This window comes from Apiospora aurea, assembly GCF_038362705.1.
Source record: "Apiospora aurea strain CBS 24483 chromosome Unknown utg000006l_segment0_segment0, whole genome shotgun sequence".
In the NCBI taxonomy this organism is placed as follows: domain Eukaryota; kingdom Fungi; phylum Ascomycota; class Sordariomycetes; order Amphisphaeriales; family Apiosporaceae; genus Apiospora; species Apiospora aurea.
Genome location: NW_027117393.1, coordinates 2,765,897 through 2,834,339, shown reverse-complemented (window position 1 = coordinate 2,834,339; position 68,443 = coordinate 2,765,897). Strand labels below are relative to the sequence as shown.

General features: G+C 51.5%; 18 protein-coding genes across 18 annotated transcripts in view; 11 read left to right on the top strand and 7 right to left on the bottom strand.

The window, feature by feature from the left end:
• Positions 1–4,567, bottom strand: part of PG986_009446 (uncharacterized protein) — a gene marked incomplete at both ends in the record, with an annotated part of 5,477 nt that extends 910 nt beyond the window's left edge. The window contains 2 exons of the mRNA XM_066845668.1: positions 1–4,413; positions 4,491–4,567. The exon at positions 1–4,413 is cut by the window's left edge and continues 910 nt beyond it. Coding sequence (XP_066698066.1) covers positions 1–4,413; positions 4,491–4,567 — 4,490 coding nt within the window. The remainder of the gene's footprint in view (positions 4,414–4,490) is intronic.
• A 1,413-nt stretch (positions 4,568–5,980) lies between these two features.
• PG986_009445 (uncharacterized protein) lies at positions 5,981–9,361 on the top strand (the record flags this gene model as incomplete). Its single annotated transcript, XM_066845667.1, has 1 exon — positions 5,981–9,361. One exon carries the CDS (start codon positions 5,981–5,983, stop codon positions 9,359–9,361), a length of 3,381 nt encoding a protein of 1,126 aa, XP_066698065.1.
• A 1,809-nt stretch (positions 9,362–11,170) lies between these two features.
• Positions 11,171–12,187, top strand: PG986_009444 (initiation-specific alpha-1-6-mannosyltransferase; the record flags this gene model as incomplete). Its single annotated transcript, XM_066845666.1, has 1 exon — positions 11,171–12,187. The coding sequence occupies one exon, from the start codon at positions 11,171–11,173 to the stop codon at positions 12,185–12,187; it is 1,017 nt and encodes a 338-aa protein (XP_066698064.1).
• A 1,738-nt stretch (positions 12,188–13,925) lies between these two features.
• PG986_009443 (uncharacterized protein) lies at positions 13,926–15,372 on the top strand (the record flags this gene model as incomplete). Its single annotated transcript, XM_066845665.1, has 5 exons — positions 13,926–14,103; positions 14,428–14,535; positions 14,598–14,864; positions 14,940–15,145; positions 15,220–15,372. The coding sequence occupies 5 exons, from the start codon at positions 13,926–13,928 to the stop codon at positions 15,370–15,372; spliced, it is 912 nt and encodes a 303-aa protein (XP_066698063.1).
• A 3,159-nt stretch (positions 15,373–18,531) lies between these two features.
• Positions 18,532–22,622, top strand: PG986_009442 (uncharacterized protein; the record flags this gene model as incomplete). The annotated part of the gene is made up of 3 exons (XM_066845664.1): positions 18,532–19,736; positions 19,828–20,616; positions 20,717–22,622. Coding segments are annotated over 3 exons (3,900 nt in total), but the record flags the coding sequence as incomplete, so codon positions are not given.
• Positions 22,623–23,657: 1,035 nt separating this feature from the next.
• PG986_009441 (uncharacterized protein) lies at positions 23,658–25,286 on the top strand (the record flags this gene model as incomplete). The annotated part of the gene is made up of 1 exon (XM_066845663.1): positions 23,658–25,286. One exon carries the CDS (start codon positions 23,658–23,660, stop codon positions 25,284–25,286), a length of 1,629 nt encoding a protein of 542 aa, XP_066698061.1.
• Positions 25,287–28,036: 2,750 nt separating this feature from the next.
• PG986_009440 (uncharacterized protein) lies at positions 28,037–30,319 on the top strand (the record flags this gene model as incomplete). The annotated part of the gene is made up of 2 exons (XM_066845662.1): positions 28,037–28,524; positions 28,579–30,319. The coding sequence occupies 2 exons, from the start codon at positions 28,037–28,039 to the stop codon at positions 30,317–30,319; spliced, it is 2,229 nt and encodes a 742-aa protein (XP_066698060.1).
• Positions 30,320–30,981: 662 nt separating this feature from the next.
• PG986_009439 (uncharacterized protein) lies at positions 30,982–32,148 on the bottom strand (the record flags this gene model as incomplete). The annotated part of the gene is made up of 1 exon (XM_066845661.1): positions 30,982–32,148. The coding sequence occupies one exon, from the start codon at positions 32,146–32,148 to the stop codon at positions 30,982–30,984; it is 1,167 nt and encodes a 388-aa protein (XP_066698059.1).
• A 2,033-nt stretch (positions 32,149–34,181) lies between these two features.
• PG986_009438 (uncharacterized protein) lies at positions 34,182–41,722 on the top strand (the record flags this gene model as incomplete). The annotated part of the gene is made up of 3 exons (XM_066845660.1): positions 34,182–34,191; positions 35,118–39,148; positions 39,200–41,722. The coding sequence occupies 3 exons, from the start codon at positions 34,182–34,184 to the stop codon at positions 41,720–41,722; spliced, it is 6,564 nt and encodes a 2,187-aa protein (XP_066698058.1).
• A 793-nt stretch (positions 41,723–42,515) lies between these two features.
• PG986_009437 (mannosyltransferase) lies at positions 42,516–44,059 on the bottom strand (the record flags this gene model as incomplete). Its single annotated transcript, XM_066845659.1, has 2 exons — positions 42,516–43,792; positions 43,867–44,059. 2 exons carry the CDS (start codon positions 44,057–44,059, stop codon positions 42,516–42,518), a joined length of 1,470 nt encoding a protein of 489 aa, XP_066698057.1.
• Positions 44,060–45,039: 980 nt separating this feature from the next.
• PG986_009436 (uncharacterized protein) lies at positions 45,040–45,746 on the bottom strand (the record flags this gene model as incomplete). The annotated part of the gene is made up of 2 exons (XM_066845658.1): positions 45,040–45,593; positions 45,662–45,746. 2 exons carry the CDS (start codon positions 45,744–45,746, stop codon positions 45,040–45,042), a joined length of 639 nt encoding a protein of 212 aa, XP_066698056.1.
• A 1,824-nt stretch (positions 45,747–47,570) lies between these two features.
• Positions 47,571–48,875, top strand: PG986_009435 (uncharacterized protein; the record flags this gene model as incomplete). Its single annotated transcript, XM_066845657.1, has 2 exons — positions 47,571–47,685; positions 47,755–48,875. The coding sequence occupies 2 exons, from the start codon at positions 47,571–47,573 to the stop codon at positions 48,873–48,875; spliced, it is 1,236 nt and encodes a 411-aa protein (XP_066698055.1).
• A 632-nt stretch (positions 48,876–49,507) lies between these two features.
• On the top strand, positions 49,508–51,763 carry PG986_009434 (exocyst complex component sec6 protein; the record flags this gene model as incomplete). The annotated part of the gene is made up of 1 exon (XM_066845656.1): positions 49,508–51,763. The coding sequence occupies one exon, from the start codon at positions 49,508–49,510 to the stop codon at positions 51,761–51,763; it is 2,256 nt and encodes a 751-aa protein (XP_066698054.1).
• A 120-nt stretch (positions 51,764–51,883) lies between these two features.
• On the bottom strand, positions 51,884–53,458 carry PG986_009433 (glycoside hydrolase family 30 protein; the record flags this gene model as incomplete). The annotated part of the gene is made up of 1 exon (XM_066845655.1): positions 51,884–53,458. The coding sequence occupies one exon, from the start codon at positions 53,456–53,458 to the stop codon at positions 51,884–51,886; it is 1,575 nt and encodes a 524-aa protein (XP_066698053.1).
• Positions 53,459–54,477: 1,019 nt separating this feature from the next.
• PG986_009432 (uncharacterized protein) lies at positions 54,478–56,880 on the bottom strand (the record flags this gene model as incomplete). The annotated part of the gene is made up of 8 exons (XM_066845654.1): positions 54,478–54,578; positions 54,627–55,116; positions 55,199–55,687; positions 55,739–55,871; positions 55,923–56,026; positions 56,089–56,500; positions 56,555–56,567; positions 56,829–56,880. The coding sequence occupies 8 exons, from the start codon at positions 56,878–56,880 to the stop codon at positions 54,478–54,480; spliced, it is 1,794 nt and encodes a 597-aa protein (XP_066698052.1).
• Positions 56,881–58,934: 2,054 nt separating this feature from the next.
• Positions 58,935–59,460, top strand: PG986_009431 (uncharacterized protein; the record flags this gene model as incomplete). The annotated part of the gene is made up of 3 exons (XM_066845653.1): positions 58,935–59,187; positions 59,249–59,310; positions 59,386–59,460. The coding sequence occupies 3 exons, from the start codon at positions 58,935–58,937 to the stop codon at positions 59,458–59,460; spliced, it is 390 nt and encodes a 129-aa protein (XP_066698051.1).
• A 238-nt stretch (positions 59,461–59,698) lies between these two features.
• On the bottom strand, positions 59,699–60,321 carry PG986_009430 (uncharacterized protein; the record flags this gene model as incomplete). The annotated part of the gene is made up of 2 exons (XM_066845652.1): positions 59,699–60,190; positions 60,253–60,321. 2 exons carry the CDS (start codon positions 60,319–60,321, stop codon positions 59,699–59,701), a joined length of 561 nt encoding a protein of 186 aa, XP_066698050.1.
• Positions 60,322–60,613: 292 nt separating this feature from the next.
• Positions 60,614–61,838, top strand: PG986_009429 (uncharacterized protein; the record flags this gene model as incomplete). The annotated part of the gene is made up of 3 exons (XM_066845651.1): positions 60,614–60,772; positions 60,831–61,386; positions 61,441–61,838. 3 exons carry the CDS (start codon positions 60,614–60,616, stop codon positions 61,836–61,838), a joined length of 1,113 nt encoding a protein of 370 aa, XP_066698049.1.
• Positions 61,839–68,443: the final 6,605 nt, after the last annotated feature.

Below are 68,443 nucleotides of genomic sequence, written 5' to 3'. Positions count from 1 at the left end.
GGCAGCTGGTCCAGGTGTTTGACTGAAGTAATTTGGTTGCCTTGCAGGTCGAGTTCAGTGAGCCGGTCCATTCTGGCACCGTCCATGTTGACATGCTCGATCAGGTTGCCGCGGACCCGAAGCACCTGTAAACTGTCGTGGAACTTGATACCCTCCAGACTAGTGATGTGGTTGTTGTCCGCACGAAGGTTGCGCAGATGTACTAGATCCTTGAATGCGTACAGACTGTCAATCTCGTTGTTGGAGATATCGATGTACTGCAGATTCATCAAATGACCCCAGGCCGTCAGCCCCGAAAGACAGTTGTTGGCCATCTTCAGATTTCGGACGCCCTGGGGTACTCCGTCAAGATGGCAGATCGAGTTGTCCGAGGCGTCGAGGGTTACGACTTGACCACAGAATTCGTCCAATTTGTGTAGACTTTGCAACTGCTTGCTGCTAACATCCAGCTCTCGCATGGAGTCCCAGTCGGGTTCGAATGGCTCAACCTCGGTGATTTTCTCGACCAGCGTTCGGATCGCCTGCGACAAAACCTTGTTCGGTCTGTTTCCGGTGACGAGGTAATCCTCGCCTACCACGTAACTGACCTCCAGACCAAGGGATTGATCCCCATGGTTCATTGTAAACTCGGACAACGGGCTAAGAGAAAGGGTACCGACATGCCGGGCAATCACAGGCGTAGCAGACTGCCCAGGGAAACGTCTCGTGTTAGGGGCAGGTGTAGTAATGATGAAGCTGACGCTTTTGTTGTGCTTGTCGTCGTCTTCTTCAGGAGCCACCAAGCTGGATTCGCCGAGAATACTCAGTTGCTTTTGCTCGGATGCATCGTGCTCATCGTAGACGGTGTCTTCGTCTTGTTCTTCAATGCGGGAAATTGGGCGAGGGAAAAAGGGCTGCGACTTGAACGAGGCATTGGTTTTCGCATTCTGGGACCGGCTTCTGGATCTCGATGAAGTGGAACGCGTGGTCACCGTAGGTGCGAAATTCGGACGGCGACCGCGCCTCATTGAATCCGTAGCAACACTTCCGACAGATCTGTCACCAGTGCTGAAGCTGTCTTCCGTGCTGCTATCATCAGTTGCGCGCTGTGGCAGATGATCCTGGATGATGGACGCAATCGGAGAAGAAAATGTGATGGTCAGGTTTTTCCGTCGATGGGGGGAATTCGCGATTCTATCCTCGAGAAGTGTTATTTCGTGCTCAACGTCTTCGGCGTCGATTGCTGTTTCCGCCACAGCCGGCTTCAGTTTGGAGAATGCTTCCGTCTTATGGCTCATCATATTCTCAACCTCTAAACTTCCCCTAGTCTTGGTCGAAGTCTTTCCACACGACGGAGGAGGAACAAAATCTTCTCTAACGAATTCGTTCAAGTCCTCGAGCGGTGCTGTCTTGAGCTTCAGATTGAGCCTCTCTCTGGTCTCGTCCACTGAGAGGTCGGGGATGCTGGCAAACGGGTCGTCTTCGCTATCTTCCGACGGGAGAAAGTTCAGAACTCGCGTTTGGGGCCGGGGGGTCTTGACTTTTGTCCAGACATTCTTCTCTTTATCCAAAACCATGTTGCCAACCTGATCACCAATCAGCTGACTCACCACATCCGGTGCGATTAGCCTCCTCGAATCCGAGCCTCTAGAAGATCCAGTTCGCCCAGAGCGACCCGACGACCCAAAAGAGGAACGAGTGTCTTGCGTGGGGAAGTCACTGCTCGCTCCGTTCGCAGGGGCATCCGGGTTGCGTGAGATTCTGACATTAGGCATATCGCTAACGACATTCTCGTGCCCGAAACTACTCTGGCGAGATTCATTCGAACGAAGGCTTCGTTGGATTTCTTCCTTGATCCGTTTGTCTTGTTCCACGGCTTCTTTTGCCATTCCTATGGACCGCAAAGAGTAGGTGGCGAGATCACCCATGTCGCTTCTTTCTTCATATTGTCGAAGCTTGTCCATCAACTCGGGGTCATCCTGCCGGATGGCCATGCGGGAGACTTCGGGCCGACCCTCTCGACTTGGTGGCCTGGAGAATGGCTCTCTTGTCGAATCTTCGTACGACGACTCGTCGGTACCCGTGAGCATCGACTCCCCTTGCTGTGCACTATCCGACTCCGATTCCTCCACACTCGCGAGTCCATTCTGTGGTCGCGCTCTGCTACGGATCATGGCCATTATCTTCTCAGCCTCGTTCAGAAAATCCTGGGTTTTCATAGACGTTTTTCGAGAGCCATCGGCAGTGGAGTCTTGAATAGAAACATCAGATTCATCAACCGAGCCATCGACCGTCCCGTACGGAATATCCGCCAGTGGCTCTCTCTCTCGTTGTATTGAAGACCTCTGACTGGGCGTGGGTGTACGAGGCCGCTCGAATTGCTTTGCCATTAGGAGCGCAGGGTTGGTTGATCGCAAGCCGTCCGAGTAAGAGCCATATTGCCTACCTGCTATGGCATGCTGCATGGTATTGTGAGAGGCCTGCACCGGGACCACGGCATCATTGCGCTCCTCCAAGCCGTAAGCAACATCTGACTTATGCAATGTTCTTCGTCTCTTCGGAGTGGGATCTTTTGAAGGCGAGGTCCGCGGCCGTTTACTTTCCGAGCCGTCCCGTTTTGGTGTCATCATATTGTTAGGGCCCTGAGCCTGCATCGGCATATCAGTTCTCAGAGCAAGCTTCCCATACTTCGAGCTTTCTGTTGTGGTACTGGACTTGTTTCGCCGGCGGCCCACCATCAACGAGTCCGTCTCTGATACAGTGGAGTGTTGGCTCAGGTCAAACTTGATAGGGCGACTCGGGGGTAGTGGGCTGCTCTCGGGGGCGACGTTCTCCTTGTCAGTCAACGTTGAATACTCCGGGTCAGCCAAAGAAATCTCCTCGTTGAAGGAGTACCCGTCAAGAGCACCTGAACCGAATTGATTGAGCCTTTCATAGGTCTCCAACCATGGTTTTCTTTCAGCTGTTTGTGGCCTCCGGGGACTTGAAGTGGGTCCGAAGCCTCTATTGAAATTGGACTTGGAAGGGGATACACCAGGCGATGCGATTACTGATTCTTCCATCGAACGGGATGGACTCTCGGTCATGGGATCTTCAAACTGACTGATTCGTCGTAGAAGAGTTTGATTTGTGAAGGTATCATACGGCCCGAAAAGTTTCAAGGGACTGCCACTAATGGGTTGACGTGGAGCCGGCTTTTCCAGACTTGGTTTCGGAGGAGGCGGCATCTCGGTGCTTTTGGACGAAAATGATTGCTGCTTCTCTTCGACTGATGCCAACCGATCTGTGCGCACAGTCGGGAACTGTTTCGGGGTGCTTGCCTGCAGAGAAGACTCTGGAAGCATTTCAGATGAATCCGTATGTACCGGCGGGCTCAATGGTCGGCTCTTGAAGGAGCCCTCCGCTGAGCGCCCTCCTCTCCGAACGTTGAGATAGCCGCCTTTTTTCGCGTAGTCCTCAGTGGTATCTGTTTCCAGAGCAGCACTGGCTCCAGTAGCAGATTGCTGGTCCATCTGACTGCTCGGATCCGAGTCAAGAATCATTTGGTTTTGGCGCAGTCTACGGAGACGTCTTTTGAGCTGTTGGGAAGACAGCTCCATGGGCGCAAAGCTGACCCGGCCTTCCTCGTTCTTCTTTGGCGAGAGTAATATAGGACTGAAGCTCTCATTGCGGCCGTCACTCTTGCCTCCAGCGCTCTTCGCGCTCACTTTGCGCGACGCGTCTAAGTGACTGTCAGGGCTCGGTGGCGTGGTTGAAAGGTCACCGGAAGCATCCATCGCGTTTGTGTTTTGACTTTGTACATTTCCTTCTGTTTTGGAACTGTCCGCGCGACCAGCTTTGTTGGAGTCATCGATATTTAATGCGAAAGTGATGGTCTTCTTTTGCGGCTCAGGCCGGATTTCGGAGAGCTCTGCACTGTCTTCCTGCAAACCCCCTTGGGAACCATCCACCGAACGTTGGTGACGGCGTCGCAAGTAGGGTGGCGGACTAGAAGGGAGGGTTATGTCGTTCATTGTATATCCCTCGGCCTGTTCATCGGCCTTGTCCTCGTCTGTCTGGTCCTCGGTGGGCGGGCGAAAGATGTTTTCCAATCCGTTGGCGGCTGAGCTGAACAAGTCCTTGGTTTCGCCATATGACATTTCGCCATGCAACAACCGTCTCCGCCACTCGGGTATCGAATCTGTGTCTTTGGTAGGAGACGCGCTTTGCGACTTGTGTACCGTGTTGTTATTGCTGTTGTGCACTACTGATGCAGCAGTAGATTCGGAATTCGAACGGCTCAATCGGCGGCCTCGCTGGTTTGTTTTCGTGATTTGTGCCAAGCCCGCAAGCCCGCGTTGTGACGATTGGATGTTGATGTCGTTCTGGCTCCTTTCGGCTAATACGTTCAAGCTACTATCGTAGGTTGTTGGCTGCGACTTTCTGGAGACCAGGCTGGGGGGGTGGTAGTCGCGTTGTCGGGCCCCCGCGTGCTGGCTTGCCTCGAATTGGGTTGTGAGGGAAAAGGCGACAGCTGAGCTTGCGAATTGTCGGATCTGGGTTCGGAGACCCAGTCCTCGGATAAAGAATCGAGCCAAGCGTGAGCCATTGTGAATGACCCAAGCCCAGTAACAAAATTACGGATTGCGCCTTAGGCGATCAGTACGTCCCCATACAGAGCAAATAAATAGGGCAAGTAAATGCTACAGCAGAATGTTTGCGCCGGGGAATCCCAGACCGGGGAGGGGGTTTGGTGACGGGCTGTTGTTTATGGAGATACGCGTGTGTGGGTGGGTAGTGGGATTGCTCGGTAATTACGTAGGATGGATGGGTGCACTGAAAAAATCGGGTTCGAAGAAGCCGGCAAGACTTATAATGAATGAGCAATCAATGGTGAGATATATTTGGGACTATAAGAAGTCCATTCCAGAAGCCGGGAGGTAGGGTAGGATAGCAGTATTATCATTGAGTGATGTGATGCGGCTCTTCCTGTCGCATGCCCACAGATAAGGCAAAGCACCCAAGACGCGATTTGAGAATGGACCATGTTGCGACCAAATCAACAACCGGTTGCCGATCTGGGCTGGTCCTGCGTGCCGGTTGCTACGGCGACAGGCCTAGCGAGCTCAGCCAGGCGTGCTTTTTCTCTCCGAAAACTGGGAGTTCAGCCTTCCGGGTACTCCATACTTCATGGATGTAGCAGATAGAGGGTTCCAATCGGCTTAGGTACTCTGGGTACTGAATTGGAAAGCTACCTCTTAGGGTAAGTAGATACCGTGGTAGGTAGGATCTGACATCAACGAACGAGTTTCTTATCTTTTTCAGTCGCTTGTTGTGTATATATGTGTGTGTGTGTGTGTATTCTGGGAGTTGCGACCACAAGCCAAATCCGGCCTACCTGATTCATTGATTCTCGCTGTGCAGTGTAGAGCCATCCGGACGTACCTTCTCAACATCGAGACAATCATACCTCCATGTGGACAAGACATTGGCACTTGTAGTGCCTAAAATAGTTCCCTCGCATATTTGTCGATTGTCCATGAAGGACGAAACAAAGATAGAAACAGTCTAGTGCATCCCTTACTTCATGTACCTAATGCAACGTATCTGTTGGAAGGTAGCTAGCACATGCAGCGATTAGCGACTGATGTTCTGGAGGGATGAGGGCGATTGATTTGCGCTAGTCTGCAAATGGGGGGGATTGGGAAATCGGGGGGGGGTCGAACATGAACCACTTTACGCGAGGGGCGCGTGCTCCGATACGGGACCGCGTTCTCTGGTCAACCCAAAATGCAACTGCCAGTGGAGCTTGCTTGCTTTGACATCAAATAACACTGTGACATTGGCCCAAAGTTGATACAGCCTCTAACCCCCGCCCGCTTCTCTCTTCCGTCCAACAGAGCGGCCAGAGTGTTGCGTACTTTGGCTGAGCATGGAGGTGTTCCGACTCATTTCTGTGTGACCTTCCCGAGTTGCGAACAGTACTGTCGGACAACGAGAAAACGCTGCACAAAACATCAACATGGACATGGATTGGTGGGAGCAGGCCCAGCCTCGAGAAGAGCCCCTTCACTGCGCCGCCCCTCAAAGCCCGGAAGATGTTCTGTATCTAGGTTCCGACGACGGCCTCGACGATGCCACCAAGGCTGCGAAGCGACGACGATATGAGGAAAAGGGACGGCAATATCTCAGGGGGAGACCACTTCGATTATTTTCGGCCTCCCTGCGGGGTCCCTTCGAGAAGTCCTCAGGCTGGCAGAACCCCTGGCTCCCCAAAAACGGCACTCTGCCTCCTTCTTCATTGCGACCGACCGTAACCAAGCCCGCTGTCAAGGCCGCCATACGACGTACCATCCACAAACTCGAGGGCACGGCAAATTCGACACCAGATACTAGGGGGTCTATGCAATGTCACTTGCCCAGCCCAGAGAGCAACCAAGATTTTCAGCTGGACGATTACGACAGTCTTGGTCCCGATAAGCGGTCCCGAATACAAAGCTGGGCAAAGAACGTAACGACGGGTGCGCTAGAAAAAGACAGTTTCTGGGCCCCGGCCCAAGCCAAATTGCAAACTCCCGACAATGTCACCAACAAGCGGCCTGCAGAAAACAACTGGCTGAAAAGCAAGTTGTCGAAGCGGTCAAAGTCGAACCATCCATTATCAAGTGCGCTAATGACTCCCACTCCCGTCATTCCCTCCGAGCCAGTCCGGGACACCAGCCCACCGTCATTCGCCGTCTCGCAGGAAGCTTCGGATACGACCCAACAGCACCCGCTTCCGGATTTGGACATTGTTGCGAGTTCACCCGGTGCTGCTCAAGGGATGGCTCAATTTGTTGCAGAATCCTCTCAAGCGATTGCAGAAAGCAGCTATCCAGGGTTGGAACGATCCCTGGCTCCGCATTCCTCTCCCAAGGATCTGAACCCCATGTCTCTGATTCCATCAGACGCAAACGTACCAGACCAACTGCCTGCCAATAACAACATTTACTCCGAGACTTCCAGTGAACTTTCTTCACTGAGGAGCTCTCAAGTCACGCCTGCTTCCCCCATACGGGAAATTGAACAGACGGATGACCTACCAAACCTCGAGACCGCAGCTAAGTTCCATGAACCAGTTGAGAACGCCACTGCTAGTGGAGATAGCCACACGGAGGAGGCAGACAGTAACTTTGAAAGCCACCTGGATCAGAGTTTCCATTACAAGACACGCCCAAGCCGAAAAGACGCTACCAGGCCAGTAACCGCAGAGCCCGCTGCGACTGTTCCTCTTTCGCAACCTACACAGACGGGAACACCGGTATCCGAGAATCATCAAGATTACGTGACGTTCAAGACCCGGCAGACACAGAGGGACGATATTGATGCCATCTTTCCCCAGTGTGCAAGCGCGATCTCAGTCTTCGTGGGGGATCCTCAGTCGGATACAAAGACTCCAAGCGTGATTGACAACGAGGAAACGGGGGATCAGAGAACAGTTGAACCACCACCACCACCACCATCTTCGACTATCCTTCCATCAACGGTGAATGCCGATGCAGTATGCAAGCACTCAACAGAGCAGAACGATAGACCAAGCAGCAAGGAGGCTGAAAGCCGCCTTCCCCCAAACCAAGATATAGCCGACCCAAACCAGCCAGAATCACTGCCAGCCGTGGGAGGTACTTTCAGGAGTAAAGCGACTTGCTCTAAAGAATCCTTCTCTAGTCCTGTAGTAGATGGAGATACTACTCTAGTGGTTGCTGCGATGGATGTTGATGGCCAGCTGGACAACACAAGCTTCTTCCATCCGCCGGAAAGATTACATATGGTGAAGTATGCCGAAGGTGCTCCATTATTGGCTTCTTTGGCTGCGAGGGCCAGCTCACTTGTGGATTCAAGACAGGTATCTGTGGAGCAGCCAGTGTCCACCAACTCACCGATATCTTCAGAAGGCGAAAAGCGTGGCATGATAGACAATGCTTCTCCAAGGCATGAATTTGACGGGGAAGAAACAGAAGTACACATTCCACTGTCGCAGATGGAATGGGGTATTGGAGAGCGAGAAACACACTCCCCTACGTGCTCGTCCTCAGCTGCTGTAGAGAAACCTCTGTTTCCTTTCTCGAATGAAGCAGTTGAAAGCATGGCTGGGAATATCGAGCAAGTGCTTGATAACAACACACAGCAGGAACTATTGACAATGGAGGCTCAGTTAGACGCTGCAGATACCACCGTACATATCAAGACAGAGCCGGATGAGGAGATACCAGCCCTCGCTGCCTACGATACCAGTATGCCAGGCCCTTCATCCATTATGTTGGATCAGAGCGCGCTGCGGCCCTCCCAACAGAGCCCATGGGGAATGGTTGATGCCGATGCCCTTTTGGAGGTTAAGAATGAGTTCCAAGCAACGAACTTGGCTGTACCTCGACCCGACCTTGGAACATTACCAAACACAGCTTCACAATTGCCATCGCACCTGCAAAGTCCTTGGGGTGGTGTTGACGCTCGGACGCCCATCAGACCTTATGGATCGATACCAGTGTCGTCTCTGCTCAATGTCACCCCTCAATGGTCATCACGAAGTCAGCCTGAAGACAAAGCCAGTAATTCACTACGAAGCCATGTGTCATTTGCTTCACAGCCTAGCGACACTCCCAACAGCTTCCTACGAGGCCGTTTATCGTCTAGCTCTCTCGAGACCCCGCAAGCTGCACAGAGAAGAGAGGAGACACCCGAGCCTGAGTTGTCGGTCAAGTCGTTTGCTAAGTTCAATACACCCTCGCCAAAACGCAAGCCTCGGGGTTATAAGCATCCCAGATTGTCAGGAAGCCGTCTACCTAGCACGCAGGTGCTAGTTGACGCAACGGACGGCAACCCATGGGGCACTCAAGGGTCACGGTCAAATCTACGTGTCTCTTTTGCCCCTTTGCCCTGCGACGAGAAGGATTCTGCCAACACGGTGTCACCCCAAGCGCCTCGTCCTGCGTCGCCTCCGCCAGCAATAACACCAAGGGAAGATGACGACGACACGGATCATCGCTTCTGGAAACATTTCGACGCGGTGAAGAGCCGCGGTGGTCACCCGCCAAAAGCAGACACCCAAGAACGCCTATTGCCAAGAGAATCCCAACAGCGGCCAGTGAGCCCCGAAGTTGGTGCTATGGCGGAGGCATTCCGGGAAGCAGATACTTACCACATTTCGAACCTGCTTGAGCCAAGAGCACCATCAGCTCAGGAGGATGAAGAAGCACTCCCGGTTGGTAGCTGCCAGAAGGATGGGCCTGCGATTGACGCTTCGCAATCGCCATGGCGAGAGGAAAGCCAGGGACTTGATGCCGTAGCCGAAGTGATGCAAAATCTAGATGACTTTCTCAATCCTCAGTGGGGTGAAGAGAGCGATCTGGGTATGGCACTCTGATTCTAGGAGTCAATTTGCTTCGGGGGTTGTTCTGGCGGGAACCAGCATCTAAGGATTATCACATGAACGACCACCAAATTAGGATGTTGCGGAGACCGGCGATAGGAGGATTGTTTATGATACCCATTCTACGAAGATATCGCATGTCAGGAGTTCTGGGATTAGTAGCGGGCGCATCGACGTTCCAGGCCGCCTCGGGACTGTTTATGGGTAGCAGTAACTGCAGCATTGAAGCATGCATGCAGCGAGCTGCGCACAAGTGCCGTAACGATACGAACAATAATGATATCTAATTGCTATTATTCATAGCTTTACATTGTGCCTGTTCCTTCTCGCTACGCCCGATCTTGGCCAAAATTGATGAGACCAAGGCCAGAAGCGGACGTGCGATGGCGCTCCAGGGCATATTCGGAGAAACGCGATCGGCCGTCGTACAGGCCTCCGTGTTCCCCGGGCAGCCACCATCCGTGGCCTGTGGAGATGTAGACCCGGGCCCCGACAGGCTATCGCCGCGGTAGGTCGTCGGTGGGAGCAAGCTTATATGTAACAGCCAGCTCATACCGCCTTCTCCCCTGTGCAACGGACGGGGCCTGGGGCATATGCTGCTGATCATGCCACTGGGACAAAAGCCTGTGCACCGGCACTGTCCCAAATGGTATGTCGGTATGCGTCTTGTCAGAACCAACTGATGCCCGCTATTGAGACCAACAGTGACGCCCCTCCTCAACGAAGGCCATCTGACTAGCGGGGATCTCCCTGCGCGCTTGAAGGTTCGCCAATGGAAGCACCGCAGGTTCATGGACGTGTCGTGCCGCACGCAGCCTGCAGGTAATACATTAAGTCTTGCATGTACGTAATTTGCGATGATCATACAGCCCCCGAAAAGTGTATGTATGCTAGGCACCTATTATTGGAGCTTAAAGCGAGACCGCTTGGCAACCGCGCGACAAGACAACCGAATTGATTTGATGTGAAGCCTAGGTACTTCCAATGGCCCCGAAGTGCAGGCCTCCTGCCTGTTCCATGCGCGACAGGCACCCCCAAACTTCTGGTCTGGATGCAATTTCGTTATGGGTGCTTCGATGCCCGTTTGGGCGCAGAGGAACATAAGGCCCATGTCGGCTCCAACGAAATAGGGCAGCGTCCACTTAACTGGAGGACCGAGCCCAGTAAAAGGTCGTATAGGGCGATCATCTTCCGATAATCAATGCAATACATAATACGACGTACAGTACATATGTCGTATATACAGTAGCTAAGTAAGTATACATATGTAAGTAGGTATCAATACGAGTCATCGAATCCTCCGTCCCAGGTCAAAACAAGGGTCCAAGGTCCACTACCGAACTTGCCATCCCCGGCGTCCACTTCCACCCTCACACGAGACTTCCCAATCCCAACGCACCCAACACAGTGGCCGTCGCCGAGGCCCAACTAAGAGCGGTTCCTGGTAGAGCCTATCCCCTCTCGTGCCCTCCCCCCTGTCCTAGCACACATATGCATGTGTCGTATCGATGCTGGCTTTGTGATTATTTGGACATTCTCATCCAGCTAAGCCTCGACATCTTACATGGCGAAGCTGGATCGCCTTCGTTTGGTCCCCTTCATCATGCCACTCAGGGTATGTCCCTAATCACCGAAACTACCTGTCACCGCTAGAAACTCTTTTTCTTTCTGTATTCCTTTTGTTGGTTTCTCTCGGCAGTTTTACCTCGTTATACTTGTTTCGTTTCTTTTTCCAGCCCGATACACCCGAGGAACAACAGGTCGGATAATCACCAGCCCACGATTGGGTCCCTTCGGATGGACATGTGGAAGCAGCTGCAAGGGAATGCGCTCCCTCCCGCCTGGCGCAGGCCGCGAAGCGCCGTAGTCCTTTTCGCCTCTCTCCTCCTAGTTTCCGGCCTTCTCTTGTACAACCCGTATCGTCACTACGGCCCAGTCACAAACCCGCCATATACGCAGCAACAATACCACCAATCAGAAGTGGCAAAACCGCCACCCGAAGCCGGCTCGCTCGTTGCGAAGAAGATTTGGCAGATCTTTTTCCCTCAGGAAGGCGCTGCAGAGCAATATGTCGCAAATCCAGAGCTCCGCGACACGGCGACATGGATCGGCATGAACCCAGGCTACCAGTACCGCCTGGTGGGGCGCCAGTGGTCCGACGACTACGTCGAGCAGCACTTTGCCAACGAAAAGGACCTGCTCGAGACCTACCGCTCCCTGACACAGCACGGCCTGAAGTCCGACATCCTGCGCTACCTACTGCTGGCTCGCGAGGGCGGCGTCTACACCGACATCGACACGGTCTCGCTGAAGCCCGTCGACCTCTGGGTGCCGGAGCGGTACAGGCGGGAAGCGCGCGTCGTTGTCGGCATCGAGTTTGACCGGCTGGACGGCGCGGGCTGGGTCGAGATCCCGCACGACCTCCAGTTCTGCCAGTGGACCATCGCCGCGGCGCCTGGACACCCCCTGTTCCACGCCATGGTCGGCCGCGCCGTGCGGTCGTTGCAGGATCTGACAAGTCTGCATAACACCACCATGGCCCGCCTTCGGCCCACAAACTTCGAGACGGTCAACTCGACGGGGCCCGCGGCTTGGACCGATATCGTCTTCGAGCACCTTCAGCGCGCCGACCCCCAGATCACCAACCTGATGGATCTGTCTGGTTTAACGGAGCCGAGGCTGGTCGGTGACATCTTGATATTGCCCATTAACGGCTTCGGTATGGGCCAGGGGCACTCGGGCGCAACAAATGACGGAAGTATTCCCGACGGGGCCATGCTGAAGCATCTGTTCCGTGGCTCGTGGAGGGGGAGCACTTAAAGACCGCATACACCCGATAGGCAATTCGACTTGCACGAAAAATAAAACAAACCAGAAACAAAAACCAGAAAAAAAAAAACAAAGGAGGGAGCTTAGTAGTAAACAGAAATGGCATGACGACATGAACGAACCAAACCGAGTGATTTTTCAAATTTCTCAGCCACTGTTCTACAACAATACTCCCAAGTCCGCGTGCGCCCCATACGGCGCAATGACCTTACCAGAGAGAATCGGATTCTTATCACTTCAAGGGTATTTTGTTACCTCGAGAGACTGCATGTTGATGGTTGTTTATGGAGTTCAGGGAAATGGTCGGAGGCTAAGAAAGCCATCGGCGGGCGATGCGAGACCTTAGAATCGGGACCCGGTTGAGTCCCCAGCATTGTACATACGAGCCAAGATGGGATAAACCCGTCACTTACTTCTAACATATGGTTCGCCAACGCGAATAGCACGTGGATTATCGAATATTCATATCTGCTCTGGATGGGCTTCTATTAGTATTCCTGCCGTCATCTGAAAATGTCGATACCCGATTTCTGCTGACTTCGGTATCATACCGCCAAGAAAGCTTAGCCAGCATATCCCGGTCAACTCGACTTGAAATAGAAATTTGCTATATCAAGTCTGGGAGGTTGCTAATATTATTATGCCGTGCAGTTAAAGCTATGGAGTCCTGGTCTAGGGAAACATGTTGAGAGAGAAACGTTTATGCCAAAGTGAAATCGCGTAGCATGGCCATACAAAACCAAGCCCGGCGTCAGACTGACGTCTTTCGCATGAGATCTTCGGACGATCGAAATCACCACAAAGCCTGATTTGGTCAACAGATCTAGGTCGCGCGGCAATACTCGTTTGAATACAGAATCCGGAGAACGGATCTGGGCCGGCCTGGCAATTTGCACAGAAAGGGCAGACGAATGCAAAACACTCTCGCCGTCCTGAAGTGTGTTTGGATGAGTTGTCTTCGGAATGACCGGTCGAGTAGAAGCTCTCTGGGCGATCATGATGGTTTTGTTCTGTCGCTGACCATGAGTTGAATTAGAAACGCGACTTTTTCGTCAGGTGCTGGATACGGGGTTTTCCACACTTCCCCATCATGTTGGGCGGTTTCAAGTCCGCGTGCCGAACCAAAATGGCAGCTCTGATGGAATTCGACTTTGGGATCGTCGCTACTGTAGACGAGCCTTAAGAATAACATTGGCGGATTAAGCTAGGGCTGAGTGCGTGCGGTTCGTCACGCTGGTAACGGCGTGGAGTCACGGCTTCCAAACGGGGGCTTGGTACAGCGGTCATGACTCGCGCCGTGTTTCGCGGACACAGCTTACAAGCCCAAGCCACCCCCGTCTGCACCTTCAATGCTGATCAACTGCTGCGGTGGAGGACCACGACCCCCCTGCGACGAGGCAGACTGGCAAGTGAAACCTCCAATATGCCTATTTAACTCTATCCGTCTTCCGGTTGATCATCCAGGCGTGACGGCTCCACGGGAGGCCCGAGCCTTGGGAGGAGTAGCAGCGGAGAAACTTTGATATCGTGGCTCTTTTTGGGACTTCTTGCCTCACTCTCAAGAAGGAGCAGAAGGAGAATAGTTATATATGGCGTTGCTAACAATCCCAAGGACGGACACTCTTGCCGCAATTTACACGAGACTTATCAGAGTTGTCGTCATTCTGACCTGCCGCCGCCAGTCCACACCTTCAGCACGCCGCTGCAACGACGCTGGAAGAGCAGCAACATGGGTTGGGTCGAACACGTCGCGGGACCGACGTTGGTGCTCAGCCTGCTGTCGTCCTTGGCCACCGGCCTGGTACTGATGATATGGCTCAGCTCGACCGCGAAGCCGGTGGTCAAAGGGGGAACAGCCAAGAAGAACGCGCTGCGCGAGGCGCTCGTCCTCAACTTGATGATATCAGGTATGTGGTATTATAGCAAAGCTGCTGCTGCTGCGCCTACATTCCGGTGGGGTTTCTTGTAGTCGGTACCGGGTGCTAACAGGATTTGTTTCCTGCTTCCAGAGTTTGTCAATTCGACAAATAACAGTGTTTCGGGAGTGAGAGTCGTCACTTCGCACATTCCTATATCGAAAGGGCCACTCTGCAGTCTAAATGGTTGGACCGGCCAGGTCACAGTCCAGGTATGTACATATTCCGAAGCCAACATAAGATATCTTTCACACGTGTGCCATATGGCTAACAAATGTGTTAACTAGGCATCCGATTTCTCTATATTCGCCATAGTCCTGGTGACTCTCTTTACCTTCAACTACCATACCTGGCCGATGCGAGTCTCCAGGCTCGTAAAGTTTGGCGTGTGCTTATCGATTTGGATCATCCCTCTCTCGACCGGTATGTATCTCTTAAGCATAAGTAACCAAAGACTCAAGGCGCTAACTACCATGACGTGTCAGGGACCATCGCTTTGGCGTTAAACGAGATGGAGCCCGCCTCTGGTAATTGGTGTTGGATTGCCGGCGACCCTCCGTATCTACGCTATGTCCTGGGGCATGGCTGGCGCTTTGCCATCTTCGTTATCATCATTGGCATTTATTTGTACATGTTTATCAAGGTTATGCTGCGAGTCCGGACTCGTAAGAAGACCAACAGTCGGTCCGCACAGCTAGGCCGCCCGAAAATCAGGGAGATCAGTTCGCCATCTGCTACTATACAATCAGCAAGTGAGTATAAACCACGTATTACGTGTCCATGGGGGAGAGTAAAGACCATCTCTAACACACTCTTCCATTGTACAGAGGATTTAGAATTCCAACTGTCCTCGCTCGAGTCGTCGGTCGAGACGCCAAGCCGGGAGGAGTTCGCCATCCGCCCCAGCAACACGCGGACCAACTCGCAGCGCTCGGCCGCGGGCACCGACAACAACAACAACCGCCACCACCACTTTGACACAGAGCTGCGGCAATGGCTCGTGCTGTCCATCTACCCGCTCACCTACATGCTGGTGTGGATCCCGGGTCTCGCGAACCGGCTGGTCGAGCTGCAGGGGGCAAGTCGCAGCTGCTGTCGGTGCTGCAGGCGACGACGCAGCTGACAGGGTTTATTAACGCGCTGTGCTACGGCTTCAAGGAGCTGCATGGGCGCGTCCAGAAGAAGCAGAATGTCAACCGGAGCCTCGACGAGCATAATAATCAGCGGTGGGGGTTCACCGTGTACAGGGAGCTTTCTTGAAGAAGACAAAGTGGCCCGCCGGAGCCGGATGGACGGACACACACAGCCAGCCGGTCGGCCGGATAGACGGGGCACGGATGGATCAACGAATGTCGTGCGGCGAGATATTAGCAACAACAGGAAGAGACATGGGCCATATTATGCAAGCGGTTCTTTCGTTACTGGCTGCTTTTTACACTGTTTTCTTTTTCCTTCAGCGAGCGAGAGCGATGCTTGTGGATAGACATATACCCAGATTTGGTTTTCCACATACCCAGAAGATATTTGAAGTTGTAATTGCAGAGAGCGGGCGCAAGAGTTTCATTGTATGCGAGGCACTTGCCAGACTCGGACACGGAAATATTTGTTCTTGCTTTCCCCAGATAATGAATATATTTTTGCGGTTTCGCAACAGGGTGTCACGTCAAATTTTATGACCATTCCTGTCTTTGCATATCTTATGTGAGCCAACCTTGACAACCGCCGTTGTGGCCATAGCTTTCGACATGCCCGGCCCCGAAGTGCCGGCCTGCCGCGGGCCGAGACATGTATGTACGCGTGTCTAAAGCAGGGCAACGATATTGGGCGATGCATCCTCGGTGATCTACCGGTATCAGTGGCGCATACGGGCTAATAGTATACGCCTGGTTTGGGGGTAGGCTGGGTTTATGAGGACATCTATAGGCCAAGAAATAGTTCATATCGGCAGGCTTGGGATCACCTCATCCATCCATATTTCACGTAATTTTCCAACAATATGACAAAAGCAATCCGGCGGTCTGACGCAACACGGCCGACGCTGTGACAGACCAGCAGCCGTGGGCGGATGCAATGTTCACATAACGAGCCATGGGCAGAGACGTTGAATCAATTGAATCAACTACAGGGCGATCGGTTGGTAATCTGGTCTCGGAAACAACCTATCGTATCGGATCTCCGGCATCGATTTGAGCACGTTGCCAATTGATTGGCCACGAGGACATCCCAAGTCCTGCAACAACGATGCATATTGTCGACCGCTTGGTCAAGCCCCGGACCGCAATCGATATGGCTGATATAGCTACGGCATCTGTCTAGTTTAATCATGTCAACATGCTTCCGGGAACTGTTTCTAGACAATACCTGGTCATATAATGTTGCTGTATGGGGCAACGTGTTGTCAATCCGACAATGCTTGATCCTACGGCAAAATCGGGCTGCTGGTAAACACTTCTCGGAAACACGTCCCGCGTGGGGCCATTGAAGGGAAACCCCCAGGTTAAAGAACATTTCTAGTGTCGCGATCATCAGCTACTGTAGATCGTCAGACAGACTAGACCACTCAGAAGGCTGGACGCTTGCACGCCTCACACTTGTCGATGCCGCCGGCCCCAGTTCCTACAGTAGATGACAGGACGGCTCAGGGGCAGGAACCAGGGCAACCGGCTCTCATGAGTGAGATACATGCCTGGGGTGGTCTGGCACGACATTGGACATGGGCTGTGGTGGAACTGGCGTGGATGTCAAATGTTGTTGGCAGGTAATACGTACTCGGGAAGTATACTTACATTCACCAAACCAAGGAGGAGCTGGCTGATCCGCTTTAGCCTGTAAGATCCGGGGAAGACACAACGTGCCGGCCATGGCCAAGGCAATTCGGGCATGACGACCCCGGACCTCAAAAACCCAAAGAGCCAATGCGGATGTTGCGGCCAGAAGGGAGAGACAGTTGACTTACATGTCAGTCTTCTGTGCTTCTGGAAAGGCCGTCGCGAGCCGCTGGTTGGGCTGAAATGGGAGTGGGGGTGTGTGTGTGTCAGCGGGCGAGAGAGGATCGCTGGGACGTTCCTGACTACTACGTGACAACCAGCCTATGAGGGCTGGGGGGGCCTGCCTCATGGAGAACAAGAACAGCGTGGGAGCGAGTGAGTGGCCTGAAAGAGTTTGGTGGGATCTCGATCAATGAGGCCCGGTCAGCGACTATCGGGGCTCGGCTGCTCCATTTCACGGCAGCTCGAGTTCGAATTAACTTTCCACATGCTCAAGTCAAGGGCCGAACAATCTCATTCACAGCTGGCTTTGTTGACGCATGTGGCCGGGGAACAGGCAACTTGCAAGCTTGATGCGACTTGACCCGCCGTGTTAGCATCATCGGCCTACTACTACGATATGGCGTGTATCAATATTCCGCCTCTCCGGCCTCCTCTTCGCTTTGAGTTGTTTCCTGTACCTGTGCTGTGCAGAGCGCCACAGCAACTGAGGGTTGGCTACGATCAACTCTCTCACAGCGTAGAGGGGACACAGAAAGATGCAGATACAAGTACTCAGATGTTATGTGGTGCGTACTTACTTACTTGGCGCAGGCGTAGTACGTATGTATGTCCGTTCCTCCTGCATTCTGGACATGCACACACATACCGACATTGATGGATTGATGCATTCTGAAATGGTCCGGCGGGGACCGTTTTTGTTTGACAGGTACCACCTACTTCGCCTACCTGAGGGGGGCACGGAGCTCCGGCTTCGCTCCACCGCCTAAGGACTCCCCTAATATTAGTTGCTAATCTCAGGGTAATGGCCAGCAAAAAGCCAATCCGAGCCCAACGCTACCAGCCCGCCACCCAGAGGCACTGCGGGCAGTATTGGGCACCCTCTGTTTTTTCTTCGCGTTCCCATTTTCCAAGGTTCTGACTTCTCACATTTTCCCACCCCCATGAAATCCGCCCCCAAAACCGCTGATATCATTCCTTTCCCACTCATTATTTTGTGTGCGGCTTCACCCGTCCATCATTTGGATTCCACACCCCTCCTGCCCCTGCCATTCGAGTCGACAGAGAGAGAGAGAGATAGCATAGCGCCCGGGGTCATCCCACACACGCACACACACACCACACACATTTCACCACGCTGCTGCGAACCATCCCTCTCTCTCCCACTTCTCCTAGCATTCGCCAGATGTTTACCTCATGTCTAGCCCGCCTTTTCACCCCGAAAATGCCGCATGCGCTGCACCGATGAGCCAATCTTCTTCTCCTGATCTGCATCCAGCACAGCTGGAGCAGCAACAGCAGCAGCAGCAGCAGCAGATGCTTATCGCGCCCGGCCCAGCACCATCTCTACCAGCACCAATACCACCCTCCGCACAACCATCACCACCCTCACCTCACCCCTCACCCTATCACTTCTTCTACCACTACCAGCGCTAGCACCCCGGGCGTGGGTCTAATTACAGCAACGGGCATAAGCAATGTGGTGGCAGACGTGGATAGCGCGAGTCCCAATCTTGAACCTGAATCTGTAGCTGTAACCGCTATCATTGGGACCACGAATGACACCCATACTACTTCTACCTCCCCGGTTCCTGTATCTCATTCCCATGTACCTCTCCCCGCCCATCCTGCCGGCAATGTCTCGCCTGCGGGGCCAGGTACAAGTACTTCTTTGCCTAATAGTACATCTTCCATATCGACCCTTTCTTCTTCTTCTTCTTCTTCTTCTGAGTCTTCCACCCCAGTCGCAGATCCAAGTAATAATAAAAAGTCGAGACCTCCCACTGTCTCCCTCAGATCCAATGGGCCTTCGTTGCTGACCCAGGCGCTCGCTTCTGCTCGAGGCATTCCTCCTAACCTATCTTCCTTGCCGTCTCATACTCAACAGCAAGATACGCGACGTCCTGAGCAAAGTCCCACTCGTACTAACGACGTCGCCAACAACAGCCAGCCCAGAAACACTCCGGATGCGCCGACACCTCGGCCCACAACCGATTCTCGCGATGTCTTGCCCAATCAGAGCCGCGGCGCATCCCTAACGCCGCCAACCAACTCGGACCACGCCTCTACAAGCCCCGAGTCGTCTGGTGCGCAAACAACGTCACCAGATAGCCACAACGCGTCTGCAGTACCCTTTCGCACGCCTGCCATGCCGGCCTTGGCGGACACGCGTTTCGATACGGCCCATGAGTCTATATCGGACCCCAAGGGAAGGCCCAGATCTCTGGAGCGGACATACAAGGAGATCAGGACCTCTGCCTCGGGCGTCAATGGGACCACCAACGGAGACGATGCATCCTTCTCCCGCCTTTTCGGCGACGAGAACTCGACAATCGTCACGTCCAATGGCCATACGGCTTCTGAAGATACGCGTGCTCAGTATAGGACATGGAGGCAAGAACGCACACTCTCCATGGGCCCTGAGAAAGCTTGGTCAATCGGCAATGGTGACCTGGTCGATACCGAAGCCGGCCAGGTAGAAAAGTCCATCGCCGAAGCCCTGGCCGGGGTGGAGCCCACGCGCAGCCGCAAAGCTAGCCACAGTCTTCGCTTCTTCAAAGAAGGTCTGCCTGATGGCCAGGCTAAGCGCAAAGATAACAGGAACACACCATATCATCATGAAGCTAATTCATCCCTGTCATCTGCTCACGATGTCGCAAACCTGATAGATCAGGAGCTCCGGAGCCCCCCGCTTTCCGGGAAGAACAAATTCCTTCCCCTCTGCCAGCTCTGTCGTTGAATCCCCGTCTGAGGCAGGGGAGTCTGATTATTTCAGTGTCAAGCGAACTTCGGATGTCTTTGACGAGGAGGATCAAAACCATGCCCCAGCAGAGTACCCAGAGTCACCCGAAGCTGGACACGACACACCCGATACAGACGCTACGTTAAAAGATGGCAAAACGCAGCCACGGAGGGGCCTGCCTTCTGCGGCTGAGAACGATGAGACCCCTGAGGAAGGAGAGTTCTCAGGCGAAGAGAAGATCTCTTCAGCTGTCTTCGTGCCGCATCAAGGCTTGGAAGGAATGAACAAGGCTCAGCCGCGAAGGGAAACGGCAGGGAGGCCCGCGCCAGTCCATCGAGGCTCCAATCCAGAGGGCCCTGGCCCTTGGCTTGTTAAAGCCAATGAGCCTGAAGATGACGGTGGACCAGATCACCATGAGTCTGGGCAAGCCCCTTGTGAAAATGGCGACAGCGGGTTTGCCAGAGGCGCAGATGGCCCAGCGGACCACGAAAATGCGATCGAAGACGACCATGAAGACGGTGAGAGGGCCTGCGCCCCCAGTAGAACATCTCGTGCTATCCATGAAGACCAAGTTCACGTGCATGACCACCAAATCGAGCCTGCAGCACCTCTGGAGGCGATTGAGCTCATCCCTTACAAACACCAGGTTGGTGGGCACACGACATTGTGGAGATTCTCCAAGCGCGCTGTGTGTAAGCAATTGAACAATAGCGAGAATAAGTTCTATGAGAACATTGAGCGGTTTCACCGCGATCTTTTGCCATTTCTGCCAAGGTTAGACTACTTCCCACTGAGAGTTCCCCCGTGATGCGGTGTACCATTTTCTTCTGTATCTACTGGTGTGGTTGAATACGATGACTGATGCTTTTTGCAGATATATTGGTGTTCTCAATGTCACCTTTCAGAAACAGCCACGACGCAAATCGATCATTAAGAGGGACGAGAATCCGGCTACTGATGAGAAGGATACCGACCACGCTGTTCAGCCAGCTGATGACCGGCTGTACCCCGAGTTGCTTAAGAGCTCACTCGCCGGGACAGTGGCCGCAAAAGAACACCGCAGAGTCATCAGCCAATCAATGCAGTCTGGACCAACACCAATTCCGACTGTAACATTTGTGGACAACCAGCATATCCTTCCTCGGAGCTTTCTGCAGCCTTCAGGAACAAGCCCACCACAGCGGGCAAGGAGCCAATCTGATGCCGCTGCGTGCATCGACTCAATCGAGAAGTCATCCGAACCAAACCGGGGAGTGAACGGCGAACTGGTACGGCGGCCCACACTTGAGGACCGGCATGCTAAAAGCTGGGGGGCCACAACTGTGAACAAGCGGCTGCGAAACGAAGTGTTCAACGATGCGTTCCTGAAACAACCCATTGCAGTTCAAAGACACCAGAGGCCAGCCTCGCACCAGCGCTCTATCCCGCGCAGGCATGCACAGCCCGGCTCTATACGATCCAGTGCCTCTGATCCTGCATTGGAGCGGTGCCGAACTGAGTCAAACAATTCTGTCGAATTAGTACATGGTCATAGTCCACTGCGCCCCATGCCCCAGCTGTCTCAAACCCAAAGCGATCTTGGGCAGGAGGGCGGCCACCCGGAGGCTGACCACACGGAACAGGTCAAGGATGTCACAGGAACTAGTGCACCCGAGGCTGACACAATGACCAATCAGTTCCCGCACCAGCGGCGCAAACGACGATACTCTGGAACTGGCCTAAGAAGAAGGCCGAATGATGTCTCCGGAAGCCGTGGTGCTCTCAAGTACTTCGAGGATGTTGACGATGCTGGGTACAAGGGCGATGCAGAAGCAAACGGCAGCCACGTACTCTCGCCCGCTGAGCCGGAGCGGGAACAGGCAATGTCCACTATGGAACGATCAAGCTATTCTTCAGCAAGAGCGTCCGAGTTCCCCAGCCCAACGTTGGAAGTCAAGAAGATCCCCAGACCTGTCAATCCCAAAGAAGCCCAAACACGGCAGGAATCTATCAAGTTCTTCTTGTTGTTGGAGGATTTGACAGCGGGCATGAAACGTCCATGCATCATGGACCTGAAGATGGGCACTAGACAGTACGGAGTGGAAGCAACCTCGAAAAAGCGGGAGTCGCAGAGGCGAAAGTGTGCAGGGACAACCTCACGAGAACTGGGTGTCCGTGTTTGTGGACTACAAACATGGGATGTGAAGGAACAAAGATACCTTTTCAAGGACAAGTACTATGGCCGCAACATCAAAGCAGGCGACGAGTTCCAACAGGCGCTTACGCTTTTCTTGTCCAACGGCATTGATGACTCGAGTGTACTGCGACATATCCCCAAGATTTTGCAGAAACTCAACCAGCTCGAAGAGACGGTGAGGCGCCTGCGAGGATATCGGTTCTACGCGGCAAGTCTCCTAATGTTTTATGACGAGGACACAAACGAGGACGATTACGACACTATGGTCGACGATTCGACGACTGACTTCGCGACGGATACGGAGGAGACGGCCGACGCTCGGCGGCGGCGGCGACGCGACAAGAAGGAGATTGATTTCAAGATTGCCGACTTTGCGAATAGCGTCACACCGGACGACCTGAGGCAGCATAAGCCGTGCCCACCACGGCATCCAGATGAGCCCGATGGCGGCTTTCTACGTGGGCTTGCAAGTTTGCGCAAGTATTTCCTCAAGATTCAGAGTGACGTACGGGCCGAGTTAGGGTTGGCGTCGCATTATAGACAGGGTCGGACTTGTGATTTTGATCAGATGGACGAGGTCGCCGACGATCTCGTTAGCGATTGAGGAGGAAAGGGCGGACAGGCTGCTTAAAGGCGGCGACGCGCGGTGTTCCTACCACCTGGAGCGCGGCATTCAACACGGCCTATCAGCGGCGCGAGACGACTGAGCTAGGGGAACAGCTCACTCTCTGTGCGCCCACGTCTGTCAGCCAGCGTCGGCTTCGGTACATCTAGATAAGGCCAGAGAAGCCTTCGCTTTGGCCGGCTTGCCGGCGTACAAAGGATCGTGGATGGAGTTTGGATGTGTTTCTCTTTTCCAGGGATTTCCCCCTTTATCGGTTCCTGTCTGGCATCCATCAAACATACCCCGCATGTTAAGGGCGTTCGTTAATGTCTTGTTTTTTTTATACTTTTGGGTTTTTTGTTTTGTTTCTGAATTGAGGATTTCGCATGAGAATGGCTCTATTTTGCTTTACGGACAGCTGCTCTTATGCACCGAGGTCGTCATCTTTCACTTCTAGATAGGCTGCTGGGCTGGGCAGAGAGGGAGGGGAAAGGTTCACCACGCTGCATACCAAGGGTAGAATATAACGACTAATGCTGCAATGATTAATTGAAAGAATGCAGTCAACGCAAGCTTCTTCTGGGTCCCAGTTCATACGTGCTTATATGGAATATGCATTCAAGGTACAGGAAAGGCGCGGAGTACGGACATGTGGAGGCGTATATTGATCTATACCCAGGTAAGAATACTTAGAGTAGTACAACTGAGGCGTGCAATTGGTGGAGAAGTCCCCTGGAGCTTGAGCTTCTCTCCGCATCAGCTCATTTAGGTGGTTAGCAGTTAACCTAGAGCCCGATAAGATAAGATTTAACCTAAAGCCCAAGCCAGGCCTTCAGGCCTTTTTCGCGATGAGGCGACCCAGAGCTACCAACATCATCACACATTCCCTCGACGAATCCGGCCACGACGACTGACGGGAATGACAACCCAGTAGTCTTGGTTTCCTCCGCAATTACGACAACATTCTAGCCTGGCAGTCGAACCTGGCACGAAACAGCGCGTTCGTTTGCGCCTAGGGGCTTGTCAATCGCCATCATGTCGAGCATTTACAACCTGGAACCGCAACCGACCGCCTCGCTTATCCTCAAGACCAACCAGGGAGATCTCTCCGTAGAGCTTTTCGCCAAGCAGACTCCCCTCACATCCCGAAACTTCTTGCAACTATGTCTCGATGGTTACTACGACAACACAATATTTCACCGACTCGTTCCGGGCTTCATCATCCAGGGTGGTGACCCGACCGGGACCGGAAATGGAGGCGAGTCAATTTTCGACGGCGAGGCCCTCAGCGGCGACCTCGATCCCTGGCCAGCCGATCAGCGGCGCGGAAAGAACGCCGGGCCCATGGGCGTGAACTTCAAGGACGAGTTCCACTCGAGACTCAAGTTTAACAGGCGCGGACTACTGGGCATGGCAAACGAGGGAAAGCCGGACACAAACGGCAGCCAGTTCTTCTTCACGCTCGACAAGGCCGAGGAGCTCAACAACAAGAACACAGTATTCGGGCGCATAGTGGGCGACACCATCTACAACCTTGCGCGCATGGGCGAGTCCGAAGTGGCCGAAGGAACCGAACGCCCGATGTATCAGATCAAGATAACGGGGGTGGAGATTTTGGTGAACCCCTTCACGGACATGAAGAAACGGGAACGAACAGCACGCAAAGTGGAGACATCTACGGCACCGACGCAGAAGAAGAAGAAACAGGCTAAGGGTGGCAAGAAGCTGCTGAGTTTCGGGGATGAGGAAGGGGACGCTGACGCCGGGCCCGTCATCAAAAAGGCGAAGAAGTTCGACTCGCGGATTGTCATGGACATCGACGAAGAGCCAGTGGCAGGCGTCGCAAAGCCGAAGAAGACCGCAGAGAAGGACAAATCTCCCGTGAAGGAAGTTAGCGAACCCCTGCCGATCCGGGAATCACGGCCCCAGAGTCGAGCGGAGTCAGAAACAAAGGCCGCACCAGTAAAGGAGGCGCGACAGCCAAGCTACGACGACGACCTATATGAGTTCGAGCTGCCCAAGAAGAAGTCTGCACTGGAGCAGGCGAACGAAGAGATTGCGGCCCTCAAAGCATCAATGAAGAGGAGCGTGCATGCCGAGCCAGAAGCTCAAACTAAGAAGACTGGCATTGAGCAATTCATCCCTGAGACGGCAATACGCGGTCGCAAACGCCGGAGAGGCGGCGAGAACGCCGGGAACAAAGAATTGTCTATATTCGAAGCTTTCAAGTCGCGGCTGGAGGGGGCGGCGGCCCAGCCAGAAAAGGAGAAACCCAAGCTTAAATCCGAGGATGGTGGAGGTGGCCCATCGTCCACCAACGCGGACGAGGAAGCGCCACTGTGTGACTTGCACTTCATTGCGAACTGCCAGAGCTGTCAATCCTGGGCCGATGCCGAGGCCGAAAAGGAGGACGACAACGATGACGGGTGGATGGGCCACGCGCTCAGTGCCGCAGCCGATAAGCTGGGTAAGAACCTGAGCTATCGCAAAAAGGCCGACGAGGAGCTCGTGGTGATCGACCCACGTGAAAAGGCCAGGACGCTCAAGGAGGAGAAGAGGGCGCAACAAGAGGCCAGGGCCGGGGCCAGCGGACGTGAATGGGACCAAGCCAGGAATCAGAAACTGGCCCGGCAGAGCGCCATGGCAGGCAGGGGGGCCCGGTAAAATTTTCTGCCCTTCTCGTCGATCCGCTATACTAATCACGATTCCCATTCCCGCGGTACGTGCAGGCTGTGCGGATAATGCCGAGAATAGTGGAGCCTGTAGTGTCCTCGGCGCAGACAACTGTAGCAGTATTGCATTATGATACCCGAATTGAAATTGAAGCTATTCAGAGATGCGCCGCAGAAAAAATTTGCTCAGATACTAACACGATGCATGATATGTGGGGGGGGCTTGGAAATGAACCACTGCTCGTCTTGACACGCGTCGTGTTACCGATAGACCACGCCATGGATCGCGATCGTGCTCGCTCTGCCCATTGACATCCATGGATGTTCAGCTCGTCTGGATATTACCTGCGTACGTGAATGCTGCTTTACCAGAAGTGACGGCCATTGCTCCACTAGTAGTGACAATCAGGCCACGTCCGTTGGTAGAAGACCGCACTGCCGGACCATCATCACGGCAAACCTTATTTCTACTTCTGCCGTATTTATAGGAGCCCACCTCCGGAGCCTTTCATTGGGCTGGCAAGGGATCCTAGCACATGTGGATGGGGCAGAGTGGTCTCCAGGAGCAAAAGGTCCTTCAGGTTGCGGCGCTGCGGTGCGAGAGCAGCGCCAGCAGAGTCCCGAATCTCAGATAGCACCTACAAAACCCAGATCATCAGAGGCAATATAGTTCAGGGGTAAGGATCTCCCCGAAACGATGGCGTATAGCACGCAGCACTCTTCCCCTTCCTCGTCAACTTGGCTGCTTCGGTGTTGCTCTTTATACTTGCTGCCCTCCGATCCTGGCATGCGGGACGGGGATAGTTACATGTACGTAGGCATCTTATTAGTCAATACAGCAACAAACAACCTGGCAACCTGGGAGGGAGGGGCAGCCAGTTCAGTCTGGTCGTCGCAGCGGAGGAGAAGACGGTCAGAGAGAGCGAGACATATTAAACAAATGCAAGGCAATGAACATCGATTTCTCACAAAGCGTTTATCATCTGCAGCATGTCTCATCCGCAACAGCCGTTCGTTCTCCCCTCCTGATTGCGACAGAACATCATATCATCCCAGCAAGCGGTAGTGAGACCAGTCGGGCGTACGGCCGTTAGGGATCTTGGATCACATCGATTGATACCGGATACTCGTTTGAGCCGCAGTGTGCCGGTGCCTCCTCTTTCGACGGGCTGCAGCGTTGCATGTGGGCTTCGGATTGAACGGTTGCGCGCGGTTGGTTGTACTGCTGTCGTGCTCAGCCAATAACAGCGAAATATCTACGGCGGCACCCGTGCGTGTCCACTACTGGACTTGTCTGTACTTGTAGCTCCGGCGCCCGGCTCAGCAACAGCAAGGGCGCAGCTGCCTCACCGTCCGAAGAGCTCAGTCGCAAAAACCTGAGCCAAAACATTTCTTTTTCTCCCCAGGGAAGCCCGTCAACGCCCACAAGAGGAGAAACAATCGGAGCGGAACAGAAGAAGAAGGCGAAGAAAAACACAGGGGAGAGCGCGAGACACCGGTCCACAACTGACTGAAAAGAATTGCGGCAGCTGTTCTCGAATCTGCGCTACGGCCTGATTGTCTTTTTTTTATCTTGATATTCGCGGGCCCTCGGTCGGTCTGACACACCGGCTTTCAACGGTCCCAGCAGCAGAAGCAGTTTTCGGTCTTTCCTATAGACGACATCATCGCCGGACCCAAGCGCGTCTGCCTGGCTGTCTCGAAGCTCACGCCAGCGTATACCCAAATCCGTTCTTCTTGCGGGCCTCGCTGATTCAATCTTCTGTCCTGCGTTTTTGTCCTTGTATTGTGCCCGTGTCTCTTCTCTGGTCTTTGATATACATACACACTTGAGCCTGCGGGGGGCATATATTGGACGGTCTGCTCACTTCGGTCAGTGTGGGGTGATCGCTTCTTGTGTGGATGGTGGCCTATCTTCAGTCATCAAATCAGTCAATCCCACCCCGAGAAACAAAAAATCAAAACCTGGCAATCCATCAAACTCTCTCACTCTCCCGCTGCCTCCGAAAAAAAGACACTCCAAGCCACACAATCTGCGCATCTTCATTTCCGCGCACTTTTCGACTGCCCGCGCGCCTCTCTAATCCGCCCGAACCGCGACGACCGCCACGTTAACCGCAAACCCAATTGGCTGACATCACATCGCTGGAGCCTTGCGTGAGGCAGTAGATTGCCAGTTTTGCTGGTTGCATCAGCCTTGTGCGCATCTGTGCGGTGCAGTGCCGCTGTGGGTGTGGTAGCAGCAGCCTGATTGCTACTATTACTCATACATCCCTCGAGAGTGCGCAGTCCTGCAAGCCGCCCGCCTGGTGCGCTGAATGCCTTGGGCGCAATCTGACGAGAATAGAAGGTCGACATTCCAAACCTGCCCTGGTCCGACCTCACCGAAAATACGATACCCCTCATATTAGAATACAATAATAGCCCACGACGACGTCCATCCCGTCCTCGGCCGTAATACAACCAGTTCAAGTTTTTGCGCAGCCTGCGTCTCAATTGGAGCCCGCTCGAATCAATCCATCTCGTCATCTAGCCGACCGTCCGGCATCCTGGTTGAGTCTTAGCCGTACTTTGCGATTAAGCGAGGGCACACACTGCCTCGAGAAATACGCCCAAGCCCAACTCTACACTGCACGACGGTTTTTGCCCTTCTATCCCCAATAGCTACCGCGAACAAGGGCAGTCCGAATGCTTCAAACCGGGCTTCCTCCTTCTCAATATATACATTCTATGAATGTACCCATGTCGTCTCCAAACCCGAGGAAGCGGCCAGCACAGGGAAGCGCAGCAGCAGCATCAGCTATGCCGCAACATCAGCAGCAGACGTATTACCCTCCGACGAGTACACCAGATCCCCTGAACGGATGGAATGGAAGCAACGTCAATAGCTTCATGGAGAACTCTGGCAACAACTTGAGCCCGTACGGGATGCTGTCCCCGCCTGCCCAGGCCCAGTACAACGCAAGCGGCACGCCTGGTACCACACCATCGACAGCCCTTGCCCGACGAGGCAACAACAACCAACTGGTGGTTACAAGCCATAACTTCAACACGCAGCAAAATGACGTCTGGTCATACGGCGACGAGAGTCTGGTCCCGCAACAAAATAGCAACAACACCGGCGAGGAGCATGACAATATCGAAGTGCTCGAGGAGCGGGCTCAACGGGCCAAGAGGGAGTCTCAAGCTAAGCGGAAACAGATCCCGCCGTTTGTGCAAAAGCTGAACAGGTAAGAAAAGCCGAATCCTGCGACCTGGGTGGACATGGTGCTAACTTAGTACAGCTTCCTGGAGGAATCCAAGAATACCGAATTGATTCGCTGGTCAGAGAAAGGTGACTCTTTCATTGTGCTGGATGAAGATGAGTTCGCAAAGACACTCATCCCGGAGCTTTTCAAGCACAATAACTATGCCTCCTTTGTGCGTCAATTGAATATGTACGGATTTCACAAAAAGGTTGGTCTATCCGACAACTCGATGAAGGCAAGCGAGCGCAAGAACAAGAGCCCCAGCGAGTATTACAACCCTTATTTCCGGCGTGGACACCCCAATCTCCTATGGCTTATCAACAAGCCGAAGAGTGGCAATGCCAAAAAGAAGTCATCAAAACGGCCTGACGAAGGAGATGGCGACAGCGATGAAGACGGCGTTGTCTTGGATGAAAGTGTCAACCAGACCTTCACCCCACAAGCCCCATCGACTCGTGCTCTGCCGGCACCCGAGTCCGGCCCCCTGCAGAAGAAGGACCTCGCTCTCGTTCGTGACCAGATGCAGAACCTGCAGCAACAACAGGCGGCTATTGCCATGCAGATTACCCGCCTGCAAGGCCAACATCGCCAACTTGCCGGCCAGGCTAAGCTCTTCCAAGATATGCATAACCGGCATGAGAACTCAATCAATGCCATTCTGACATTTCTTGCCAACGTGTTTAGAAAGCCGCTAGAGGAGCAGGGTGTCGTTAACAATGTGAATGATCTCTTTGCTGGCATCATTCCGAACTTGAACATGCCGCTGGGTCAGCAGCAGCAGGGCAGTGTGGTGGACCTGAGTGATTGGGAGCAACAGCAACCACCGCAATCCGCGGCCATGTCAACCCCGGCTAAGAGCCGGCCGCGTCTGCTGCCATCGTTCCCTCAGCAAGGTGTTCCGCTCAAGCGGTCTCCTTCAGCAAGCGCCACGCCGCCCCCTTATGCGGGCTCTCAACAACCGCCTATGGGCACCGTCACTGAGCTGTTTGACCAACCGACCGACGCCGCCAACACACCCACATACTTAGGGCAGAACTTCCAGTCAAATCCTCAAGAGGGAATGATGCGAATCATGCAAGATGTGAATACCAATGCTGGAAAGGGCAACAGCTCCGTCGACCTTCCCAACCTTGGAGCTAATGCTTCGAATTCGATGACTGATGATCAGAGAAATCGAATGCTTAGCCTCATTTCGGGCGCCCAGAGCAACAACGGGTCATCTCCGACAGCTACTTACAACAACCATCCCCAGGGATCCGCCTCACCACCTGTTCCTGCTTCGACTGGCTCCGCCATTTCTCCCATTCTCCGGTCTGCTGCGGCATTCCCGCCGCCCAATGTCCAGGAGATGGCCCGAACGCAGGAAGAGATCGACCAGCTACAAAAGCTACAAGAAGAGCAGAGCCAGCATATAGACCAGCTGCAAAACATGCTCGGTCCTTACAGCCCTTCTGGCAAGATCCCCGGCATCGACGACAGCAACACCAGCTACTTCGACGAAGGTATGGACTTCTTCCTTGACCCCAATGCTTTCCACAACGAGACCAACGATTTCGACTTCGGCAACGCGACCAACGATGCTGTGAATTTTGACCCCTTGACCGAACCGCTTCCGACCCATGATTTTGGCGGCGGCGGCTTGAACGAGGGGAGTCGTATTATGGAGACCAATACCCCTAGCCACAAGTCGCCTAGCCCCAACGGGACCGAAGAGATCCTGCGCGACGACTTAACTGATAGCCCTGGTCGTGCCCATAAGAGGCAGCGAAAGGGCTAGGTTTTGCAAACTGGCTAGATTGGATATCGCCCCTCTACGGAACGTATGGGTGCGACTTGTTGTGATCGTTCATGGAGAATGGTGTGAGGGTAAGGGGTTGGTTACTGGGAAGCGTCTGAGTCTTTGTCAATGTGTTCTAGCGGCTGGCGTCAAACTGGGGAAATGGAAAGGGAGATTTCTTTTTCGTGGCAATTGCTAGATTTCGGTGTTGTTGGCGCCCCCGATATTTGTGATAGGGGCAGGCAAACAAACCTGGCAGGGTTTAGAACGGAAGACGAAGCTATTTATCTCCTACCATGCAGCGATATAACGCTTATAGGAGAAATGGGAAAGGATCTCTGTCTCTCAAACATCAGGTTAGACGATGTAAATGGCTACTACGTGGAAGAAATTGCGAGCGAGTGGCTAAGAAGAAGAAGAAGGAACTCTCCTCAAGCTGGAATAGAATCAAGAGGTTCTGCTGACATATTGCTTCTCGTATTCGCGCGATTCGATTTCATACATGATATTTCCGTCTATGGTATTGTCCATCTGCCAGCCAGTTTGATAATCCGTGGTGGTCATCCGTGAAATGGAAGGCCAGTCGGTCCCCTCTTGGCCACTTCTAGCAAATAACGCCACCAAGCTTGGTAATTCAATTTTATTGTTTTTTTTCTTCTCCTTTATAGAGTACTGGCTGGCTCAGCTGGTTGGGCCGAGGCTTCAGTGCTCTTGGCGAATGTGCTTGCCACGATGAAGGGGAAACACGCCGATGCTTCCAGATACACCTTGACATGATCGGCGTTGACCTTGATCTTGCCCCACGAGACGGCTTCGTCGGGACGGGCGCCGGCGTCGCTGCCATCGAACTCCTGGGCCGTGTTGATGTAGACCGCGCTCTCGGCGCCGTTGCGCATGAGGTTGGCGTTGGCGATGTGGTGCTTGATGACGCCGCCGCCCAGAATGATCATGCCGGAGCGCTCTGCGCGCACGGCGATGGTGTTAATGCGGCGGATGTCCTCGACGATGTCGACCTTGAGCTGGCGGGGCGAGGCCTTGAAGGTGTGGAAGTAGAGCATGTCGCCCAGGCTGCCGTCGGTCAGGGCCGGGCAGAAGACGGGGATGTTGTTCTTGTAGGCCCAGTAGTAGACCGAGGAGGGGTCGTTGATCTCCTTGCCGAGGCGGTGGATGATCTTGGAGGGGGTCCAGTTGACGCGGGTCTCGGAGTCCTTGGAGGCTTCCTGTTCTTCCAGCAGCGTGTCCAGGATCGGCATCAGCCAGTCCTCAAAGGCGCAGTAGTTGGCGTTGGGCACCATCAGGTTGCCGATGCGGTTCAGGCCCTTGGCGCGCAGGTCCTTGCCGGCGGCGCTGAACTCGGACATGTAGGTGTCGCCCAGGCACTTGATGAAGTCCTCCTCGACGCCGCCGGCGGTCGTGACGATGGCGCTCACGTGCTTGTGCTCGACGAGCCAGCGGAAAATGCCCCGCAGGCCCGAGGAGATCATGTTGGAGGTGTAGCCGAGGAAGATGGTGGTCTTCTTGGCCGGTGCGGCGGCGCCGTCTTCACCTGCGGCCGGCTGCTCGCCCCGCCACGTGCGCATCCCGTTGATGATGCGGACCGCCTCGCCCATGGCGGAGGCCTGGAAGCCCATGAAGGGCATCGTGGTCATCAGGTCGTCGACCGTGATGGGGCCCCGGCCCTCGGCCAGGAGGGCGTTGAAGTCGATTTCTTGGACTTTTCGCGCATCTTTGGGCAGCTCGTCGGACGGGACCAGCACGGCGGCGGTGGCGCCGGAAGGGGGCTTGTTGTTGCCATCATCCCCTCCGGTTCGTGGTGGTGGTGAAGCCATTTTGTGGAATGAGTGTTTCCGACTAACACCCCGCGCGCACTAAAAATAAATATAATTGTCTTGCGACTGGGTTATTTATTCATGCAGGTCCCCGAGAGGATATTTTGGGGCAGTGGATGGACGGTTGTTCCCTTCGAGACGATCAGTCCAGTCAGAATATGGTATTTACAGATCCTCTTTTGAAACTTTTTTTTATTTGGTCGCACAAGTGTTTGCCTACCTGGGATAGTTAGTACTGTTGAGATCGTTCAAGTATTCCAGATTTTGTCATGGATGAGAAGAATAGCTAAGCGACCCATATAATGGATCGAACCACGACGGATGTGAATCGCTGCAGCAGGTTCTTCTTCAGTCGGACCAACGCCTAATCTCTGCTGTTTAGGAGGAGCAAATCGTACAATCACACGCTATAATTAGGTTAAAGGTGTGCCTAAGTTAGACTCTTGGACATCCAGCAATTCTTTTGTATGCCGTCGCCATCCCTTTCCCGCAAATCTCGAATGCCATCGCCAACTCCCGTCTCCCGGGACCCTGGATTGCATCTGGCGGGTGGTGTTTTCGACGTGGGGCTTGCGACTCGTCCCTTCCCACCCTTGGCTGCTTGGCCGTCATTTTTTCACATTGAACAACAGAAGAATTGGCAAGTTATGTGGAGCCGAAAGATCAGTGAAAGAATTGGAGACATACCCAAATGCATGCACAAATTGCAGAAAGTACCTCACTGGATACATCAATGTACATATGTAAGGTAGCGTCAGCCTTCCAGCCCGGGCTCGTACGATGCTTACTTCCAACACTTCCAATGACACTTGGTCAATGGCCTCTCAATGCAATGGCATGTGTCACAGAGGTTGGCGCATGGTGATCAAATAAAGAGAGCGAGCGCCTGTACCAGAGATTCAAAATTGAGATGGGTTCTAGTTTCGCAGAAGGACGAGTGCTAAAACTTAGGTCCAGCGCCGGCGAACTGGTCCGTCTGTCCTCGGCGTGAGCTTCTGACTGGAACCTCTCCAGCTGGTTACCTGGCACCTGGCTACCTCCAAGCCAGTGAGTGTGCCCTTGCCTTATTTTGCGGCCTGGCCTGCCTGGCTACCTGGCCCGGTACTGTCGACCCCACGAATTCGCAGATTTGAGTCACTACCCTGTGTCATGTCCCATGCCCAGCCGGCGTTTTAGGTCATACAAGGGTAGGAAGCGAGCAAGTACGTAGGTACTTTTCTTGCCGTGTTGTTACTTTTTGCTTTCTCTCGTTCCTTTTTTGTCCATCCAACAAAACTGTCCGCAGCAGTGCTTGATTCATCTTCATTCGATCTAACCAATGCCATCCCCCAATGTTTACTGTCTCTCTTCTTTTGGCAGGTCCCAACGGACGGCAATGCCTGTCAAGATGTTTACAAACGTGTCAATGTTTCTAGACACCGTGGTAGCATGACTACATGTACATAACGTAAGTAGGTTTGAGTCGCGCCTAGACGACGGATGCAGTAGTCGGGTGGTGGCAGATTCTGCAGATGCGGGCGTAATGCTCTTCTGAAGAAAGTAGAGTGGATTCGAGATTTGGGGATGCCGGTTTTGTTTTAACGTTGCTAGCGCTCTCATTGATCCGTTTGATGGATTTCAAGGTTCCAAGGCTTCAAGGTTGTTATGCAACGCTGATAGTGCTACGCTACCCAGGTTGCCAGGTCCTGTCTCTTGTCTGTCTGTCTGTCTGTCTGTCTGTCGGTACCCAAGAGCCAGAAAGGCTTAGGTTAATACCTCAAGTACATTTCAGTTGAATCTGCCGGCTCCAGGGCTTTTTTTGCTAGGTACCTCGATAGCCTGGTACCTCGGTCAAATCCATCCGTCCATCCAGCCCCCTTCCCTCCATTGATCATTGCCGATTGGCAGAGCTGGGGGGCCTGGCTGCGGTGTCGTACCAGACTGCAGGGCTGTTGTGCGTGTGTGTGTGTGAGTGCCCATTACCTACAAGTGTTGTTTGTTGCCGCCAAAGCTTGAGGTCCAGAGGGACTGGACAGATTGTAGGGGCTCGGTACATGGCTGAAAGTACCTAGAGTACACCACTTGCACCCTTTGACCTTACCGTATAACCTGGGCCGGCCTAGGCAGAGATTCATTCGTTCATGTCCATGTCCATTAATTCCCCTCCACCCCCCCCTGCTCGGGCCTAGCGTCAAGCACCTAGCGCCACGCGAGACAACGGGTATGGTTGTACTTGGTAGGCGTGCGTAGTGGTGGTGTGTGCAGCGAGAGTGTGTTTGTGCAGAGGTGTTTTCGAGATCTTCAATTTCAGCCTCTTCAACCCTCCTTCAAGAGATTCCACCCCAAAACCGCGACCGCTACCAATCACCATTACCACCGCCAATGAAGGGGCCAGCCGCATCCTAGGGGTCGCATTTGTTTCTGTATACCTATTTGATTCCGGCTTGGACCTCGCGATAAACCAGGCGGTGCCATCGAGGCCCGAAAAGCCCTGCTGGCGCTTTTCGCTTTTCGCTTTTCGCTTTTCGCTGTTCTTCAATTCAAAACCTCGACCATACCATCCGATCAACCTTTTGCACCACTCGACGCCCACCTGGACCGGCAACATCGCGTGCTCAAATCAACCTCAACTCCGGCGCATCCACCGCGAACCAGCTCGCATGCGAACCCAATAGAGCTGTCCCATATCTTGGCTGTCCCTGAGCCCTACTGGCCATGTACGTGTTTCCCGAAACCTCCTGCCACCTAAACCCTACCCACTCTTGCATACACTTGAAAATCGTTGTCGTCGTGCTTTGCCGTCTCGTATTGTGTTCTTTTTGTATTCCGCTTGTGATCATGAGGCCAGATGCACAATATTCTACCCCGTAAAAGAACCTACGGGCCTCGTCCTGGAAAACCCACGGGGCCTTGGTTCCAACCTACGCGTTCTCCTAACCGTTGCTCCCGTACTCATCCTCCAACTTGTCCTAGGGCTTCCCGCTATGCAGGGTCAAGATATGATGGCGATTCACGTCGCTCGAGATCGCGCGACCGCTCCCCTGACCGCTACAATGACCGCGCCTCGCAGTATAGCGACGGAGGGCCGCGGCGGACTTCAGCGGAAACCCGTGTCAACAATGCATCCTTCCAGGCCAACCGAGATGGATTCCGCGACACGCTTCCGCGGGACACGCCACGAGGACCTAGAGCGCTAATAGATGCTCCGAGTGGTCCCAGCCGTGGTGGAGATTTTCGAGGCCGAGGTAGAGGCCGGGGTCGCGGATGGCGCGACGACAGCCGTGACCGGGGACGTGATCGCGACATCGATTTCAGAGACAGGCGCGATGGTCCCTACCGGGACGAGCGGAGCCGAGAAAGGGAACGCGATTGGCGCGACCGAGACAGCTTTCGAGGCAGACGACCCTCGCCTCGAGGAAGGTCGCCACCGCTAGGGAGGGATTTTAGGGACTCGAGGGATCCGCGTGATGCGCCGCTTGGGGTAGACGCGGAACGAGCACGAAGAGGCTCAAGGGATGGCCCACTTTCTGCTGGTTCTTCCAACTCCGATCCTCCCTTCGGACCACAAAGCTACCGCGGCGGCTTCGGTGGCAGAGGCAGAGGACGGGGACGGGGAGATTGGGGGGACCGAGGCCGCGGCAGGCCATTCTACGAAGACCGGGATCGCGACAGATACGGACCCGGACCTAGGGCTCGCTCTCAGGATGGGCGCTTCCGGGACCGGGACCGCGACGATCGAGACCGAGAGGGCCCCCGATTTATGGACAGCGATATTCGATCACGTGATTCTCGGGATGACCGTGAGGCTCGTGAGCGCGACATGCGTATGAAGGTGGATCGAACCTCGCATGAGCCACCGCAGTCCGCGAGAGATGTTTCGCCTCCTCCCATTGCGCCTGCCGCGCCGTCTTTTGGGTCGGTGCCGAACAGGACACCATCGATCTCCGAAGCTAGCACTGGAACGGTCAAGGCGCCTCCAACAGGGCCGAGGGCACTGAAAGACGAACGCCCTCCTACCGGGCCTTCGGCGATTCCCGAAGCACGACTACCGCCCACTGGGCCGTCCAAAGCTGCTTTTTCTGAAGTAAGTCCTGCGATACCCTCTGGCCCTCGAGCACAACGACCTGGTCCTTCGTCCAAGCAGTGGATTAATCCAAACCTAAAGCGAGGCCCGGAGTCACCAAAAGCCAGCAGATCGCAAAGCTTCGTGTCGTCGAACCGCTTCCCGGTATTCCGCCCAGATGGGCCTGGAGATCAGCAATCCGAAGGCGAAAGGAGGCCCCGTAGTAGCGATACCCAGGCCGACTTCCAGTCTACAACATCCGATGCCCCGAATCGAAGGGCACATCATACGGAGGAAGGCGAGGAGTTCGACAAGAGCGAGATGAGGGTCAGGCCAGCCGGTCCCTTGGGGGATAGAGATCATAAACCCGAGGAAACCTTCAAAGCTCAGGAGTCGCCCACATTCGCGAAGCCGGGTCGTAAAGGGACGGATCTCAGTTCGCATGACACTTCCAAGGAAAATGCCACAGAACAAAAGCCGTCTGCCAGTGAAGAGAAGCCCCGAGTATCTCGAAAGCCTACGCTCCGCACCCACCAGGTCCGGGATCACAAACGCCCCCAGAAAAAGATCAAGGCGCCGATTATCGAGCAGGCATCTGACTCCGATGACGAGGAAATGGGGGATCATATTGCAGACCAAATGGGCGAAACGGAGACAAAGCTCAAACAATTGGAAAATCGAGAGGATTCCGTCCCGCTTGATGCCATAGTCCGTCACGTTTCGATATCTCTTGAGGCCGTCAATAAGCTTGTTTTCGAGTCAGAAGGCTTATTAAACATGGTTGGGCCAATACCGGACGGCGCGAAAATCCCACCGGAGGTGGCAGTTGAAGAAGTTCCGGCGCAACCGGAGGAAGCTCCGGCTGATGTGGTGATGGGGGGACAGGACGAGCCTGCGGCCCCCGAGCAGCAACCACCTAGTGAAAAGGCACCCAGCGAGAAAGCGCCTAGTGTAAGGGCGCCCAGTGAGAGGGCACCTAGTGTGAAGGCGCCCAGCGTGAAGGCGCCCTCGGAGAAAGCGGCTTCGCCGGTGATGTTGAAGTCACCCCTACCTCCTAGTCCTGCCAAGGCGGAAGTACCCCATCCATCTATTGAACAAGATGTGGATATGATGGATCATCAGCCGGCGGCTGCTGAGGAGAAACCTAAAGCGGATGAAGGCGATGTAGTGATGGAAGATATCGTTGAGGCGCCAAAGGCGGATCGACCTGGAAGTTTGCTGGGTGTACCCAAAACTGACCGGACCAACGGGGTTGCTTCTCCCAAGTCTCGAAGGTCATCCATGTTCCCAGGCTACGAACCTCCTTTATCAACCGACCGCAGCAGAGGTGCCACCAGTACTCCAACACCCGCCGAAGATGACGACGAGACCGACATAGATGATATGGACTCGCGAGCTCTTGACACTGTGCGTGTGCAAATGAACACTCCACCTCTGTCGAGCCTACCCGACTTTGACGATAAGCCGTGGTTTGAGGACCAAAACTTTGTCAAGTCTTTGAACTCGTCGACCACCGCATTCGACGCTTTCCTGCTCAACGAGTTCGAGAACAAGGCGATGGAGCGCCTGCCCGACAAGCAGAGGCTGCAGAAAGACTATGCTGAAAGGTATGAGGCGTATCTCCGCTTTACCACCTCTAACGACCCGGCTGCTATCAAAAGTCGGGAAAGATTTACTCCCGGTACATCTGATGCCCCATCTCATAAAGTGGGTTGGAACGGCGAAGCCAAGCCTGAGTCAACAAGGCGCAGTAGATATGCATCAGAACGCGATCTGGAACGGATTTTGGAAGAATCTAGACGAGTCGAAGACGAAAAGCGGGAGAGGGCGGAGCGGGCAGAGAAGGAGAAATACAGAATTGATGCAAAGGAGGCCATTCCACCGCTTCAGTTCCAGACTCCCGAGGAGAGGGAGAACGAATTCTACGTCGACAACACAGGTTTTCTCGAACCTAACGAGATCGTGGCAGCTTGGGAGGTTCTGCCGCCAGTCAACAACTTCACGGAGGAGGAGGTTGCCCTCTTTGAGAAGGCGTATCTGGAATTCCCCAAGCAATGGGGTAAGGTTGCTGATCCACTGCCAAATAGGGATTTCGGTACGAGTATTCAATTCTACTACTTGAAGAAGGAGAAGGACGAATTGAATCTCAAGGAGAAGCTCAAGAAACGGCCGAGGACCCGTAAGAGGGGCCGAGGCAAACAGAGATCCAGTGCCCTGGTTTCAGAGCTCGGCAATGGCGACGCCGAGACTGAAGAGAACCACGAGACCGGCGAGAATGGCGAGAGGCGTCGTCCTCGGCGTGCAGCTGCCCCCACGTTCAACTCGGAAGCTACGCCCGCCACTGATGGTGAGGCTACGGGAACCTCGACTCCGAGTCGCAGAGGTGCTAAACACGACGGCGAGAAACCAGAACGTAAGCAGCGTGGCCGCCGTGCTGCAAAGGATAAGGAACAGAAGCAACAGCGTGCGAATCAGACACTTGCAGCTGCCCCGGCGACGCCTGTACCTACTGGCAAAGCCAACCGTTCGCGCTCTACCTCTCGTGTCCAACCTCCAACAGAATGGGCAACTCAGCAAGCACAAGGAGCGGTTTCGCACGTGCCTAGCCAATTCGAAGCAACCCCAGGGACCTCGGCTGTGCCTCCTGTCACTATACCGGCACCATTTGCAGCAACAGCGAAGCCGATTATCAGTCCGGAGCGGGCCGTGCCATCACCCATTCCAGGTACTATCTCGGAGGTGATGGCCCCGCCGAAGTTGAGGCCGGAACCACCACAGCCATCTGTTATCACGCCGTTTGATATCAAACAGACTCCATCCTCGGACCACAAAGCGAATTCCGGGGCCTCGAGTTACTGGAGTGTACCTGAGATGGCTGACTTCCCAGCTCTGCTCCAATCGTTTGGAAGCGACTGGGCCGCCATTGCTAATCACATGCGAACCAAGACTACGGTGATGGTACGTCGCCCTTTCCTCCTCTGCATGTGCCAATGCTAACAATCATCACAGGTTAAAAATTACTACGCCCGTAAGAAGGGAGAGAATCCAGAATGGGAGAATATGGTGACAGAAGCCGAGAACGCGAAAGCGCGTGGAGATAAACTTCCACCGCCCCCCACGCCTACTCCAAACGTCAAGAAGCGGTACGATACATCGACGCCTACCAATCGCCCGATAAGCACGCCTGATACGCCAATGGAAGATGTGCCTCCGCCAAAGATGGAGCAGCCACCACCTCCACCAGCACTACCACAGGCAGGTCGTTTCAATGTACCCATTGTAGCACAGCCGCAACCGGCACAATCGCCCTTCTCTCAACCTCCGCAGACACCGGTTCTAGTCCAGCAGTCCCCGGTCACAGCTCCGCCGGCTTCTCAAACGCTTGTTCAACCTGTGACGCAAGCAATGTCCCCTTCCGTACGGCCAGTGCGTGCACCGTTTGGGTACCCGGAGAGGAACGAACGCGAGCCCCCTCTCCAGCAGCCTGCGAGAACTCCACTGGTTCAGAAGATATCGCAACCTTCTACCCCTGTTGTCGAATCTTTGAACATACGACACCCACTGCCTGGTTCAATGATGGATTCTCAACCCGAACGACAGATGGTGGAGCTCAAACCAGCAAAGGAACAACCTCGCCAGCCAGAGCGCGCGCCCCCCTTGCGTGTTAAGCAGGAACCCGACGTTGGTTCGCCGTATGAAACGTTTGCACCCTCACCGGGCCCAGGCCGCATGCAGCCTCTGAGACAAGAGAACTCTCCTATTATTCGGCATCCGGACCCCCCGCGAGTGGCACCCCCTGTGTCACAAGCGCCCTTCCAGGCTATTCTCCAACAACCACCTGGTCGTTTCTTTAATGATATGAACCCCTCACCTCCTGCCACACGGCCTCTGTCCGCGTTGTCACGATCCGTGACCGATCTCAACAGCCCAGGAGAACACTTCAACTCGCCGCCCGCACAACCAACTCCACCAGCTGCACCGTCCATGCCGCCCCGTCCTGTCGAACGCAAAACGTCTAGCATCATGTCACTCCTCAACAATGATCCTCCTCCTCCACAGCCGAAGAGAGTGAGCGAAGTGCCGGCAGCCGTAGCGAAACCATCACCAACGCCGCCGCCGCAAAATAGTCGGCCTCCTCCACCTCCGCCGCCGCCGTCACACGTTCGACGCGAGCAGATGCCTGAAGCACAAGCGTATCCTCCTTATGGCCGGAATCCACCTCCAGCGCCGTCGTCAATGCCATCTCTCAAGCCGTATGCCACTGCCTCGCCGCAACCACAGCACCAACCACTGGGCACGCCCAGGCATATGGTTATAGACCCTCAGGCCGAGCGAGTTGAACGCGATTATTTCGGACGGCAGCGCCAATATCCGTCTCCGCATCAGCAGGCCATGAACTCACCGCAGATCAGCCACCCGTACCCTCCTCAGGTCCAGGCGGCCCCGATGCCTTACCAGCCTCAACCCGGTTATGGCTATGGTGCACCTGCTCAACAAGCCCCATCCGCCTCATCGCCACCACCTCAGTATGGTCATGTCCCGGTTACACGTGCCCACGAACCGCCACCACCGCCGTCGGGACGAGATATGGCCCGTGATATGCCACGCGACATGAGAAGTGAAATGGCTCGTGATATGAGAGGCGAGATGGCTCGCGATATGAGAGGCGAAATGGCTCGCGATATGAGAGGCGAGATGGCTCGCGATATGCGAAGTGAGATGGCTCGTGATATGGGTCGTGATATGAGAAACGACATGGCGCGCGACATGGGCCGGGAGATGGGTCATACTCGAACTATGAGCCATGAGATGGTGGCTCGGGAGATGGGCCATAGTCGGGACTTGAGTCGCGAGATGGAACACAGTCGGAATATGAGTCGTGAGATAGCTGCTCGGGAAATGGGCTGGCCAGGATCACATCCCGCGCACGGTTTGCCGCCTCAACAGCAACAGCAACCGCAACCGCAAAGCTGGGGACCGCCCAAAATGAGCCAGCCCCCGCCTGCTCAGTCACCTTGGGCTGCACAACACGCAACAACACCTAAGCCGCCTCATCCCAGCAGCTCTGTCCCGCCACAAGCTACTTGGGCAGCCCCTCCCGCCCCGCCTCGAGGACATGACCCTCGGGATGCTATGAATCTGCGCGACACACGAGACATTTATCAACATCGGCCGATGCAACCTCCCATGCAGCCTCAATACGCGCCTGTTGTATCACGGGCCCCGGAGCCACCGCCATCTCAGACTCCGGTGTATCCTCGATACGCCACGCCAGTGCCGGGTAGGGATCCCCGTGACCCGGGCCCGCCGAGGAGCTACACACCCAGCGCCTACGATGCTCGGAGCGCCTACGCAACTCCAGTTCAAGACATGCGTGAGGTGCAGCTTCGGGAGCAACAAATACAGCATCAGCAGCAGCAACAAGCGCAGCAGCAACAACAGCACCAGCAGTCAGTCCTTCAGCAACAACTGCGGCCTCAGGACCGCAACATGTACGATGGTCGCCAGCCGCCTGATAGATACGGGCGCTAGTAGCGCCTTCTCATCTTTAGGCAGGGCGACATCCGGTTGATCCTCTGGCGTGTTTGCATCGTAATTTGTGTGGGTGCAGTGGGACATTTCGCACCACCCGGGGAACAGTGCCGGTGAAGCGAACCACAGTCTGGGTCGGCCGGCTTTTCTCTTCTTGTCTTTATTTCCATTCGTTTCGAGGGAGGTTACCTGTCAGCGCTCATCCACCAAAGAATCAGGGGTTCGGCGGTCGACATTTGAGATTATTGCATAGCTGGTTCCCATGGGAGTTCCTATTGTTTGCGTTATTTGTTTAACTGAGTCCGCGTCTATTTGTTTTATTTTTTGACGACTGTACATTTTGAGAGAGCATGAATTGAATTTTCACAGCCAGGGATGGAAATGAAAGGGTTCATGATCATCAAAGGGGCCAGGGCACAAGTTTTCCAGCTGGGAATGTGGATGGTCGAGACAATACAGCAGGCCCCTTCATCACATCTGTAAGAGTATATACCCAAGATACAGGCAATTAATAGGAAATTCCTAGCACAGTTACGTCTGTTTACGTGCCAAAGTGATTCATGTTCGATTAGTTGTGAGAATGGTTACATTTCCTTCTCGTCTATATGTACAATTCAGTTTCCATCGTCCCTCCCTGATACGGCACAATGGCATGGTAGCCGTCAAGTGGTCCACATCGCCGAGTGATTTACCTTAAAAGAGGTGCCCATATCGTCGAGTGGCCATGGCAGCCGCGGGGCTAATGCAGCTGAGGTTTGTTCATGCCGCGGTAGGCTTCTCCGCAAAACCAACCTCACTGCTGATGTTCGTGCATGACCGGTTCCGAGCTGCGACTATTCACGAGATTCGCGAGCACCGCCAAACCTGCACCCACCAACCCCAACGCACTCAATCCGAAAAGAAACAAGGGTCCCCACGAGCCCGGTTTCGTCGTTGTGGCCAAGATCTTGTCCATGATGGCGTCTATACGCGCCGCCATCTGCACGTCGCCGAAGTTGTTCCTCACCCGGGACACACCGGTCTGCGACATCTTGATCATCTCACTTGGGGATAGCTTGGTGAGCACTGAATCCATGACCTCTGTCCACTCGCCGACTTTGGCCGGAGACCGGAGCCAGCCCGTCTCGCCCTCGAGGACCGTCTCGACCGGACCGCCCGTATCGGCGGCCAGGACGGGGACGCCGACCAGCATGGCCTCGAGGGGTACGATACCAAAGTGTTCGTTGGCCGGGGTGTAGACGAGGAGCCGAGCCGACTTGAGCAGCATCTCCTTGAGGAGGTTAGGGACCGAGAGCAAGAAGAGGACATCGATCTCGGGCGGCACCTCCAGCGCCGTCACCATCGTCTTGGCCGTCGTGTTGGTCAGGCCCAGCGAGTCTGCCAGCTCGACCAGCTCTTTGTGGTAGCCCACGTTCTCCGGGACGCGGGGGTCGTAGCCACCGGCGACGACGAGCCGGACGCCCTTGCGCGCAGAGGGGCTCAGGCCAGCGTACGCCTTGATGGCCAGCGCGACGTCCTTCTTGCGCTCGAACCGGTTGATGCTGAGCAGGAACCTCATGCCGCCCCACAGCGGCTTGCCCGTCTCGATCTCATCGATCTTTTCGCTCTTTTTGGGCTTCGTGTCGACGCAAGGATAGATCGTCTCGAAGTCGTCGCCGCCGCCGCGCTGGGCCGCGAGGGCGGGCCAGGTGCGCCGGACGACGCCCTTTGTGAAGTTGGAGTTGACGGCGATGGCGTCGGCGAAGCTCATGGACCACTGCTCGACCCAGTCAAAGGGGACGCGGTAGGCGCGCTTCCACCAGCGCTGGCGGCCCTGGGCCAGCAACAGGTCTGGGAAGTGGCAGTAGAAGAGGATGCGGCCGGCGGGGTAGAGGTACTGGAGGAGGGGCAGGCCGGCGCTGAGCTGGTCGACGAAAAAGGCGTCGGGCGCGAGGGATTTGAGCTCGGTCGAGAAGGAGGCGATCTGCAGGATCAGGTGCAGCTGCCGCAGGATGGCGCAGAGGATGCTGAAGCGGGAGAGGATCGAGGAGGGCACGATGGTGTTGCCGCGGACGCGGACGTCGAGGGTGCCTGCAATGAGCCGGTAAGCAATTGGCTCTCTCGTGGGAGGTGGGAAAGTGCTGTAGAGGGTCAGGGAAACGTACCATCGCGGGCTTCGTCGAAGCAGTGGGTTGGATCGCAATGGCTGGTGAAGATGACGACCTTGTGGCCGCGGTTCTGGAGGCCGACGGCGGCGTCGACGACGAGGCGCTCAGCGCCACCGATGCCGAGATCGGGATGCAGGAAGACTATGGTCTTGGCCTTGCCGGCCGTGGTCTTCTTCTTCTTACCTGCCATGCTGTTGTGTCATGGCAATGCCTTGGGCGTCGTTATCGCTTCTTGGTTGGTGTGGTGGTGACGTCGGAGGGGTCGTTCGTTCGTTCGTTCGTCTAGAGCTTCTTCCCTGAGTACTTCCACTTCCACTTCCACTTCCAAGCTTCAAATTGCTTTCCAATTTGTCCTCTTCAGCCCTAGCAAAAGTGGCAGCCGCCGCCCCACCAAATCGCATGCTCCCAAGCTTCCCCGTCTTCGCCAAGGCAAGGGCATCCCTGCAACCTTAGTGCATGCAAGTACCTTGGTACCGCAATGCAATGTGCCTGCCGCAGTACCTATATATAAATAGGCCCATAAGCTGCAGCTATTTGTATACACCCCCAGATACGACGAACACACAGTTGGCCCGTCTAAGCCATCGCTATACTATCACCATCACCATCAAAAAAAAAAAAAAAAAAAGCCAATCCATTACCTCTATGTACTTATAGAGACTATCAAAATCAAAAACTGTATCGCTTGCTCGCTGTGAATGCATCTGGCATTTCGCCGTCACACATCAGAAGATACGCCATGTCGCCTCTTGTATTCCATACCGTACCATTGCCATCACCAGAAACTGACTTCGGTCTTCCGTCTATCGGCGCAAATCACAAAAGAACCATTAAGTTATGTATCCGCTACCTCGTGCCTTGGTTGGTCTGCTCCCATCCACAAAGTGGAAATCCCAGCCAGGGCCAAGATTCGAATCGAGGGGGTTGGCTCGTGGCCGTTTTCTAGATTGCGCATGTTGATCATGCAAACCATCCTGTTTGGATAGGACTTCTGTATGATTCTGTGACGGGGAATGTCGGCCTTGTGTCCTTGGTTGTCGACGGGGACCGCGGACACTCTGAATGTCTGCATCGTCTATGTCTGGCTTTTCATCGTCGTTCTCTTGCTTAGGAGGAGGAGGGGGAGGAAACCCCGTCGACGGGCCTGCGGCTTCTGCAGGTGGCATCTCGTCACCGTTCGCCTGCGGAGAGCGAGACGTGCTGTTCGATGGGCGGCGCTTCGCAAAAGGAGACAAGTCCAGCGACGGGCGGCGTTTCTTCTGCAGCTTCTCTTCGCAGGGGGAACTCTGCGGGGGCGGCCCAAAAGAGTGGAGGTGGCTCGTCCTTGTCTTCTACCTCGGGGGTAGTTTTACGCTGGGCCTCGTCGCCCTGACTCATCATCGTTTCCATCGTCGCCTTCTGCTGTCGTGTTATTCTCGGCGCGAAGACGTCGATCGACGATGCAGGCGGAGGCGGCGGCGGCGTCTCCTTAGTGCCGGGCAGGAGCCCGCGGCTCATCTTTTGCTGGAAGTCCAGGCCGGCCTGCAGCTGGGTCCAGGACGCCTCGGACCGCTGTCGGCTCTCCTCGGCGATCCGGTTCATGCGGGCGTTCAGCCACTCGTCGGCGTTCTCGGCCGTGACCTCATCAAAGCCCAGCTCCTTGTCGATGGCGCGCGACTTACGCTCGATCTTATCCTTCCAATGTCCCGGCTTGGAGCTGGCCGAGGGAAGCGGCACGTCCGGCCCTGGTATCAAGTCAGCTTTTCGCGAAAGCTCAAGGCGATACAAATACCGGCAACCACGTGCGACTTACCTGCGGGGTCATCCTTCTTCTTCTTCTTCTCTGTTAGCTTCTTCTTCTCCGGCTTCTGCTCTGGCAACTTCTTTTTCCCCGGCATTGCGAACAAGCAATCGTCGTGGCGGGTCTCAGTGATGATATCAAAGTGTTCAAGTCGAGGGAATCAAGAATCAATGGGGGGGTTGTTGATCCAGCCAAGTCGCCTAAGTCTGATGGGTTTGTATGTGATGATGGTCATGTTTCTTTGCCGTCCGTCCCTTGCGCCTGTGAAGTTGGCTGTTTCCACGGGATTGATTATTCCAGTGGTGCCGGGACTATGTTGTCGTATTTGATTATTCCAACCTGGAAGAAGGGAAAGCTTAATCTTGATTTGAACTGCCCCGATTGTCTGCCCGTCTACAGAAGGTGCTGAATCCACTCGAAAATTATTGAACTCGCTGCAGCGACTGGCAGAGGGCTTGCGCGGGATGACTCAACCTTTGGGACTGTATGCGCACTTTTGTGCTCTTCTTTGGTTTGGCCATCTCCCGCTGGTTTCCAACTTCTCTAAATGCCCTATCCGCCCACAGCTGCCAATAAGACATGTTTTCGAGTCACAGCTTGAAGAAATGATATGGGCTTTGGTCAGTGAGAAGGTCAGTTCATGTTCGGTATTAATATTCGGTCTCGTTGCCACGTAAACTTTTGAATGAACGGGCTATCGATTGGAGTATATGCTTGATATCTGCAGTTCACTGTGTCAAGCATAGGTTGGAAATGGTATAAGTCCAGTTGTTAAAGTGCAAGGACAGTACGACAAGAAAGACCCTGTAGAGGTTCTCAGGCTCTCGTATCTCGAGTACCGGCGACTCTTATCAACCCATATGGATGGCAAGTTGCAAGTCAATTGTACAAGGCAGAGGTGCAAGATGGAGGGAGGGGAGAGAGCAAACATAGCTGACGTCCAAACTCTCTTTTTGGAGTCGGAACCAGTCAAAGTGCCATCTCGTCATGGCATCCTTTTTCTGCCAACACGTATATCGCATAGTTGCGCACTTGGCAATGGCATTGGCTCCGACTACACAGCAGTGTCGCGTTGAATTGAAGATCGCTGCTGGTAGCTGGCGGCAAGAAGATGACCAAGTCCTGTTTAGTGCGATGGTTCAAAATCGCATCTGGTATGACCATTGACAGTGCTATTTGCCTACTAAGGGTCGGCCATTTTGGAGGATGCAATCGCTATATTCGTCTTCGCATTTCGCAACCCCCTGGGACTCCTGATACGCTCACATGTGTTAACTAAGCATCAATTGTCAAACCAGGTCGCTCCGATAAAACCTGTAACGGTGGTTTATAACAATAAAGGTACGTAATGTAGACGTGGTCTTTCTCCGCGAGCTGCTTTGTCGGGTCGCACCCCGATGCAGCAGTAGTCGCTACGGGCATCGCAATATAGGTACGTGCTCGAAGTTGCGGATGGCGTGATACCAAAAGTGACACCAAACCGCATCACTGCCCGCACCGGCGACCATGCTGTCCCGGCTTCTCTCGCGCAGACCAGGCCCGTTGTCGTACCATGGAGTTCTTCGACTTACCCAGCTGAGATCCAGGTGACCTTTTTTGCGGGATGTCGAGTGAACGGGGCTGGATTGCGTGCTTGTCGGAACCCCTTGCCCGTCTCCAAGCTTTACCCCAAAGCCGCCAATCTAAGCCAATCACGGACACTAATTGCCAGATTTCGTGATCCTCGAGCATAAGGCAGTAGATATGATAATCGGCCAATTGCCGAGCAGTGAGGGGGTGACGGCCACTATATACCTGGGCTGCCTCGCCAATGATGCCGCTCTTGCTGTGTATGCATACTAGTCAATCAGATAGATACAGCAAAAGACACCGTCCACGAGATTGCGTATAAGACGATTCTTGCTCATACTTGACACCCAACATGGCGCCCATTGCTCTTGAAGCCGACTCACCTGTTGTCGATCATATCGAACAGCTCAAGTCAACTATCAGACACCCAAACCGCAGTGTCTTCCCAGACGGCCTGAAGACTTCCGGTCCGTCTCGCAATGCTTGCTTGCCCCTAGGTCGCAACTCAAGCCCGCTTACTAACAAACCCTCGACAGGCCAACACCCGCCCTTATACGACCAAATCTACCCATACAGCTCCTTTCCCAAATCAATCACAGGCCCGACGGTGTGGAACCCAGAAGACTATGCCGACAATCCTGAGAGATGGGTTCATCAGTTCTCCGCAGACGAGATAAACGAGATCTCACAAGCGGCCGATAACTTCATGTCCTCAAAGGCATCCTTGACGGGCATCAACAAAGAGAACTTCCCCCTTCCCAACCTGGCACCCTCGCTACACGCCATGCGCCGCGAGATGCTGGACGGAAAGGGCTTCATCCTGTACAAGGGGTTCCCCGTGCAACAATGGGGCAACCACAAGTCGGCGGTTGCCTACATGGGCCTGGGGGCTTACATCGGCTACCCCGTGTCCCAGAACGGCCGCGGACACATCCTCGGCCACGTCAAGGACCTGGGCGACGACAGCACACAGATCGACAAGGTCCGTATCTACCGGACGAACGCGCGGCAGTTCTTCCACGCCGACGACTGCGACATCGTCGGCCTGCTCTGCATCGCCAAGTCCGAGTTCGGCGGCGAGTCCGACGTGTCCTCGATCCACCACGTCTGGAACATCCTGCAGGCGGAGCGGCCCGACGTGGCCGAGCTGCTGACCCAGCCCATCTGGTACTTTGACCGCAAGGGCGAGGTGTCGCAGGGCGAGGACCCCTACATCCGGACGTCCGTGTTTTACCTCGAGACGCCCGACCCGGCGAACCCGGACCGCGAGCAGCGCGTTTACTGCAAGTGGGACCCGTACTTCGTCAAGAGCCTGTCGCGCTTCTCGGACCGCGGCATCATCCCGCCCCTCTCGCCCGCCCAGGCCGAGGCGGCGCAGCTGCTCGAGGACACGTGCAACCGCGTCCGCTTGCACATGGTTCTCGACGTCGGCGACATTCAGTTCGTCTCCAACTCGCACACCCTCCACGCCCGCACGGCCTACCGCGACTTCGGGCCCGACAGCGGCAAGCCGCGCCGGCACCTCATGCGGCTCTGGCTGAGCGTGCCCGAGGACGAGGGCGGCTGGCGCCTGCCCTTCTGGGACTCCAACGAGAAGAAGCGAGGCGGGATTCAGGTGGACGACACACCGCCCGTGGCTAGGTTGGATGCCGATTGAGAAAGTCGGTTTCGGACGAAATATGTAAAACAGTAAACCAATGCAGTAGAAGCGATGCTCCGTCGAGTCATGGGACTTTGATGTAAGAGCTTGAGATTAGATTAGCGTTATGATTAGCTTGTTGTACAGTTGCTCATTTGAGCAACAGCGGAACGAAACAGAATGGAAACGTATTCATAATCATTGAAGCAGACCATGAACTCTGTGTCTACTGGTACCGGTGGTCTCATCTCGCCGGAGTGTGAAATGCTTCAGGATACCTTAGGTAGGCTCATAGTTGAAGTGATAGTGCAAGTGTTTGGGTTCAAGTGTCGTTTGTAGTTGGACGTTTCAGCGGTCACCCCACTGTGCAGGTCCCCAAATCCCCTAAGTTTCAATTAGTAGCGTCTGGCCCCGGCTCCCGGGCGCGCCCAGTCAGCCAACTCATGGGACGAACCCACTCTCCCGCCTTTGCGACTTCGAACACCAAACGCATCATTCCTACTTTAAGTACTTTGAAGCCCAACTCAGCATCGACATCCGACCATCTTCAGCCTCTTTAACAGCGCTGCCCGGGACACTTGGCATGGTATAGATAACCCGCTACCCTACTGCCGCGTTGGCATCGATTGGTTTCCCTGCCATTCGACACGATGGACGCTCCACCCGTCAAGCTCGCGGACCTCCTCAAACACCCAGACGACCTCGACAAGCTGCCGGCCTTGAAGCTCGAGTTCACGCGCAAGAAGAATGTCATCGACTCCCAGCTCCGGGGCAGTCTGCGCGACCAGCTCGAAACCATCCAGACCGGCATGACCGGCTTGACCGACGGCCAAAAGACGGTGCAGGCGATTAAGGAGGAGATGACCAAGATCGACCGGCTATGCTCCGAATCCCAGATCATGATCAAGGACTTCAACAACATCAACCTCGTCTCCCAGGCCCATCGGAACTTCCAAGCCGTCGAGGCCATGCGCAAGAACCTCGAGATGTTCAACGAGCGCCTCAACGCAGTCGACGTCATGCTGCAGGAGGACCACCAAGATCCCGAGACCATGCCCAATCTTCTTGCCGTCCACTACGAGCTGACCCAGCTGCGGAACATCCGCGACGATGCCATAGAGCAAATACAACGCGCCGACGACCCGGGTCTGCAATCTACCTTGGAGGACTACTTCTCGAGGCTAGACGACGCCATCGACCTGTTCGACGAGCACATCGGCATGGTCTCGGTCAGTCTCATCAATCTGCTCATTGAGGACAACAACAGTCTGGTGGTGCGGCTGGCCCTGATTGTCGAGGCTGAGGAGAAGAGCGACCAGAGAGTCCAGGCCCTGCAGGAAGCCCTGAAAGACCACAAAGAGATGGCCACCCGATTCCAGAGCATCACAGATGGTGCCAAGTCAGTCCGAGGCTATAAGGGCAAATTTATCCAAGCTATCAAGTTCAGCTGCCAGGATCAGTTTGACGAGATTAGGGAGGATTTCCTGGGCGACCCCGAGGGGCTGGCCAAATTGATGAAGTGGTACTTCAACGACCTCAATGCTGTTAAGCAAGGCATGGTCTCCTTGATGCCCAAGAAGTGGAGGATTCTTCAGACATATGGAAACATTTATCATGAGCTAATGCACGACTTCCTTGTGGGTATCATCGATGACCCAGAGGCTAGCTCTGCGAATACTCTAGCCATCATCAACTGGCCGGAGCAGTATTACAAGAAGATGAAGAAGCTGGGGTTTGCGGAGACCGACCTAAAACCCCATGTTATCGATAACCGAGAACAGGAGCTTGTGCGAGGCTTCCGTGATCTCATTATCAAATTCCTCGATGAATGGATCGATCGAATCTTTGCCCAGGAGACGAAGGATTTCGCGAATCGCAACACAGAGGGCTCGAATTTGGATAGTGATGAATACGGATACTTCCGGACCAGAAACCTCGTGGACATGTGGCGCATGCTCCGAGAGCAAGTGGACGCGGCAGGTAATTCGAATCGCGCGGACGTGGCGGAAGGAGTAATAGATGCCATGTTCATCCGTCTGCGCGGCCGCCAGCAGTCCTTCCAGAAGATGCTCGAGGAAGAATCTATCAAGTACGAACAGGGCAAGGTCCCAGAGTTGGAGGGTCTGACGCCGTTGCAAGACTGGCTTGTTGCTACCGCCAACGACCAGATTGCTTGCATCGACGACCAAGAGGAGGACGGCCGCTTCGCCTATCTCACGAGCTTCAAGCAGAAGTTCGAGCCCATTGTCACGCCCCAGTACATGGAGCGCGCGGACTCCGAGATCGAGCTGCTCCGTGACGGTTACGTCGACTTTAGCACATGGTGCATCACCAAGTTCGTGACGCTGGTCATGGCCGTGGACTTCAAGGACGCGCTTCCCGTCTTCTTCACGCCGGGCTGGTACGCGAGCGCGACGATGAAGCAGATTGTCAACACGTTCGAGGACTACCTGGCCGACTACAAGCCGGTGCTGCACTTCTCGCTTTTTGATATTTTCACCGAGGTCTTCGCCGAGGAGCTGCTGGTGCGCTACCTGATGAGCGTGCGCAACAAGGGGGCCAAGTTCCGACGGGCAGACCCGTTCCAGGACAAGATTTTCAATGATATCTCGACGGCATTCGAGTTCTTTGGCAGCCTGGCCAACCCGGACGTCGGCAGCTCGGTCAAGCAGACCTGGCGCGTGCTCGAGCTGTTCACAGACCTCATCATGATCGACAAGGATGCCGTCGCCGACGTGTTCGAGCGGTTCAAGACGGCCTACTGGGATCTCCAGCTCAGCTGGGTCGAGGCTGTGCTCCGGTCCCGCGACGATTTCGAGCGTAGTATGCTGAACTCGGTCAAGGCACGGGCGGCGCAGATGGATGTGGTGAGGGGGGCGGAATCTATCATGAGTAGGGTGAAGTAGATACAAATATACCATGCATGACCACTTAAATAGCATCTCGCTACTTACTACTCGTTGATAGTTACTGCAGATTGACTAGGTACTGAAGATACCGTTTCAGAACTACGAGCTGTATTGTGTCTATTTGTACAGTAGCAGCAAGGTAACCATGGATCTCTTGGGAACAAGCACCGAGTACTCCGGAGACGGCGAACTGTCCTTAATGACCTGCGATGTGACCGAAGCTCTGGTCAGATTGTTCTCGTTGTTAGTCAACCAGATCTCCGGGCTGTTCTCGCCATTATCCTTCCCACTGTTGCCCCCGTCGATGACGACCCGCACGTTGAGGTCCACATGTCCATTGTTGATCATCTGGACACTGACGACTCGGCCAGAATTATTCTCAATGGCACCTTCGTCCAGGAAGAAAGCGCTGGTCCCCAGGAACCCCCGATCCGTCTCCGCATCGACCCGGACCGCGCCCGGCCGCACGAAGCGGGAGAATTGCGCGAAGGCCCAGAAGCGGCCAGAGACGCTGTACGTTGCGGCGCTGTTATTATTATTACTTTGTTGTAACGGTAACTGGATCAGGGCCGAGTTCGTCGGTGTCGGCTCGGCGCCAATCCAGTGCAGCCAGGCCGAGACGTTCCCAAGGACCAGCGACTCCTGGATCTTGTTGGCCCAGCCGATGCCTTCGCCGGCCTTGCCGAGATCGTCCCAGGCCGGGTTCCAGCGGCCGTCCAGGTCGGCCCATTCGGTTTGCCAGACCTTTTGGGTGGTCTGGAGGGGCCTGCTGGAGTCGGCTGAATAAGCGTGGGCCGAGTAGACGTCGAAGAGGGCGGCGTCGTCGTCGCCTACCTCGGCCCCGGCGGCTTCCGCCTGGAGCTCGGCGAGGATGGCGGCCCCTTGCGTCCAGCCCGTCGCCTCGCAGCAGACGAGGCGCACGTGGCCGAAGCCCTCGTCCCGCATAACCTGGCGCAGGATGCGCGCGAAGGCCGCGGCCTGGAACCCGTCCGACAGCATGGACGCGTACGTCTGGTTCAGGTCCGGCTCGTTGAGCCAGCCCAGGTGCGTGATCTCGACGCTCTCGCGCTCGCGGTAGAAGCGCAGGAACTGGACCAAGTAGCGCGCGTACGCCTCCCTCCAGTCGCCACTGCTGTCGCAGCTCGTCGGGCTACCGGACGACGACGACGAGGATGACGGCCCGCAGAGGTAGCCTCCGTACGAGTCGTTGCCGTTGCTCTTCATGTAGCCCGGAGCCGACCAGGCGTCGGCGTAGACGTACTTGGGCCCACCACCGCCGTACGCGAGCGCCTCCTTGGTCAGCCAGACCTGGTCCGCGTCGTACCCGTCCCAGACGTAGTCTGGCGCGGCGTCGGGGGACCCCGGCGACGTCGGCGCGATGGACTTCATGAAGTCCCGGTCGTACGAGGTGGACGAGCCGATGCCGTTGCGCAGGATCGTGGCGCCGGCGCCGGAGTCGCGGTCGAACAGCAGGTCCAGGACCTCGCGCTGCTGTTCCGGCGCGAGGCCGAGTTTGCCGTGCAGCCACGCGGCTCGTTGGAAGGCCTGGGAGAAGCCGAAGCCGTCGATGGTCTGGTGTCGTTGGTTTAGGTTCACCTTCACCTGGGCTGTGAGCCTAGCGGGCACATCAAGGGCGGCAGTAGCGTGCAAGTGACCGATGAGAAGGCCCACGACGGCGTTGGCGGACCGCATGGTTTATGAAGGCTCAGCGGGACTTGTAGTTTCGATGTAAATGCGTCGTCGCCCTTTCCCTTTCGTCTCTCCACTTAAATATTATTATTCGGCCAAGTCTTACACCACAAGTCATGTTTATATGACAGTACATCAATACCTAGACAATTTGAAATTAGCCTGAATTCAAGTGTTGGGGTATTTCGTGCGGCGCTTCACCAAGCTCATCCCCTCAATGATTGTCCCTTACAGCTGATAGAGCGGCATAGCTTCCGCGCCTCTCAGACTTATAGCATCCTCACATCGACCTTGGGATAGGCTATGCCGAGGTCGTTCATTAATATCTCATTTGCCAATCTAGCCAGTGCCACACAACCCCAACTGCCGAATAAAGTACACATACAATGAAAAGGGGTATCTTGAGTAAACATTGAAATCAGAGATCGCCGAATCAACCCCTATCCAAACAGGAAACGTTTTGCAATTAAGACTGCTTGCAGCAGAGCCTCTTCGGGTAACGTAAACCAAGGGACACGCTGGAGAAGGAACCCCCTCAGCAGGTGGCCTTGTCACGGTGCTGTCGTGTGCTCAAGCCTGAAGACATTTCAAACATTGTACGGCTACCATCTGTTGCTAGGTTGTCGGAACCTTCCAGGAGCGATATTTGATGAGTCTCACTCTCCTGGTCTATCGATGTTGTTGTAGTCTTGATCGTAGGACAGCTTATAGGCAGAATGGGCTGATCGTTATGTGTTATCGTGGCGGCGTGACGTTGGATCGCAAGTTTGTCTCTGATCCACCTCAGAATACACGAGCACCATCTCCAATTCTTCAGAGCGCCTAACGCTAGAATGGCGAGCACGATCGTAACTAGAAGACAGAGAAACACGACAAAGGGTGATGTTTGTGTGCTGCATATAGAAGCCGCGACGAGGACCGGGAGGAACATCTACAAATTATGTCAGTGGTGTAAGGGTGAAAACAGTGGACGATGGGATGTAATCAATACAAAGTTGACCCAAGTCAACACCCGCACATCTTCAGACATTGCCTGCTGAGCCTGCGCTGTTCTCTGCTGCGCCTGTGCCGTTCTTTCGGCCTGTCCAGCTAGGAACGTATGAAACTGGACCGCAAGTCAGCCCTGGCATGGTTGAGAGCTAACGTTTGGGTAGGCAATCAAGAAAGAAACTTGCGTCGCGGCTGTGCTGCTCATATTCCTGCATGCACCCCTTTTCGAAGACTTCCACCTGGTGATGCAGTTCATCGTGCAGTGACTCCAACTCATCGACCACCCGTTTAATGCTATGTAACGTCTGAATTGCCCCTGGCCCAACATTGGCGTGGGAACCTTCCTGGTACAGGTATTCGATATCTTTCGAGACAAATGACTGCCATGATTTCACTGTCTTCTCCAGGAGGCGCTTCAGTCGGATAAGTAAGCTTCTAGCTCTGATGTTCCACTGGTAGGCTTGCGTAAGCTTGACCTGCCGTTCGTCTATCGCTGTCAACAGCATGTCGGTATTGGTAGTATCTGGTCGGAATGGCTGGAATGCAACCTGACATCGCGCTTGCTGTAAAGAGACGGTCAGCCTTGTTACTTGTTTGGATAAGGAAAACATGGAGCCTCGACCAAGAGAGATAGAGCCCTCTAAGAACTGGGTTCGCCAGAAGAACACTTCCTGATGGGGAAAGCATTATTATGTAGGTATAGATAGGGTCCTGTCGAGCTGTTCGCTCAGGGGCATACTTGAGACAACTCACCCCAATTCCCACCATCTCCAGAACCTCGGAAACTACCTTCCCCCATTCGTCTCCAACACGAATTATTCTGGTTTGGAGGACCCGAAGGAAATAGTGTCTTGGGCAAGTGATAGGCCTGTTCAAATCCTCTTGGGCATACGTTAGAGGGTCACCTGCAAAATATGGGTTCGATGCCTTTGAATCCTCGATATACTGTGTGGCACACTCTCTGCAGTCCGTCTTATCGAAGTAAGTATCGAACAAGCCGTAAGCTGTCCACCGGGCGAAATCCCATCCGTGAACGAAGCAGGAAAAGGTGGATTGGCAGAGGAAATGAGATTCAGTCTCCCCACTTTGGCCATCGAAGTCTGAGTTGAATGTCAAGAATGACAAGTTCGTGCAGCTGGAACGCCCCTCTAAGGGCCCCCTCGACTCGTCATCCGAAGGAACTGACCGAAAGACGAGGAAGGGAAGTTGGAATGACATTTCGAAAACAGCGACTCCTTTTGGCTGGAGAGGTTGTGGTCAGCATCGCTCTCCTCTGAATGATTTGCGACTCACAGGAACTCGGATAGAGAAGCTCGGGTTGCTTGACAAGCGCTCGGCCATAAATTCAAGAAGAGGCAGCGCCTGTGGTAGAGAAGCTGTCGCGGCGAGCACAGAGAGGCTGCGCGCATCCGGGTCAGTCAGGTAACTACATGAAAGGTCAGCAAAAAATGAGAAGACTGCCGTTTCTGGCACCCACATGATGCGCTGCTCAGCCTGAACCGCACAAGGGATCGGTAGAGCATCTGATATGTCACATTCCTCCTGCTCAGTAGCCAGTGGATCCATTGCAACGCCGAATCTCTTTGGTCAAATCAGTCAGAACATATCGTGAGTAGAACCACGGAGCAACAACGCCAACTGACCTGTCTACAGAGCACCCTGTACAGCCCACCGGCTGTAAGCGGGCCATGGCGCAGAGGCCTACGCCCAGAACCATCTCGGTCGAAAACCAAAGCGACCGGTGCTTCCCTCTCGAGGGTAGTCGATGTAAACAAGTCCAGCTTGAGACCTGCACATAGCCTCTGCAGCGGCTCCATTTTGTATGCCCACCTATCATATTCCACCTCGTAGGCCCCGGATAGGACATCCATGATGTCTTCGTCCTCGTTCGGGTTTCTTACGGCCTCGAAGAATGAGCGGTTCTCTTCGTCGAGACAGATTGATCGCCTGCTTAGGAATTCATCTTTCCATCTACAAAGTGATCTGTGTGGATCGAATATCCCGCCGCCAGGATCCGTCACCAGCGCCTTGGAACCTGGATTCGCTTTCATTGCCCTACATCATGCGGATCAGAATATAATGGACTGCGTTATAACAGTTGGGACGCACCTAGTACTGATTTCTATAATGAGTAGTATTATGACTCAACAATTCCTTGTCTAGTATTATGTGAATTGTATATGGTGGTGACTGAAATGAAGTTTTGTCCGATGAAACTGGAAACCACGCCGTGTGCGAAAGACGCCGGAAAGTCTTGAACTAATCCAAGACTATGAGTAGATGTAATTTTGATGATGTAACCACCCATGCGCCAGCACAGCCTGATGAGGAGTGCCGATATGTGGTGAGCGTCCTGTATCTCGCTCTGTGTTGGATGACCAACCATGGCCTTCATAATCGTGGCGGTATATTCGAGAGATCAGGTTCTGCTCCATGTCATCTAGTTGGGATTTTTTGAACCACGCAGTTGGTGCAACGAGGAATGCCACAGTAAGTACAGTCCTGCGTTGAGATGCCGATTCGCGATTGGCCACAAGAACACTTTGGAAGAGTCAGCAACTGTCACAGGCTCATGTTTTACGAATTGAACCACTGGGTTATACTCACACATCTCCAGACCCATGCATACTTCCGCCTTGGGGGCACACTTATAACTGGGAGGCTGCTGAAGTTGGGCAGAAGTAGACTGACAATATAAATTGGCAGCTCCGGAACGAGCCAGGCATCGGTGACGAGGAGTACGAAGGCCTTACGAATGCCATCCTTTAATCTCCTTCGCTTCCAGCGCCGATGAGCCACCAATTGCTGCAGCCGATGACAGGAGGCTTGGAGGATCGCAGTGGTGCAATTGGATGCCCTGCTCTCAATCGATTGCGGCCCTAAGTGAGCCCCCCTGGCCTGCCTCATATGCAACTGAATACACATCTCACGACGTACACAGGAATTCGGTATGGTATGCGCATTCTCCAAAAGTCCGATGGGCCTGAACAAGTCCATATACCATTTCGGATTGCCTCTTCTCAACCAAATCTACACCGCCTGACCGTCTTGCTGTTTGCATGAGTATAAGCATCGGAATACCGATAACGGACGGCTAGTGACGAATGATGTGCGACGGGGAACGGTTCCAGGCGGCCAAACAATTGACCGGCATACAACGGGCTGCCGTGTCGCAAAGTGAACCAGGTCTGTTGTCTGTGAGACTGTCGCTGGCTATAGCCACTAATCGAGGAGTTCTCCTGTCGTCCACATTAGGCGAAATGGCAAACTCACCACCAAAGGCCAGAGCACCTGCCTCGAAATGAAACATATAATCCCATGGCTTCAGACCACTGCATGAGACGAAGATAGTGCGTCATTGCAAACCAATGAAAGAATTATGGTGAGTCTGCTGAAGCCCAGAACTAGTATTGCATTACTTCACTAAAGCATGCTTCTGTGCTACCTACCGTCTCAGCGGGCAAGTTAGGAAACGACACGATGTTGCTGTCGATGGTGGGTGCGCAAGACATCTGATGCAGAAGCACAAGGCGGGCAGAAGGCAATCAAAATTGGGCCGCTATGGGTGCTTGCATGAGCTCATCAATCACTGCCCATCGGTCGACAAGATCGACGAGGCTCTGATAGCTAAGGCAGACTTGACGGCACATTGGCTGAAGGAGCGGGTGACGAGACGTCTCCGGAAACCATTTGAGGCGTACGTGAAAAGGAGATTGCAATACGCAATCGACGCCCCTCAGAAGATCAACTGCCTGTGCTTCAGCCAAGGCAGTTGTTGGGCAGATGGGAGTCGGGCACGGAATGGCGGCAGAAGAAGAAAGGAAGAAGTGCGTAGACGGAGACGGGAACCGACATGAAGATGGACAGTTGTCCTCCGCCAACAATCATAAGCTGTGTACATCTACTTACCGTATGGCATTGCACGTGTTTATGCCAACGTTGCTTTAGAGTCGATTTTTCTGATGAGGACTTGAGCGAGGGGATGGCACAGCCTTGTAATATCTCCCTGAATAAGGAAATAAGACTTGGAGGGAAATGCAATCAGCAACTGATTCTGGAAGTCAAACAGCATCAGTGACTCTCTCATCAGTGGAACTGAGAGCAGGTGGTACGGTACTGAAGTAGAGAGTCCTAAATGCCAGGTTGGTCCCGTCTGGGGTTTGCTCCTCGTGTCTCGGGGGGTCTGTAAGATACATGTATGTATCGACCTCGTCTTTGGCGGTCAAATATTTTCGTCCTGTCAGACAAGCTTGTTGCGGTTGTTGTTCATTAGGTAGGCAGTGAGTGGATGCCAAGCTGATATTGGGACCCCGCATATCCCCGAGTGTGGAACGAATAGTGGGATTCGATCCTGATTGACTCGGAGTGGCTGTGTTTCTCCAGCCACATTATCTTTGAGTCAAGCTCCATTGCGGGACCGAGCCACCAACGGCTTCAGCATTCTGTTCGTCGACTGGTTTGCGATTGACCCTCGCCAACACGCCTCATAATGTTCACAACTCTTGCGCGGAGGGCGGTAGAGAGCCCGATCCCCCTTAGGATACGCAATGCGGCCAGAGCGTCGGCCCCCGGCATCTACGGTCGCTTCAAGCCGAAGAAGGTCTGGCCGCCCGACTTCTCCAAGCTCTCCGAGAAGGAGCAGTTCCGGTTCGAGCGGAAGTACAAACGACGGGTCAAGCTCGCGACAATGCGCCCGAGATGGGACAAATACGTGAAGCTGGCGCAGCTGTTCAGTGTTACGGGTAGGCTCGGATCCAATCGTCGGCAAGCAACGAAGCGAAAACTAACATGAGGGTCTGCCAGGTGTGTCAGTATACAGCATTCTGTTCATGGAGTGGAATACCGAACAGCAACCCTTCCAAGGGGTAAGTCTCCCTCTTCTGTACCTACTGTACTTCAATGCGCCTGCACCCTTTTACGGATCTAACTTGCGTGCATAGATCCGCGGCAAATTCTGGGGTGCTGTCGATGCCTTCTCCCCCAACAAAAGAAACGAACGACGAGCGCTCGAATAACGGACCGAACGTTGTATTATGTATAAGATGTCTCTGCACTGCATTTTCTGGGCGTTTTCAGGCTTTGGGGGGGCACAATATCCCACTGGTATTCTATGCAATTGTATCAAAACTTCGAAGAGCCGTACTTGTAGTAGGCCCCGGCTACTTCCTGGCTGCATGCGCCGATTTCCAACACATAGTGCTTCTGATGTGATAACTCCCGAACTCCCGCCCATGCTCTGTGTATGTACAATCTTCACCGTCCTGGCCAGACAAAAGTCCCGCCCAGTCCAGCACCGAGGCCCGAAGGCCTTGCTTCGTTGACAGGTCTCTTCGCAACCGTGCCTTGGGCCTTAACTCCGGATACGATGCGATCCATGTTTGTCTCGATCACCACGCCTCCTACGATCATTTCGCTCAGCGCCGAGTGTAACGTTTCAAAGTTGAAGATCAAATCCAGCTCGCACACGTTCTCGAACAGCTTGTCGAGCGACTCGACGTAGACCTGGATCAAGTCGAGCAGGGCCAGGGGCGACTCGGTAGACGTAGATATTATAATGAAGTACAGAGTAGCATAGTGGCGGTAGGTGACGAGCGACGGGACATCGTTGTGCGGTTCGGAGGCGGAGTGAGAGGTACCGGAAGCCGCGAGGATGGGAGGCAGCGGCAGGAAGTTGCATGCGCCGTCGGGCCTATTGGAGACGAGGGTGAAGATCTCGGATATCAGGCGCTGCTGTATGCTCGTTTCCTGCGCCGGGCGTCAGTAAATTGGAATACGGCGTATTCGAGGGTGTTTATGCAGTCACCCACCAGCTGCGTGTAGAACTTGGTGAGCCGTGGTTGGCCCTGGCCATTGAAGACCAACACAGCGTTAATCATGGCGGGGAGGCGTAGTAGTAGGTACTGGGCCGCTAAGACCAGCTGGGGAATGAGGAGGAGAGAAAAAGAGGTTGGATTCTGCGCGCGGACAGCCGATGCCTGGGGAGACGGAAGATGCACGAACCACACCCCAAAGCTTACTTTACTTCGGAAGGGGCCACCAATCAGTAGTTGCAGGCAAGTTCCAGGCAAGATACAGTCAAGTAGGTATGCAATATGCAATACGCGATACGCGATACGCAATACGTGATTCGAGACATAGATTGACCCCCCCCGTTCCGCCAGTCCCCTGATGGATTCCGAGTATGTATCCTGGACAGCGCCTGGAGGGGTAGTGGGCGCTGGCGGTTCGGCCGAAGGCAGTGTAGTAGTAACGCCCAAATTCCAGTGCATCAATGATCCAAATGTCTTGGCCTTGGACTCTTTCTTGGTGGGTCATGTCCGATCTGAGGTAAGCAGCTGAATCTGAGGACTGAGGACTGAGGACTGTCCACTTTAGGTAAGGTTAGTGGGCCCGCCAGTCACGACAAGAGCGCACGGACGCCTGCTGTGTTCTCTTTAAGTGGGATCTGACCATCCCCCCAGCTCCAGGGGAACTTCTCTTCCTCCCTCACCCACATCTCCCGAGACAACCTGCCCGGGAGACATCAACCCGCCGTCCTACAGTCGACGGCGCCAGTACAATCACCCAGGAATTCAACCCGTTTTACCTCCCGGCCTTGAGTGAAGGCCGCTCCAACATACCAAAATGCAGCAATCAATCATCACCATCCAGTACGCACCATCCCAATCCGCCGTCGGCTTCTTCCAGCCGCAGCAGTGGATTATGGACTGCGAGCCAACATAATCTCCAGCCCTGGGAGATCTCTGTCTTTGAGCCTACAGACTTCTCCCTCTACGGGGTTGGGGATCAAGTTGGCAATACTGGCTCTACATCGGCTGATTGGCTGACGGGCATTGATCACTTCGGACTCGATGTCCCTGATGCGCAATGGTCCGGAAGCCTTCAGCCCCCTCAAGAAACCGCATTTGACTTTACACAAGTGTTCCAGAATGACGTCTATGGTAAACACATCTCTGCAAGCTCTGGTGGTGTTGTCAACTAACCGCGCAATCTAGACCAACTACTTCTTGCAGACAACACCCAGCAACCTGTAACAACCAGCTCTTCAGCATTCCCCCTATCTTCTGTTGCTCCATCATATTCCCCTGCGCTTGCCGCCACGCACTCTCCTAGCCCTGAATCCCAATCTCCTGACTCTTCTGGCACCCAAACAAACTCGCGCAAACGCGCCTCTCCCCCAGTCGATTCTAGCACTGCTCTGAAGCGGCAGCGCAACAACGTTGCCGCCAAGAAATATCGCCAGAAGAAGATCGATCGTATCACTGAGCTGGAGATGGAACTTAAGGGTGTTCGGGATGAGCGGGATGATTTGAAGATCCGGCTCGCTCGTCAAGAGGCCGAGGCATCTGCGCTCAGGTCGATGCTTCGCATGAAAGCTGGGTCGGAGAAATGATTTTATTAGCAGATGGTCAAAGAAGATGGGCTGCACACTCCAAGTTACGCTGACTAGTCTTCATCAGACGATGTCGGCTCTTGGGTTTGTCACTCATCTGACCGTCCAAAGTGACGGTTCAAGTCGGACCAGGGAACGTGATTCTTTTCATTCACGGAAAGACAATATAGAAAAGGCTTGGGGCTTGCTAGGATTTAAGGTCACTTACGAGAGTAGCAGTCAAATCACTTTTTCTTCCTGTACTCTAGATGTCTGAGTGTGCTCGAGTGAAATGATCTGAATAGGCTGGAGTAATGTGCCTTCACCACTGGTTTTATATGTTACTTGGTTGGTATGAGAAGATCTGATATCAGAATGAATCATGTACAGTCCATTGATATCAAGGTGTCACGGCATGCTGCATTCGCTTGGCCACTTCCGGGCAGTTGATAACCCCAGATGATTCACGATGAATCATTGGAGAAGCTGTCGTTCTTAAGAGATGTCACCTTGGGGGTTTCCGGATTAGGGGGGCAGCTGCAGCACAGCTGCATAACTGTTTCTATCCAACTACGAAAGATGACCAGATTGCGTTGATGCCGTAAAAAGTGCCAAATTCCTCGAACAGGCAACGCCTTTGTCCGTACACAACCAGCCCCCTTTCCTGGGCCTAGAGATGGTGGGCTTCTCGGCATTCGCTCAATTCGCCCGAGCCAATGCCGCCCTTCCAGCGGCATGGAGAGGCCATACACTCACTACTTATCCCTTCGCCATTTCATACATATATTCCCGCTGTATGACGTGACACTCCTCGGGCCAATGGGTGCTTTGCCCTGGCATACATGGCCCTTTTCAACCACATATCCCGGTTTTGCCGGACTGATCGGCAGGCTAAGATGCAACCCCCTCTGGCTGACCCCCCCTGATTTCAGATGACTTTAGTGCCCCTAAGCAACAATAATAGTATATAAAGGGGTTAAATTTTACTTATCTATTAATTAAAATATATTAAACTCTTCGTTTTCTTTTCCTTTTTTTATTAATATTATAATTAATAAAGAAATATATATTATATAAACGATTTAAATCGTGTTAATTAATAAAAATATTAAACGTATAATTAAAGATTATAATATTAATAAAGGCACCCTTTATAATTAAATTAAGGAGAACCTTAATAAAAAAAAAGAAATATAAAGCTTTATAATTATTTACTCTTAACGTGATTTACTATTAAATAGCTTGTATTATTAAATAATTTACCTTTATTACTTCTCGATACTTTTATAAAAGTTATTTTAATTATAACGCTTTAAATTAATTAAAACTATTCGTTATCTAAATTACTATTTAATTTTATATCTTTTTTATATATTTGCGTATTATAACCTATTTAACCGTAAATATTATAACGCTTACCGCTCGTCGCACGCCGCTTTAATAAATTATTATTTTCGCTTTTGTAGATCGTTAAACACTTTCCTTTTACCTTTTTGTCTTATAGCCTTCGAGATTCTTTAATTATAAAGGTTTCTTTAAATTAAACTCACGACTTTTTAACTCTTTAACGCTTCGAAAGGGTTAAATTAACCTCTTTTAAAATATATATCCGATTATATATAGAAGTTATTTTATAGGTTATTTTAATTATACCCTTTACTATTTAATTTACCGTATTTAAAATCGGCGTTAAAGAGCTTCTTTAATAAATAAATACCCTCTTTTTAATATAAATAAAATATTTAATTATTTATTAAAAGTTAAACGATGTTTAAAGGTCGTAAGTACTAGCCGTCCTTAAATAGGATAAGTTAAATATAAGTATCCGGAGATATATATTTAACTTATTAATTACCTTATTTAAATTATAAAGTATTAAACAGGATACGTTAAATCTAAATTTAATATTAATTTCCGTAAAAATAACGAAATATATAACTTTAAACGTAATAAAAAACTCGAGCTTTATAATATAATTTATTAAAGCCTTAATAAATAACTCGATTTCTTTCGAATAAATATACTTTAAAAGCGAATAAAATATTATATCGAGAAATTAAAATAAGTATAATAAATAAGGAAGTATATTAATTATAATAATATCGTTATTTTAATAATATACCTCGAATTTAATCGAAATATAACTCTTATAGCTATCGAGAATTAAAAAGCGATAACGACCCTTCGTTTACGATTTAATATATTTATCGAAATATTTAATTTAATTTAAGCTTATTTTATTATTAATCTATTTATTAAAAATCGGTTTAATTATTTAATCGCGCGATAAGTTACTCTCGCGCGATTAATTCGCGAGGTAATATTAATTTTAAACGATTAAAAAAAATAAAATATATTAGCCTTATAAATTAATATATTTAATCGCCGTTAACTATTCCTAATTATTAGGTTAAATCGACTTTAATTTCTCACGCCGATCGGCGCGTATTATAACGAGGGTTAACCCGATTATATATATTATAAAGCTAATCTCGTTAAAATTCTATATATTTTCGTTTAAAATATTATATTTAAACTTTATATTCACGATTAATTTAAACTAGCTAGAAATAACGTTCGGATCTTTATAAAAAGCCTTTTAATAATCGTATTAACGATTTATTTTAATTTTAAAGTTTAAATTATAATTAATAAATCGCTTAACTTAATATTTATTAACGCGTTTATCGCCGCGCAACGCGGTAAAGAAATTAACTATATCTTTTATATTAACGATCTTAAGAAATATCCCGCAGGTATTTAAATTAATTATATATTTATAAAGCACCTCCTTTTTATTTATATTTAATTTATATTATAAATATTAAATATTATATCGTAAAATTCGGCTATAAATTCAATAACGTAAAGTAATTTTAAGAATATTATATACTTTTATAATATCTTTTTTATTTAATAAATTTAAAAGCTTTTATATCGCTTAAATAATAGGCCTTATTAAGGGAATCACTTAATTAGCTTATTAATATAATCTATATATTATATTAGCCTCACTCTAAGTTACCTTATTATTAAGCTTATATACTATTAATTTAAATACCTTTTCTTTCCTTTTTTATTATTTTATATAATTATATTACCCTTTTATATAATGTTATTATAATAATAATAGTTTTTTAAAGCCGTTTATATAATAAGTCTTTATTAATTAATTTAATTAGCCTTAATCTTAAATAATAAACTTAAATAATTACTTAAAATTATTATCGAATATATTAAACGAATTTAGGTAGTTTAATTATTATCCGAGAGCCTTTTATTAAGTGAATTTAAGTAATTTAATAAAGACTTAACCTTCTCTCGATCTTTCGATCGAAATTTTTATTATAAACTTAACCTTTAATTATATTATCTAAGTAAATATTAAATATCCCTTACATAAATATAATTAATAAGCCTTTAACTTTAAAAGTTAATTACGTTTATATTAAACCTTAATCCTAGAAATAAATAAATTAATTATATAAATAAAGCCGAATTTAAGTAGGCGTTTAATCCCTTTAACTTATTATTTTAGCGAATTTAAGTAATTCGAATAATATTTTAAATATTCCTCTTATTACCTTATATTTATTTTTTTTATTTACTATATACGAAGGGCTAGTTATTTATTTATAATTTATATAATTCTAATTATTTAAAGCGCGAGTAAAAAACCCGAAGTTAATTTAAACGACGCCTTTATTAAAAAAATAAAATAGCCGATAACGGTAATAATAACTAGCGCGATAAGTCCGTTACCGCTAAGAATAATCTTAAGCTTAATAAGGTTAAAAATAACGCGATTTATATTTAATAGTTTAATAAGGTATTTAAACGCTAATTAAAAACTAACGATTAATACGATAAATATATTAACGTACTTTACTAAGCTTTTTTTAATTTTTAGAAAATATAAAAGTAATTTTAAATAAAAATAATTATAATTTTGAAATTAATAAAAAGAATATTAAAAATATTATAAAAAACTTTAATAAGCTTGATATCGTACTTAAAAAAATATCGACAAGTAATTAACTAAAATAATCACTTCCCCGCTAGCTTAAAAACCTTATAAGTATTTAATTTAATAGCTAGTTTAATAATTAATTAAGTAATTAACCTAATAATTCGACTTAACCATTAAAATTTAATTTAAATTTTTAACCTTTTACTTTTAATAATCTTATTAGCTTATTAACTTCTTAACCCGGTAAGATAAAGTCGATAATTAAGTTAAAACAAGATAATATTAATACGTTTAACTTTTATTATAAAGATAAGAACGATATTAATATAGTTTAATTTAAACGTAACTTAATCTTTATTAATATTATTACCTTTATTAATTATATCTGATCTTTCGTTAAGGACGACCTTAACAGTCTTATTAATAAATAAATTATAAACTTATTTTTAACCCTATTTAAAGGTTTAGCTACTATTTAATAAAATAATAAACTTATCGTTACCGATTATCGTGATTTACGATAAGTAGGATTTAATCAAATACTTAATACTCTTTATTAACGGTTCCGATTTAATTCTTTCGAAGCGATTATATAATTTATTAATATAACCTTATCTCTTTATAATATTATAATTAATGATAATATACTTCCTTAATTCTTTAATAAAATATTATAATACTCTTAAGCGATAGGTATTCTTAATTAAAATAACTTTAATACTTTTAGCGTTTTAATATAGATTTAATATAAGACGTAGCTAGAGATTAAATAATATCTCCGATTACTTTAATAATTTAAGACTTTACTTATATATATATAAATTATTATAAAAGTTAAATTAAGTTTATTTACTTTAATACGATAAACTTACCCGAATATTAAGTAACCTTAATATAATTATAAGATTAAAAAGGACTTTAATTAATCCTAAAGTAAATTTAAAAAACTTTAGAAAGGTAAATCTTAAATCTTTAATTCCGATAACGATAACGGTAATCGTAAGTGAAAGAAAAGTAAAAAGTACTTAAAGAATAAAGTTAAAAAAAAGAAAGCCCGTAAGGAGAAGTATAAAAAAAAAGATAAATCTAATAATAAAGAGAAGAAGTTTTTTTATTATATTAAAGAATATAATAATATATCGTTTAATTCTTTTTTATTTTTTTCTTCCTTTAATTTTAACTTTAATAAAGAGGTTTATACTTATATTATTTACGGTTAAAACTATATCTACTTTAAATATTATATATTATTCTTAATTAAAGAGTAGACTAAACTTTATTAAAAGAAATATAATAATATAAAGAAGATACTATCCTTATTTTCTTTTATTACTTACCGTATTATTTATTACTATTATAGTTAATCCTTTTCCTCTTAGAATAAATTATTTTACTATATTTATAATTATAATAAAGTCTATAAATACTAGAAGATCGACTTAAGCACCCTTTCTTAGCTTTTTTAAGATAACTTTAATATTAATAAGAATAAGTGTTTTTACGTTATTAAAGAAGCTCCGTTAGTCGAAATTTCTAATATTTCTATTAATAATTATATTTACCTTAAGGTAAAAGCCCGTACTTTATTAAATAAAAACCAGGATTATATTTATCTTAATCTCGGAATAAGTTATAATTTAATCGATTAGGATTTCTTAATTAAATTAGATTATACCGTTTAAAATAAGAAATATCGATTTAAAAGTATTAAACGAGCCGATATTAAATAGAAGGCTCGATTCTCTATTTACCTTAAAGGAATTAATTTTATAAGTAAGCTTAAGTTAATTAAGTTAATTAAAGAAATATAGGTTAAACTTAATTTCGCTCTTAATTTATTTCTTAATAATAATACTTTATATCCTTATAGCGTAATTATTAATTATATAATTATAAAAGTTATTTATAAAAAGTTTATAAACTTCGAGATTAATTTTTAAGTTTTACTTAAAGGTAACCCTTATAATCGATAAGTTTTAAATATATATAAAGTGACCTTTAAGCTAAAAGAGTTAATATATATTTAAATTAATTATAAGCCCCTCTTTAAAGGCTATAACTTTTATTTTTACTTTAAAACGAATATTATTTATAATATTATTATTAATTTTAAAAACCTTTAAGTTATTATAGTAATTAACCCGATAAATAAGACCGTTACTCTTTTTAAAGGAAAGAAGTTAAGTAGTATTAAAGAGAATATAAATACTAGATTCTTTAAAATTACTTAAAAGGCCGGTATAATTACTCTTATTACTATAGTTACTTTAGTTAAAGTCGCGTAAATACTTATAAATATATTAGGTTTTAAAACTTCTATTAATATATTAACCGTTATTATTTAAATTACCCTTAATTATAACGCTATTATTTATATTAATATTAAATTTATTATAATGCTAATTATAATTACTATTATATCGGATATAATCCTTAATTTAAATAATTTATATATTAATTTTATAAATATTACTTTCGATTTAACTTTTACTAAGGATATTCTTTTAACCGATAAAGTTTATAATATTATCGTTAATTTTAGTAATTATTCTCCGACCGATTCTTACCCGATAAATATATTACTTATAATACCACTTAAACTTAATAAATTAAAGATTACCGAGTATTTTTTTACCTTAAATATTAAGAAACTTAC